We start from the raw sequence: 72,089 nt of genomic DNA, 5'->3' as shown, positions 1-72,089 counted from the left end.
AAGAATAGCTGTCACAAGTCCCTTATCATCTTGGCCCACAATCATATCTCTTATATAATGCTTAACTTCCAAATGAAAACAATAACTGGGTCATGATTATGTCTAACATGATATAATTATCCCATGTACAATCACAAAGCATTATATATTTAACCAGGTTATAATTATACCTAATATGATATGACTATCCCTTGTACAAATACAAACCCATTACAAATTTTATATACTCTCATGACGTGGTGGTTTGAATAAAAATGCCTCTGTAAACCAGGTGTAGTGATGCACTCCTTTAATCCCAGAATTTGGGAAGCAGAGGTAGGCAGATCTCTATGAGTTGGAGGCCAGCCTCGTCTACAGAGTGAGTTCCAGGACAGCCAGGGCTGTTACAGAGAAACCCTGTCTGGAAAAACAAGGACCCCTTAGGCCCATAGAGAGTGGCGCTATTAGGAGGTATGGCCTTGTTGGATTAGGTATGATCTTGTTGGAGGAAGTGTGTCACTGTGGAGGCAGGCTTTGAGATCTCATATGCTCAAGCTACGCACAATTCTTCTGCAGCCTGAGGATCCAGATGTAATATTCTCAGTTCCTACTCCAGCACCATATCTACTTGCATACTGCCATGATTCCTGCCATGATGATGACAGACTAAACCTCTGAATGTAAACCAGCTCCAGTGAAATGTTTTCCTTTATAAGAGTTGCTCTGGTCATGGTGTCTCTACAGAAATCCTAACTAGGACACATGATAAAGAAATAGAGGACTGGGAGGTGGTGGTACATATATGCCTTTAATCTCAGTGAGTTTGAGGCCAGCCTGGTCTACAAAGTGAGTTCCAGGACAGCAGGACTACACAGAGAAACCCTGTCTCAAAAATCAAAACAAACAAACAAATAAACAAACAAAAAACCCCCAAAAAACAAAAAGAAAAAAAAAAAGAAAAAGAAAGAAAAGAAAGAGAGGGAAAAAAGCATACATATCTGTATAAATATAGTCTTAACAAAATGTGACAGAAGCACTTGTTTCTGCAACTTGTCATGTGATATTAGTTGGTATTTATGGTTAACTTCCTCTATACCCCATCCTGTATTTTCTCTATCATCAGCAAGCACTTCAGCAGGACGCGGCTCTATTCTGGGAGGAGCAACCCATACCTTCATTCCTAAAGGGTCTGTGTCCTTTGTAATCCATCCTGGATTGGGTTGTTGTAGTTTCCCAGTTAATTTTATCATGTGTCGTGGCAGCACCAAGAGATAACCTATAAGATCTCCTGTACCCCAGACATAATCTTTCTTCCCTCCATTGTAGAGAAGCAACCCAATTTATCTTGGTTATCTAGACCAGTCTCTCCTCCTAACATTGCTATTCCTTTCTTAGCCTGTTGATTTAAAGGCATCAGAAGCTCAAAGTGGCCACATGGGAGTTTCCAGTTCAATGGAAAGTTTATCGTGGCTCCTGGCATGAGTGTTTCCTCCACAGGAAGCAGAATTTTTAGCAAACCTTAAGGGGGCATGAACAGGAAGCAAAACTTTTCCTTTGCCATCCTGTAATTCCTGGACCTGTGGATCCTGGCTATGGGGAAACTACTGTAGTGGACAGTAGTTCAAAGCATACATCACTTTCTAGAGAACTCTGCTCCAGCCCTCTAGGCTTCTGCCACCTAATGGGTGCTATAACTGTGTCTTCAAAAGGCTATTCAAACTTTGTATCAGGCCAGCCACTTCAGGATGTTGGGAAACATGGTAAGACCAATGAACTCCATAACCACGGGCCTACTGTCACACTGGGAAGCAATACTGTGTGGAATACCATGATAGGGAATAAGGCATTCTGTAAATCCATAGATAATGCTTTTTGCAGAAGTGTTGCATGCAAGAAAGGTAAATCCATAACCAGAATAAATATCTACTAAGGACAAAGCATTGTCCTTTTTACAGAAGAAGTGGTCCAATATAATCAATCTGCCACCCTGGCTTGTTACCCCAGGTAATTGTGCCATAGCTGGGACTCATTGTTGGTCTCTGCTGTTGGCAGAGCCTATAAGTATACCATGTTAAATAATAAGGAGAAACTAAGGTTGCAAATGGAAGGTTACTAATCAGCTGACCTACTAATAAGGGGAAGCTTATCCTGGATTATTCAGTGGATACAATGTAATCACAGGGCTCTCAAAAACTGAAGAGTGATACAATTCTAGTAAGACTTAATATGTCTTTTCTTATCTTAATGATGGGGAAAGGGGGCTATCAGTGGACCAAGGAATCTAGGTAGCTTCAAGAGGCTATTGGAACTAACAGCTGTCCATTGGACTTAATGTGCACTCAAAAGGAGGAAGTTCAGGCTTGGTACTATAAACACCCATGGCTGGAGAGGTCATAGAGCATACAAGAGAATCTACTACTGCCATTTTCCTCAAAAAATTTTCTAGTTGTATTCTAAATATCTATCCTTATACTCACAGACAACTGAAGTTGTCATGCCTCATCAAAGAGGCTTCTTTTTTTTTTTTTGGAGCAGTTGGAGGTAATTACAGAGTTTAATGACCAACCAAAATGCAGAGAGTAAGCGACCACAGGGTGCTCCACCCTCAGCAATTCCTACACCTAAGGCTCAGGGGAAATCCTGAAGGAATGGCTAGAAAGGTAATAAAGATCAGGAGAGCTGCTATGAGATAATGTCATCTAGATATGACAGGGAAACTACACCCATGAAATCTCAACAATACAGTCCCTAAATAAGATCTGCATGATGGCAGTGCCAGTTGACATGGCAATGTGGATGGAGAAAATTTCACAAGACACCACCCATAGAGGAAGAGCTACAGGCAATCAATGGTTGCTTAGAAAGGGAAAAAAATAAATCTTTCCAGGGACAAGGTCTTGGTAGGTTACTCAGTCCCAAGTACTCAGCCCTAAGCACAAACATATGAGCAACACTAAAAATACAACAATAGTAATAAGAGGTCATGAATTTAAAGGGAGGGATGGACAAGGGAATAGTTGGAGTGGGGAGACAGGTGAAAATAATATACTCATGTATGAAATTCTCCAAAAAATACAAAAAAGAAGAAGAAGGAGGAGGAGGAGGAGGAGAAGAAGAAGAAGCAGCTAGAAAAGTTAAGGAAGCAAATTCTTACTTGGAGCCTCAAGAAAGAGATACAGCTGAGTTGATCGACACCCTGAACTCAGACAATGATGCCTAAGACCAAACACCTTCGTTGAGTCTCCCTGTGGTCTTAGTCAGGAATGTAACAGACATGACCCTATTCTCATAGAGTTTATAAGGTGGGTGTTCTGTGGCAACTAACACGTTAAGAAATCCTGTTGGCTAATGATCATGGCTTTACCTAGGAGAATCAGAAGGTATAAGTTAGGAGAGCCATACAGCAGGAATGTGGAACAGAGAACCATGAGGAGAGAAAATTGCATAGCATCACTCTGTGTGTTAGAGACTGCATGCTTATGTGCCTACCAAATCATCATACAGCAAAACATTTTTTTGCCATTCTTTTTTCTTATTAATTAATTTTTTTGCATTCTAATCCCAGTTCTCCCTTCCTACTATCCTCCCTCTCCCCCCACTCTCCCCCACCTCCCATCTGCTCCTCGGAGAGGGTATGGCCTCTCCTATTATCCTGTCCCATCATCCCATTGAGGCACAAGCAAGGCACCTCTCCACTCCCACACCCCTGTGTCTGGGCTGGGCAAGGTATCTCTCCATATGAAATGGGCTCCACTAAATCAATTTGTGTATTAGTGTTAGATCTTGGACTCACTGCCAGTGGCCTCATATATTGTCCCAGTCACACCCTTGTCCCCTTTATTAAGGGAGTCTAGTTTGGTCTTATGCAGGTTCCTAATTTGTCAGACCTAAGTTAATGATCTCTCACTAGGTGGGGTCAGCTGATTCTATGGGTTTCACCATCATGGTCTTGACTCCTTTGTTCATATTTTTGTTCCTCCCTTACTTCCAGGAGCTTGGCCCAATGGTTAGTTGTGGATTTCTGCATCTGCTTCCATCTGTTTCTGGGAGAGGGTTCAAGCTTTAATGGGGTTATGGATTGTAGGCTGGGAAACTTTTGCTTTATGTCTGGTATCCACTTATGGGTGAGTACATACTATATTTGTCTTTCTGGTTTTGGGTTACCTCACTCAGGATGGTTTTTCCTAGTTCTGCACATTTGCCTGTGAATTTAGGATGTCATTGTTTCTTACTGCTGAAGTACTCCATTGTGTAAATATACTATATTTTCTTCATCCATTCTTTAGTTGAGGTGCTTCTAGGCTGTTTCCAAGATCTGGCTATTACAAATAGTGTTGCTATGAACATAGTTGAGCAAATGTCCTTGTGATGTGAATGTGCCTCCTTTGGTTATATGCCCAACAGGGTCTTGAGGTAGGTTGATCCCTAATTTTCTGAGAAATCGCCATACTGAATTCCTGGCTGTTCAAGTTTGCATTCCTGCCAGCAATAGAGGAGTGCTCCCCTTTTCCCACATCCTCTCCAGCATAAACTGTCATTGGTGTTTTTGATCTTAGCCATTCTGATCTGTGTAAGATGGAATCTCAGAGTGGTTTTGATTTGCATTTCCTTGATGACTAAGGATGTTGCACATTTCCTTAAGTGTGCTTCTGCCATTTGAGATTGTTCTGTTGAGAATTCTCTGTTTAGAACTGTATCCCATTTTTTAAAATTGGATTATTTGGTAGTTTGATTTCTAGTTTCTTGAGTTCTTTGTATATTTTTAGGAGATCAGCCCTCTGTCAGATGTAGGGTTGGGGAATATCTTTTCCCATTCTGTGGGAAGCCATTTTGTCTTGTCGACCATGTTCTTTGCCTTACCAAAGCTTCTCAGTTTCAGGAGGTCCTGTTTAGTTTATCAATTATTGCTCTCAGTGTCTGTGCTACTAGTGTTCTATTTAGGATGTTGTCTCCTATGCCTTTGCGTTCAAATGTATTTCCCACTTTCTCTTCTATGAGGTTCAGTGTGGATGGATTTATATTGAGGTTTTTTTGTTTGTTTGTTTGTTTGTTTGTTTTTGTTTTTTCCATTTGGACTCAAAATAATTACCACCAATGAGACGTATTAGGAGGTGGAAATTTTGGTGGTAAGTAGGTCGTGCAGATGGAACCCTCATGGGTGGGATTAGTGACCTTATAAAAAGAGAGGCCCATGAGCTTGCCATAATAAAATGCTACAAGAAGACAGCTACCCTGCCCCCAGGAAGCAGACCTGTATCAAGCACTGGTCTTCGAGTATCTTGATCTTGGTTTGTTCAACTTGCAGCTATGGAGCTATGGAAATCTCATTAACAACCCACTTCAGGACTTACCTATGATTTCATTTTCTTCAACTTTAGCACAGACAGTTTAAAAAGCCTCAAGAGTGTGCTCTTTGGAAAATTCTTTTGGGCATTTTATGTTGTTGAAAATATTATATTAAGGAATATCTCCATAATCTTAAAGAATGAGCTACTTCATTTATTATGCCTTGGATACTGTGCTGTCAGACTCTTGTCAGCTTTATGAATTACGTTTCTATATTGTCCATTTACAGACAAGTGAGGCTCAGAGAACTTGAGTTACTCGGCCTGAGGATGACTCCCTTATGAAAGTGCTTGCCGCACAAACACAAAGATCCCACCATCCATTTAGGAAGCTTCACAGGAGAGCTCTTGCCTGGGATTACAGCTTTAGGGAGCAGGGGCAAGAGGATCCTTGGGTCTGGATGGCCAGCTGCTGTAGCCAAGTCAGTGAACTCCACATTCAGTGAAAGGCCTGTCTTTAATAATAATATGAAGCCGGGGGGTGGGGGGGGGAGAGGGAGTTAGGAGAAAGAGAAAGGGAGAAGAGGAAGGGAGAGGAGGACATGAGGGAGCAGAAAGATTGAGTCAGGGGAAGAATAGAGGAGAGCAAGAAAAGAGATACCATAATAGAGGGAGCCTTTATAGGTTTAAAGAGAAATCTGGCACTAGGAACATGTCCAGAGATCTACAAGGATGACCCCAACTAACAATCTAAGCAGTAGTGGAGAGGCTACCTTAAACGCCTTTCCCCGATGATAATAAGATTGATGACTACCTTATATGCCATCCTAGAAGCCTTCATCCAGTAACTGATGGAAGCAGAAGCAGACACCCACAGCTAAACACTGAGCTGAGCTCCTTGAATCCAGTTGCAGAGAGGGAGATGTGATGAGCAAAGGAGTCAAGACCAAGCTGGAGAAACCCACAGAAACAGCTGACATGAACAAGGGGGAAGCTCATGGACTCCAGTCTGATAGCTGGGAAACCAGCACAGGACCGACCCAGACTCCCTGGACATGGGTGTCAGTTAGGAGGCCTGGGCAGTCTATGGAGCCTCTGGTAGTGGAGCAGTATTTATCCCTAGTATAAGAATGGACTTTGTGGGGGCTGAAGGGATGGCTCAGAGATTAAGAACACTGGCTGTTCTTCCTGGGGACACAGGTTCAATTCCCAGCACCCACATGGCAGCTCACAACTGTTTGTAATTCTGGTTTCAGGGGATCTGACACCTTCATACCAATGCAAATAAAGTTAAATAAGTTATTAAAAAAAAAAGAATGGATTTTGGAAAAGAATGGACTTTGGGAGCCCATGCCACCTAGTGGGATACTCTATCACCCTAGACACATAGAGGAGGGTCTAGACCCTGCTGGGAATGACGACAGACTTTTATTAAGATTCCTCAGAAAAGGCCTCACCTTTCCTGGGAGCAGAAAGGGGTTGGAATAGGAATGGAATAGGAAGTTGGTACAGGGCAGGGGAGGAGGGGAGGGAGAGGGAACTGGCATTGACATGTAAAACAAGCTTGATTCTAATTTAAATTAAAAAAAAAGCTGGGCATTGGTGCCTTTCATCCCAGCACTCCAGAGGTGGAGGCAGGCACATCTATGTGAATTCGAGGCCAGCCTGGTCTATAGAGCTAGTTCCAGGACAGGCTCCAAAGCAATATAGAGAAACCCTGTCTTGAAAAGAAAAAAAAAGAAAAAAAAAAAAAAAAGATGGAGAAATCTCACTGAGGGTGTAAGCAAGCATTTGCTCAAGCCTGGTGGCCTAAGTTCAACCCCCTAGCATCCACGGTAGAAGGATAGTACAGACTTTCTAGTTGTCCTTTGACCTCTCCATATTCAATTACTGTGGCACTACCACTCCCATTATGCATACATACAATAACAATAAATACAATTTGGTTTAAAAAACTAGATGGGGAGTGATTGAGGAAGACTTCCACACACATACACACATACAGACACACATCGACATGCAGGCATTAGTATTATTTTTTGTTAATGTTTAGTTGCTTGCTCACAGAGCCAGCAAATGGCAGGCATACTGCTGGACTTTAGTGCCTGTGTGTCCTTGATCATTGTTACAAAGCAAGAGCAGAAAAGGCACAGAAAATGGAAAAGGCTCCATTTTCCTTTAAATGTTTTTTTTTTTTTTTTTCCTTTTGTAAACCATGGCCCTTGAATAATATAATTAATGTCTATTTTGTTCTCAGCCTCTCTGAGCTTCTTAGCCAGTTATCCCCCAGTCAGTGTTTTTTTTAACCTCCTAGTACTTACTTTTTTTTTTTTTTTTTAACAAATCTATCTCTAGAATTTTAATCATTCTTGGCTCACTTCTCTGACAGCTTAACCAGAGAGGAGATGTGTGCTGGAATTGCAATCACAAAAGTGTCCTAAAAGAGAGGGGGAGGAAGGGAGAGGAGCACCAACAACCCCAAACTCTTTTATAGTACATCTAGTACATCTGATCTACACAGGAAATTAGAAACCATCACATACTCACATGCTTAACTGGGAAAATACTTGAAATGAAATGAAAAGTGAGATTTACTGTTATTTAGATTTTGATTAAAAAATGTTTATCCCTTATCTAAGGCTCCAGGACACTGGAAATGAAGGAGCAGAGAGAACACTTACTTTATAGAACTTTAATGATCTTCTCGTATTATGTTATATTGCTGTTTCTTAAGCCTGTGGTCAAATACAATAGCTTTATTAAAGCTGTGATTCAGTTAGAAAGGGGAATGAATTTTTCTGCCATCAGAGGACTGGTGAGAAATGGGGAAAGCCAGTATTCTAGGGAAAGAAAAACCTTCCAAAAATATGGAAAAATATAGGAGAGAGGAAGGCTCAGCAGTGTGGCTGGGGTGTGCTTTGCCGGAACTCACTGATAAACAGGGATATTTAGCTTCTGGTCCATACCATGAAGACAAAGGAGGTCTGGAGTTGCCGTGTGGACACTGAGGAAGTTTAATTTTGTTGTCCCAAGTTCCCATGTGATATTGGCAATTATACTATAACAAATATAATATAATTACTACTACCATAACAACAATAACAATGCTCACATTTGTTAGTCATTCACAATGGGTCAGGGGCCCTGGCCATTTCTTGCTGTGTTTTCAATACTTCCATATAAGTGTACACTGTAAGTTGAATGAATTCTTGCCCATATCCTTCTTTTTCCCTTTTCATGTTCCTTCAAGCTTCTGTAAGTCTCCTTTGTTCCCTTAGAGAGTTTCTTTCATGTCATGTATGCATGCACGATTTTACATGTTCATATAAAATACAGGAACCACAAGTGAGAGAAATACACAATGCTTTTCTGAGCCTGCATTAATTCACTTAATACCATTATCTCTAGTTGCATCTATTTTCCAACAAATAGTATAATTTCACCTTTGTTTATGATCAAGAAAAAGACACTGTATATACACACACCGCATTCCTTTATCCATCCTCTGTTTCTTCTTTGTTTTTGTTTTTGAGACAGGATCTCCCATAGTTCCTGTGAGCTCTAGCCCACTCTATAGTCAAGGCTGGCCTTGAATTCATGATTTTCCTTTTTCTTTCGTTTTTTCTTTTTTAGTTTTTTTGAGATAGGGTTTCTCTGTGTAACAGCCCTGACTGTTCTGGAACTAGCTCTGTAGATCAGGCTGGCCTCGACCTCACAGAGATCTTCCTGTCTCTGCCTGCCAGAGTGTGCCACCACCATCACTGGCCTGTTATTCTCTGCATACAGCTTCCAAGTATTACAGGTGAGTATCACAGTCCATTTCTTGTACCATCTATTTTCCAGAACAATCTCAAGATATAGAAACAATTACCACTTCTATTTTGTAAGTGTAGAAACTGAGGCAGAGAGGATAACTTACCTAAGTTTACTCAACTGACAGAACCGTGATTTAAAGTTATGTTTTAGCCTATATACTTGGCCACAATTATAGCTAAATAAAAAGCTCTGCTTTCCAGCAGGCCATGTGCCCAGGCACTTAGGGATGGGGGCGGGAGTAGACTGAGCCCTCTCGGAGAACAGTAACCTCCATGCAAGCTGAGAAATGAAGGATTTGGAAGGAAATTGTTATGGTGCTTCCAAACTAGAGCTGTTCTGGCTCCTTTGAAGGGAAAGAAATGAAGCAATTTCAAAGAGTGGGGAAGGTTAGGGGTCAAGACTAAGCCACTGTAGCTAAACGTTATAGAAACGCAAGCCTGTCATTGCTAAAGTGACAAAATAGAATATCAGGACACATTCACAACAACCTCACACAGTCATTATGGAAATTAACTGCTGTTATTTCTAAGACATTTTTGTATGCTATGTGAGGGACATATAACATCACAAACAATTACTGATGCAACAGAAGATAAGAAATTGAGACTTGGGGCAATTCTAATCTTGGTCAATTTACTTAACCTCTCTGAGCTTCAGTTTCTTCAATTTTAAAGCAGATATATTAATAGTATCTGCTTCATAGTGTTCATGCAAGGCCTAATATGATAGCAATACAAGCAAAGTATTACTATTACTATATGTACACTACATAGAAAGAGCCCAATAGAAGTCCATTCTCTCTTTTGGTCACCTGTCAGTTCTGTCTGCTACAACACTAGGTCTCAGCTGTCTTAAGAGAAATATATTATTTACCTCTGACTTATGAAGCATCCTATGTTCTCCAGGGAGGATGCATACTAGAGATATAGGAAGATTTTCTATGAGGCCTCATGGAGCTTACAGTTTGGTGGGACTGGAGTGCTGAAGATAACAGCAGTAAGGATACAACTGGAGTATGTAGGAGCAGATCTAATGCATTCTGAGGGATCAGAAAATGTCTTCCTAAGTAGTTGGTGAACTAATGCCTTCAGGGTGAATGGCAAAGGTGGTCCATGTGGACTAGAGTTTAGAGAGCCAGTGGTAATTGATGTTGGGTGAAGTCAGGAATGGAATTGTGGGTTTGTCAACACTGTTGCAGAAGCAAGCTCCTCTGGTGACACTCAGCCCAGCAGCCTCTGCTCCATTAGAACTCCCAATGGTAGAACCCAGAAAGATGGAATTCTCTCTATGCCTTTGTATTTCTCTACTGTGTCAAGATTCACTGGAGAAAACAAGACTACACAATAAATCTGAGATTGAAGGTTCATGAGGGGTGAGAAGGGTAGCTGGGAAACAGCCAGAGAGGCAGTCCCTGACCATCTGTTCCAGAAACTCCAAAGAAAGGGATTCTCGGGGGCCCTTCTAGGAGCCACTGAAGATTACTCTGGCCCACATCTCTGCTTGTAGTTACCTCAGAGGAAACAGCTTTTCCTGTTTCCTGTTCCAAACATGGTGTCAGGTCAGGGCTTTGTCAGTCAGGCTTGACCATGAAACCAGGGACAGAAGATGGTTCTGAGAAGTCCACTTCCTGGCCTCTCTTTTCTGAGATGTGAAACATTTTACCTGGAAAGAAATGTGCTGTGCTTTTATCTAGTCTTAGGACATGCCTTTACTGACTGTAGTCCAGAGAAGAAAAATATGCTAGTTAACCAGTGCAATGCTTTCTTTATCCCCATTCCATAGACATAGAAATGCATGTACATGTGGCTGGGGACTGCATCTCTTATAACTGAAAGAAAGATTATTATAGTAGAAAATGTTAGTCTCCGTGGCCTTTCTAGAGCTCATCTTCCAAACCAATGCTTGCAGGGGAAGGGAGAAGCAATGCCAGATCTGGTGCCTGAAGAGGTTTGAGGAGCTCCCTTCTATGGGGGTAACATGTCCAGCTTGCCTCTGCCCTGTGCTAATCGATCACCTTGATTAACTTCATAGTGTTGTTCCCCACAGGGACTGAGAGGAAACGGTGGTTTCTAACAAAATCACAGGAGTTACCCATGTTGGACGGCCAATCTTGAGAGGTTTGTTTTTAAGACAGTGTCTCTTGTAGCCTAGGCTGGCCTTGAATTCACTATGTGGCTTTGAATTCCTAATCCTCCTGCTTCTATCTCACAAGGGATGGGTTTTTAGATGCAAATTACCATGTGTTTACATACAGGTACAAGTGTGAGTCTCTCTCTCTCTCTCTCTCTCTCTCTCTCTCTCTCTCTCTGTGTGTGTGTGTGTGTGTGTGTGTGTGTGTGTGTGTGTAAACCAGAAGATCATCTCAGGTGCCATTCTTCTGGTGTCGTCCATCTTTTTTATTGTTGTTTTGTTTTGCATCAGTACTTCTCACTCACCTACTAAGCTAGACTAGCTTTTCAGTAAGCTCCAGGAATCTGTCTGTGTCTGCTTCCCCAGCCCTAGGATTACAAATCCACAAAGCCAGCTTTTGTTAAGTGGGCTCTGGGGATTGAACTTGGGTCTTCATATTTGCAACATAAGCACTTTACTAACTTAAAAAAAAAAAGTTAAAAAAAGTTACAAACTGTAAAGTATATCACATAGATGGAAAACTAAACATCATTACACAGTAAAAAGAAAGAAAAGGGAAAAAGGAAAGAAAAGAAAAAGAAAATATATATATATATATATATATATATATATATATATATATATATATAAAACAATTGCAACAAAACAAAAGTCTCAAATTTCCTTTTTGTATCTGCTGCCAGTCAGGATTTCTTCTGTTTCCTTGTCTGAGGTCGATGTCCTCTCTGCTGATTAGTGTTGCCTTCTTTTAAGCTAAATCCAGGGGTTTAGATAGCATCTCAGAGGTAGAGTGCTTGCCTTATTCTATCCCCAAATCATACAAAACCGGAAATAACAAATAGAATACGAAGAGAGTCATAGAATGTGTTTCTTGGCTCTGCTTCCCTTTTCTCAACATCTTGGTTAAGATTTGTTCATGTTGTGTGTTGTTGTTTGTTGTTTGTGGCTCATAATAGCCTGTTGCAGTGTTGGGTACATTTTTGGTGTAGGACTATTTGAGCAGGGATGTACAAACATATGTGTGACTCATTTCTGTTGGGTGCAGGGTTAGTAGTGGGACTGTATACGTAGCTGGCTTTAGCAGATCTTTCTAGCTGGAATTGTTGAGTGTAATGGGATCTTCTGGCTTTTGGCTCTCAGGGGATCACAAAATCCCAGGAACCTTTTTGGAGAAGCGTCCAGATGGAGATTTGAACCCTGGAAATAATCCACAAGTGGGAAAATGGCTGTTTTATAATGGACAAGGGGAGGAAGGAGGAGATTCATGGTCTCTGGGCACAAAGGGAGAGTTTGGAGGTGGCAAATGCTCTGCTCCTCAATGACTGAGGAAGAACTTTCTGTTAGAAGGGTCTTCTTAGGGTAGGGGCACATTTCCTTTGCCTTACCTGTACCTGGCTACCAAGTTCCTGCCTCCAGCAGCCTGTATATGCACTGTTGATTTTTGCATCAGTGGCAACACATATTTTTGCATAGCACTGTATGTCAAACAATGGAAATTAAACATTTGATATGAAGCAATGTCGAGCTCCAAGGTGGAGGGTGGGGGAGGGGCAAGACTGTGTCCCCAAGTGGCTGGCACCTTGTCAGACAGAATGCTTAATGCAATGCACTTCAGGAAAGGTGTTGATAGGAAGTCTCCTGGTTCTGTGGTGTGCATAAAAAATGTTTCCCACTGCCACTTCCCTCAGCCTTCTCTGCCCTTGCATGTTGATTTTATCTCATAGTGCAAAGCTGTACACACACACACACACACACACACACACACACACCTTCAAGCAGCAATTATAGGAATAAATCAAAAATATATTCTTACACGCCACTAGTCTGTAGACCTTCCTTTTGGTGGTTCATTTACAAATGTGGACCTTCCCTAACTATTTGGTTAATATGCAAGTGAATTGAATGCAGCCAACATCTCAGCAGAAGGGAAGGGTGACATTGGGCATACCATCCCATTTTGTGCACCAGTTCCCTTGTTACGATTCTTAATGACTTAATTCTGTGATTATCTTTATGCCCTAATAAAAGTGCTTTTAACAATTAAGGGTTGTCTCTCTGAAGTTGTATTTTAAATTAATTCGACAGTGTCTTTAACAGCTTCCACTGTCCGTTAATGGTGCTGTGTAGAAGTGTGAGTCCTATTTACAGCAACAGTTGCTGTCCACCTCCTTGGTCATGTTTACTCTGTGTGTGAGAGCAAGTGTTATGTTTTCCCTACCCATCAGCATCAAAAATAGAAGGGATGATAGGCCAGTGGAACTGCGAGAATGAGAAATCAGCTTCAATGGTGAGCAGAAAACAAGCAGTAGTCTCTCCTTTTTGTCTTTTTGTCTCTCTCCTTTTGTCCTTTTACATTTTGGTAACCAGCACGCTGCAGCAGCTTTATGGGCACAATAGACAGGAAGCCATGCTCCTGCCTTGGCAGCATTTGGTTGAAGGGGAAAAGGTCTCAACTCCTTGTCACTTACAGGGTCTTGTACACTTGGGGAAAACTTTTTGTTTGTCTAAGAAACACATACAAACACGCACACACCACAAATGTGTGAATACCTAGTATTTGGAGAGTTGAGTCTGGCAGGTGGAAACAAGCCCCTTTGACACATCTCTATTTATTGTGTTATTTTCCCCAACAAAGGCTCAGATGCTAACTAGCTTTGTGAATAATTTGTGGATAGGAATGTGATCATTTTTCTAAGTCAGCCAGTGGGCTCAGTTCATTGCACTCCCCACCTAAAAATAAATTCTCCGGCTGACTGAGAACATACCGATACTTGCTGTGAGTGAAGCAAACTTATGGGGACCATTAAAGTGCCAGGGCATTGGAAAATAACAGTGAAGTGAATGCTGATTTGCATTTATGTCATAAAATAACTTGTCACCTTCAATTTATCACAGTAATTGGTACCAGAGGAGAATGTGTGATGCTTATGCTTGGTTCAAAGCCCACCTTTCCTCACCTCTCAGTCCCTGCCTGAAGCAGTAGTGGGTGTTCTTCAAAAGAGAAGGGGGGGGAAGCTCAGATGTTTTTTTTCCACACCTTTGGAGTTCATGTGATGAGATTCGTCAATATATGCAGAAAAATTGTAATTATGATTAATACATATTTTGTGTTTCTTTTGTGACGTATATACCATGCTGAGTAGTCTTTTTTATTCATTACTGTAGTCAGATTTCACAACAACCTATTAAGTTATGTTCCTCTGTTGTCTCCACATCACCCAAACAAAATGTAAGGCACACAAAAGTGAAGTCACTTGCTCAAGGTCATATAAACAATAAGTGGTGGAGACAGTATTTGTATCCATGAGGCAAGACCCCAGAGGCTATGACATCAGACACTTTGGTGAGCTGCTGCCAGAGGCACAACGTAATATAATACTAAGGCTAAACCACTACCTGGGAACATATTCTCTAGATCTTTAGATATGAGCAGGATATAATTGGAATGACCCAGCATTATCACTCACCAACCAGAAGAAACACATAGCTGGGACAAGTTACCTATTCCAATTGGTTTTAAGAAACTAATCAATGGTTGGTGGGTTTTAGCAACATAGCTTTTAAGTCTGGGATTCCAGTTCAACAGAAAGCAATTTCTCACAAGACATAATAGCAGCATCTACATTAGGGCAGTTCTCCAGGTCTCTTCATTCAGCTATTATCAGGGCAGACTGCATATTTTACTTCTGTGAATTACAAGTCTTTCCTCTGATGACTTCTAAGCTCAAGTCTTCCATGTTTCGGGAAAGAGGGCAACAACATGTCTTCATCTAGTGTGTGAACACCCTGAGAAGGCAAGGCATGTTCAGATTTCGGGAGTATGTAAATCACACTGATCTGATGACAGATCAGGGTTAGATCTTCCCTCTACCACTGCGTTGGAATCTGGCCAACTCACTCTGAAGTTGGATTTCCTCTTCTGTCAAAACAAGCTGATGATACCTCCCTGAAGACCAAGGAGAGTCAAGTGTGCACAGTTAGTTAACAATGATAGGACATGTAATAGATGATGTCATGAATACCCATGCTGTTTTTTATCTGGCTTGTTATGGAGGAACTCAGCTATGTATACTATACTAGGCCTTTTTAAAAATGTTGTAAAACACACAGAACATAAAGTTTTGAAGCATTATCGAGAGCAGCGACTTTATGTATATACACATTGTTGTGCAGCCATTATCAGCATCTGTCTCCAAAACTTTTCTAACATCCCACATGAAAGCCCTGTGCCTGTCAAGTGATAACTCTCCATCCCCTGCACTCCCTGGCCACCACCTTGATACTTTCTGTCTCTGAGAGCCTGACTAATCTACTTACCTCACATAAATGGGATCACAGAATATGCGTTGAATATCTCTAATCCACAACTCTGATGTCTGGAATGTTGTAAAGCCTGCAACTTTCCAACTACCAATGTGATGCCACAAGTGGAAAAGATTACACCAAGAAACTTCATTTTATGTCAAAATTATGAAAATAATTGTATAAAATTATCTCTAGACTATGTGTGTGTTGCTGTGAGTACTCTGTGGCCTGTGCGTGTCACCTTTTGTTCATCCTTGCACCCACCGTGGGCATTCGGGCTGCTTGCACCTTTAGCTCTTGTGCATAATGCTGCTATGGGACCCATGTACAGATATCTGCTCAAGTCTCAGGTCATAATTTTTTTTTTGGGTACACATCTACATGTGAGGTTGTTGATTACACATCAATTCTATGTTGAGATATTTCATTTAATTTTTTGAGGCCAGGTACCTTTTGTATACATTATTTGGACTATTGAATCTATTGAAAGGTATCCTGTGGGGATTCTCGGGCATTCTTGCTAGACTATTCCATCTAATTAGGTCAAGAACCTAGAAGGCAGTGCCATAAAGCCAAGAAGAGTACGTTACTCACTGATTTGGGCTTTGTGACGCCTACCTCTCCTCCCAGTTACAGGTGACAGATTGCCAGAGCAGGAGAAAATAATCTCAGAACAGGCAGCAATATGGTTTAAAACTGTTTTGCTATAGATAAGTGTCTGACTCTGACACTTATCCCACCCCCAGCCCACCCCCTCCTTTCTCTGCTGGAAGAGCTGAGGCAGGAACCCTGGGGTGTGTTAACCCTTCCAGATCCAGCTTCAGTGACTCCTTCCAAGTATTTGATGCTTCAGCAGCCCTGCCTCTGAGCAGCAAGTTAGCCAGGAAGCTGCCAGTCACTTGATGACATCAATTGTTCTGTAAGTGACAGACACTGAAAAGTCTCATTATCACCAATAACAGGAACACCTCATCCATATCACACCTGTCAAGGCAGTCAAGCTGGGTCACCTATGTAGTATGTATGTATGTATGTATGTATGTATGTATGTATGTATGTGTGTATGTATGTATGTATGCATATATGTGCCAGCCACAGCTGGCTCTATGGTTACAGACAAGGGGACTCCTGCACACTGGTGATCTGCCTTGCCTATTCAGCCTGGTCCCCATTGGGGAAACTGCAGAAGATCAGAAAGAACAACTCTTCAGAGGCCGAGCTCATTCTTCTGATGTCACTTTGAACCTGTTGCTGATCTTGGCAGAGGGGAACTGTTCAGGGAAAGGTGCTAACTTTGGGGACCCTAAGCCAATGGTGGTAAGTTAGGAAGGCATTCTCTGAACGGTACAATTGCAGTTACTCAGTGTCACTTGACAGAGGCATCTTCACAAGATGTTCAGGCAGGGCTTTTTAGGAAAATCACTTTGACTGCAGTACTGGGAGGCCTGTTTAGAGACAGAAGTCACCGGGTGTGATGTAGAGATCTTGGGATTTAGCAGCAAGCAGACTAGGGTTTGTCTCTACACTAATTGAGTATGATATGGGGAGGCAAATTAGTTAACTTTGCTGTGCCTGGTTTTCCATGTGACCTGATCTAGATTAGAATACTGCAGTGACACATTTATTAATCAAAATAGCCAAGATATGGAGTCCGGGTAGAGGTCCATTGATGGATGGGTGGATACAGAAATTGTGGCATATTCAGACAGTGGAATTTTATTCAGCTGGTTTTGGTGGCATACACCTGTAATTTTAACACTTGGGGTCTGAGGTAGGAGAATTGAAGTTCGAGGCCATGAAACCATCCTGGTCTAGAAAGTGAACCTCCCACACACCATGTTTAAATATTGATGTGTGATGCACAGGGTATACTCTATAAGTATTAGATACTACTGTTTCATGCCACTTCCATCTTTTTAATGTTAGGTGAGATATAAATAATCATAGTATATGTACAGAATACAAAATTCACATTCAATTACAACACATCTGTGTTGAATCTTCCTGGGAGCAACTAACAGTGCCTTTTCTGTCAAGACGCTTGAGTCTGATGCCACCTCCCACATTCTGGAAGCAGGAAGGCTCTCCTAATATGATTCTATCTATCAGCATAGTGTCATGATTAAGTGAGTCACCTCTGGAGTCAATTACTAGGCTTCACATTACAGCACTTCAACTTCCAAGTTTTGAACAGTTTCTTATTTTCTCCCTGCTTCTATTTCCTGATCTATAAAACAGGGGCAAAGCTTGTATCTGCCACTTAGGTCTGCCTAGCATGGTACTTGGTGGGAGGCAAAATATGCAAGCAAGGTCAGTTGTTTCTACTAGCTTGACTTGCCAGTGCACCTGATGTAGGTAGAGGCAGAGAAGCCGTGTCATGGTGTCACATTGGAGCCAGATCACAATGGCTTGACTCAGAGTTGGTCCCCAGGCCAGCATTCAGGGAACCTCACAATGGTGTTATCCACATGGGAATGCTTGCACCACAGACACTGGCAAACAGTATCAGTCAGGTACTCTCTCCTCTCCCTAGCCATAGCCAGTTGTTAAACATTTACCAACACACTCCTGGGCACAAGAGAGTCCACTAAGCCACCATGCCTGCTTTTCCATAGCTCCACTGAGAAGCAAGAGTGGGGCTCTGGGCAGGTCAAAGACCAACAAACCAGTATGTGTATGGGGAGAGGAAGATCTTCCTTCCTTGCCTCTGCAACTACTGTGACAACATATTAGATACAATATCCACTCTTATGGAAGTATTCATTCATTCATTCATTCATTCATTCATTCATTCATTCATACAGGGTCCCAATATATAACCCAGACTAGCCTTAAATTCATAAGCCTCTTGTCTCAGCTTCCTTGGCATTGGAATTTCAGGTATGCAGATATCACTTTTTCACTTCTATCCATGCTCTATCTATTTACTTATCTATGTATGTATGTATGTATGTATGTATGTATGTATGTATGTATCTATCTATCTATCTATCTATCTATCTATCTATCATCTGTCATCTCCAAGGTCTTCTAACGTAGCCCAGGCTGTCCTCAAACCGGCAGTCCTACCTCCAGAATTTTGGGATCACAAGTGTGAGTCACTATATTAAGCTTTATCTGTCCTGCTTTAAAGGACAATCACATTTATTAATGTGTGTGCACACACATGCATGTGTCATGTAGAGGTCAGAGGACAACTTGAGGGAGTCAGTTCTCTTCTTCTGCTCAATGAGTCCAGGAAGTTGGATTCAGGTCATCAGGCTTGGGTAAGTGCCTTTACCTGCTGAACCAGGTAACTGTAGCTAGAAAATCGAGCCATGGCAAACATGAAGAATATGGAAATTTAATAGCAGGAAATATAACAATCACAGGTTTAGAAGGACATTTAAAGCAAGTAGCTTCAAACAGACAGCTCCCAGATAGCCACACAAACTTCTAAGAGTAGGGACCTTCCTGGTCCTACAACTGTCTCATGGTTCAGAAGCAAAGACTTAGAAAGGGGCAACGAAACTGATGAAGTTTAGTTTATGTACTCTTTGGTTGTCAGGGAGCAAATAGACGCTGGATTCTACAGAGTCACAACTGGGTATTCCCAGGCAACCTGCATATCTGGAAAAGATGGATATTGGTGGCCACAACTGTGACAAGTGTTCACCTCTACCTTCTTAGTTCATATGGTGGGAAATGATTGGTGATTCTTTTCTCTCAAAGAAGTCACCAGCTAAGCTTCCCATGCACAGCCTTTCAGAGAAGGCATTGGTAGTCATTGTATAAAAAACTACATAGCTACCAGCTTGCAGGACAGGATGACCTCTAGGGAAGAGGTCAAGCTTTTAAGGTGAATGCTCCCAGTTTACTGAGCTCATGATGTACACTTAGCAGAGCTATCACCAGGAGGGGTTCTCTGGGGAAAACAGTAAGAACTTAATCGGGCCCTTTCAACTCCAATTTCTCTCATTCCTGCCCAGAGTGATTAACGCACCGATGGCTTTGATGACAGCTCTACAGAATCTCCAAGGATCTATAATCTTGGGATGGCATTGTAGGACAATTTGTCTCCTCCAAGGCCCCTGCAACATTTCTGCAGGCACCAACTAAACACGGGGAAGGTCTTTTGTAAATCTGTCAGGAGCATTGCCGGGCCTCCAGCGGCCTTTGCTAGTTTGCGTGACTTTTCCCTTCTACTCCTCATTGTGATCCATTCTGGAGGGTTCCTTCTTTCCCATTCATTCTCTTTTGTTTTGCTTTGTCATGTTTGTAATGGTGCTACAGATGATGGCCTCATTTCTTTGACAGTATGTGGTGGCTGCAGAAAGTTTCAGTGGCTTTTCTGTTCTGGGGAGAAATCTGCTAAGAAAACGGGACAAGGAAGAATAAGTAGTAACATTCCCCCCGCCCCAGCCCTGACAAAGATACATGGAATATGTCAGATATTGGGTGACAGGAGGGAGGGATAAGGGTCTCATGAGCACCAATAATGCACAGGCACCAAAAACACAATGTTGATGCACCGATTATTATTATTAAATTATTATTAAAAAGAGTATTTTCTCACGCAATCACATTTCAATTGGATGAGCATGGGTAGAAAAGATGCCACCTATTCTTCCTGTTCTTATCTTCCTGTGTTGTATCCTAGGGATCAATTACCAATGTTTTCTGAGCCCTTCTTATGTAGCAAGGTATTATCCTAGGTGCTTTGCATGTGCTGATTTATATATCAGTTACTCATCTTGATGCTGTAACCAAATACAGGACAAAAGCAACTTAAGGAAGGGAGGGGTTCTTTTGGTTCATGGTCTGAGGGTACAGTCCCTCATGGCAAGGAAGTCATAGCAGTGGGAGAGGCAGCTGGTCCCTTTGCATCAGCAGTCAGAAAGCAGCAAGAGAGGGAGAGATGAATGCTGCGGCTTGGCTGCTTATTCCTTCTTCATTCAGTCCAGCACCTCAGCCCGTGCAATGGTGTTCCCCACATTCAGGGTGGGATTTCTCCGCTCTGTAAAACCTTTCTAGAAACAGCTTCATACACACACACACACACACACACACACACACACACACACACTGGTTTTCTTCCATGGTTTCTCTTTAACAATTAAGAGCAACCATCACAATTTACTGAAGATAGTTTTATTGCTATTTCTATTTTCAGATGAGGATACCAAGGATCAGAGAGTATGGGGAACTTGGCTAAGGTCACAGGACTAGAAAACAAAAGGATGCAAAACCAGCATAGGACTGACCCAGATTCCCTGAATGTGGGTGTTATTAAGTTAGGAGGACTGGGCAGTCTATGGGGCCTCTGGTAGTGGATCAGTATTTATCCCTAATGTACAAATGGACTTTGGGAGCCCATTCCACAGCCTAGACACATGGGGGAGGGCCTAGCCACTTCAAATGATGTGACAGACTTTGAAGACTCCCTATGGAAGGCCCCTTCCTGGGGAGCAGAAATGGGATGGGCTAGGGTTTGGTGGGGGTGATAGGGGAGAATGGGAGGGTGAGGGAACTTGGACTGACATGTAAAACAACCGTGTTCCAAATTTAAATAAAACAAAGAAAAAAGAAAAGAAAAGAAAAGAAAAGAAAAGTAGTCTTGATCCTAAAGCAGCTTTCTCTAGAGCACAGCCTTTTGTCATTATGCTCCAGAGTGTCCTGAACAGATGAGGAACATGTGATCATCAAATCCTGCCCTCTGTGCCAGGCACTTAAGGGGTGTCTTGTTTTTTGAAGCCTCGAGTTCTACAGTTCCCTTGGGGCCCCCACATTGGCTTTCTTTAGAATCTTCAAAGCAGGTGCCTTCTTCCAGGCTCTCTGATGAGAGTTCTTTCTGATTGAAAAGCTCTCCCCTCCCACTTCTCCCCTCTATGTCGGCTGACTTTTGCTCATTGCTCTGGTCTTTGTTTAAATGCCACATCCTTCAACCTCCAATGGGAGGCTGTCCCCTATTAGCACTCTTACAGGGCCATGTATTTTCCTGTCATTCCATTTATTACAGTAATGATTTGCTTAATGTCTGTCACCTCTACCAGATTCCACACTCCAAAAGATTAGAAACAATGTCTTTCTAGTTAACTCGCTTGTCTCCACCACCTGACACAGTGTTGGACTGAAAGCAAGCATCTGGGAGCTATTGGAGACAAGAACAGATATGCTCCCTGTGCATCTGCCAAATAGCTAAAGACTTTGAATAAAGCACAATAGACTGGGTTTGGATGACAGTACCACCGTTACACAGGTCTGTACTGTTGCATCTTATATGTGTGGGATGCTGTTCAAATTGTAAACCTAGAACTTATTTTTTATTTTGGTGCTGGGGCACCGTCCAAGAGATCCTCAGAGTGTTAGCCTGTTAGGTGTCACATCACTGGGCAGTATGGGGAAACTCTTCAGGAAAGGAGCTCGTGGCAACTGGCGAAGCAGAAAAGGCACTTTGGTGATTCGGGGTGGTAGACATTTTCTAAATGAAGTGGAGGTATTTCAACAGTGTCACGCCAACATAACTGTGTTGGTATTTGCAGAACACACATGGCCCATAACTATCCCATTTAAAGAAACCAGTAGGGATTTCACACTGAGCACCAATTCCTGAGTTGCTACATCAGAATCATTGTAACTTTTCACAGCCCTAGTCATGTGTACAGGACCATAGTGTCAGCAAAGGCACACACTGTGTGGAGCTGGGTCATGAGTATGACTTTACAGAGAGACTTTGGACGAGTCCCAGTTACACAGATGGAGAAGAAGAGGGCCACACAGCAACAGCAACAACTTTTTTTTTTTTTTTTTTTGACTTTTATTAGCTCAGTGTCTTGAGAAGTCAGAGATGCTTAACCTCCCCTTTCATTAGCATTTTTTTTTTTTTTTTTTGATTTTGCTAATAGGTCACTAGAGAGGTACTCACAAAGTAATGAAGCCCAATGTTCTGCCCCTGGAAATGCAAGGCTGAGATTCGATATGCGATGTCAATTGCTCTGTTTTCTTTGAGAGGTTGGCCTAGTGTGATCTTTAGTGTCACAAGGCCAAAGATCAGGTGTTGGTGGCTGGATTTCGAATCACTGGAAGCTGCGGCAGAAGCAGGAAGCCGACTATAAAAGAAGTCTCTTTCCCTGGGATTACTTGACCGTCCCTAATCCTGCACATAACCCACCCAGGAGATAGCACTTTTCCTCTGCAGTGGGACATCACCGTGTGGGCTCTGATGCTGCTGGCTGAAGGTCAAGCTGAGTGAGGCCTCTGCACCAGAGGCAAAAGCTGCATCCTGGGCAGCTTTGCCACATGGACTCTTTTTCCCTCTGGTCCCACTCTTATCTTTCCTCTTTTCCTTTTAATCATTTCACTGGTTTATATCTCAGACTTGCTGGGGGCAAATAGAACAGAATTTGTTATTGACTTCCAGGTCACCTGCTTCATGGATTACTCCATGTCAAATCCCATTAAAGTAAATGTGTCTGTGGTGGGGAAATCTCTCAATAACCGAACAGGGGACCTAACCCTCAAATAAGGACCAGACTACAGCAAGCAGGATTTGACAGCAGGGTTTAGAGGGTACCCAGCTGGATGAATGACATGACCTAAAAACCTCCCCTCTGTAAAATACCTATAAATGTTTTATAAAATATAACAAACATTGTTTTAAATGCAGAGCTCAACTCACAAAAAATGTAGAGAAAATCCCCAGGGCTTCAATTCAAAGAGAGAACCAAAGGCATAGGGATAGATGTGAAGTGAAAATGGGTCTGCTCTGTGTGTGTGAGAGAGAGAGAGAGAGAGGGAATGTATGTGAGTGAATGTGTGAATATGAGTATGTGAGTGTATGAGTGTATGTGAGTGTGTGTGAGTGTATGTGTGCATGTGAGTGTGTGTATGTGAGTGTGTGTGTGTGTGAGAGAGAGAGAGAGGGAGTGTATGTGAGTGAATGTGTGAATATGAGTATGTGAGTGTATGAGTGTATGTGAGTGTGTGTGAGTGTGAGAGAGAGAGAGGGAGTGTATGTGAGTGAATGTGTGAATGTGTGTGTGTGTGAGTATGTGAGTATGTGAGTGTGTGTGAGTGTATGTGTGCATGTGAGTGTGTGTATGTGAGTGTGTGTGTGTGTGAGAGAGAGAGAGTGTATGTGAGTGAATGTGTGAATGTGTGTGTGTGTGTGAGTATGTGAGTATGTGAGTGTGTGTGAGTGTATGTGTGCATGTGAGTGTGTGAGTATGTGAGTGTGTGTGTATGTGTGTGTGAATGTGTGTGTGTGTGTGAGTATGTGAGTATGTGAGTGTGTGTGTGTGTGTGTGTGTGTGTGCCTGATCTTAGTAAGTAGATTGGATTTAATGTGTCCTAGCTAGAGGTAAAGTTGGACTTGTCTGAGACCCCTCCCCCAAAGTCAAGACCCTCAAAGGAAAAAGCTAACAATTTACAAAAGATGATTGTTTCTCTTATCTGGACTCTGGCTGGGGAAAAATAATCTCTGGCCCCTCCCCCCCAACATGATCCTCTTTATCTGGGTTTTAGACTTCTCTTACTTACTAGAACTTCAACCATCAAGCAAAATATATAAAAAGCCCAGTTCTGGTTTCAACCCTGGGATTCCTGACCCAAGAAATAAAAACATTGTGAGAAGTAGTATCTCCAATCCAAACAAAACAAAGAGTCTCACAGATAAAATCTCCCTGAGGATGAGTTTATGGCCCCAAATTATAAAACACAAAGCCTCTAAACATTAGATTATATTATTTAGGAGAACGAAGGAGAGTGCCCAGTTAACTTTGCATTTCAGAAATATAATACTTAATTTTAAATATAAACATATCCTAAATATTGCACTCAATGTATATATACTAAAAATTGATTCACTGAATGCTTAAAATTTAAAGTTGACTCAGCGTCCTGTGTTATATGTGGTGACTGTAAAGTCAACAGGATTAGATGACCCCAGAACTTGAAACACCAGAACAATCAGGTGTATACTTGTGAATGATTGATGCATTAAAGAAAGTCTTGAAAAATAAAGAAAAGAAATCATTAAAAAAAAAATGACCAGGAAGTTCTGGCCAAACCAAAACAAATAAAACTTCTGGAAATAAAGAACAATGCCTTTGAGTTCAAACAGTTAAATATTAGCTTTGGGATTGGATTACACAGTAGCATTGCTGATTTGGAGAGAGAATGTATTGATCAAGAGACAGATCTTCACTCCCAGTGGGTGTCACAGAAAGGTAGAGATGGGAAAGGGAAGATTGTTTGGGCCTTCAAGAATAGAAAGACAACCTATCTGGGCAATTGTGGCACAAGCCTTTAATCCAGGCACTGGGGAGGCAGATCTCTGAGTTCAAGGCCAGTCTGATCTACAGAGCTAGTTCTAGGACATCTAGGGCTATACAGAGAAACCCTGCCTTGAGAAAAAACAAACAAGGAAGGGAGGGAGAAAGGGAGGGAGAGGGAACTGGGATAGACATGTAAAAATAAATAAATAAGAAAAACAAACAAACAACAACAACAACAAAACCAAAGGAGGGAAATAGACAACCTAATATGTAACCAACAATATTTCTAGAAGAAGGTAACAGAAAGAGCAAGGAAAAAAAAATTAATTGAGGAGACAAAGAGAAATTTTTAGATTTGAGAAACATATAATTTTACAATCAAAAAAGCAAAGGCAACACGCCATATATAGAAACATCATAATGGAATTAAAGGACAACAATGACAAAGACGAAGGGAAGGTCTGGATTTTCAAAGGACTAAAAAGGCAAGAGGACAAAGGGAAGAGAGCAAAAGTATTTGGTACTAGAGAAAGTTGTCTTTAAGACATAGCTCTTCACCTCATCCAGGCACAGGGGCTCTTAACTTCCTCTGAACCTTGCTTTCCAATCTGTAAAAGAAATATCCAGTCAGTGCTAATCCTCAGAGCTCCACAGATGTGTAACACAAAGCCTTGTTTGTTAATATGCAGCCAGCAAAAAGTGGCTATTAATATTATTGACAGTCCTAATTTCCCCCTGGTCTTAATTCCTGCCATGCCCTCCCCATACACCCAGCCTTGGGAAGATTAATATTTAGATGTATGTCATGTTACAGACAACAAGTAAAATCTACAGGAAAAACTCAAACCGCTAACTGAGGGCTCCCCCAGGCTCCCAAGAGAAGCATCAGAGACCACACCCTATAGTAGTCCAGTCCCCAGAGCAGCTATAGATCCTTGCAGGGGAGGGCACAATGATGATAATCCCACATTGCACCCTCCCTGTCAATATAACCCTACATTTCAAAAACAAAAACAAGGCCCAATTGTCAACATTCTTTGACTTCCCTTTAGGTCAGCTTAAGAAGTCACAATACAAAATCACACTGCACTTTTCTCTACTGTGATTTGCTAATCACATCTGGTTTCTGCTAGACAATTTTCCATTTCCTTTCTAGATTCTAAGCTCCACAAAAGCATATCCTTTACCTGTCTGGTTCACTGACGAACCCTCAGTGTTTAGCCTATGGCCCTGAACTAAAAAGTTTAAAGATCATTTCTTCCACAGGTAGGGAAATGAGACTGGAAGTTAGGAATAGTATTTACTCCTCCTGCTTTTCTAGAGTGGAAAGGGACTATAGGGATTCTTTCATCTTCCCGAGACTTTTCCAGAGGGAACTGAGGAGGTTCTCCGTTTGACTCAGCTTCCAGGTTGATATAGGGTGGAAATGAGATTCACATGTAGCACAGCCAGTTTCCAAAGCCAGTGCCTCACTTCTATCACATTATCCCCATGAACAAGACAGTGGCCATGGATGTAAAAGAAAAGCAGAACAGACACCAGGTGATTCCACGGAATGGAAATATCCAGAACAGGCAATCTTACACAGACACAGAGGTGACTGGAGGGCAGGAGGGGGAGGGGGGAGGAGTTACTGCTCTATGGTTTAATTTTATTATTTCTTAAAGATTGATGGAAAGGTTCTAGAAATAGTGGTATGCTCGCTCAAATTTGTAAGTATGCATAATGCCATAAAGTGTACAATTAAAATGATTAAAACTGCCATTTTATGTTGCATATACACATTTACAACTTTAAAGAAAAAAGACTATGGTTGTGGTCAGTCTCTTAATCTTACCTTTTCAGGCCATTTGTATAATGGGACAAAGTTTTTAATGGACATTAAAGAAAAAGTCATCTCCAGGAAGCTATAAACAGCAGGCAGAGACAGCTGCACAATATAGAGACAATGGCTTAAAATGACATGTTTCTATTATAACCCATAATTTCTCAGCACATAGAGTCTGTGAGCTGGTACTAGAAAAGCAAGAGCTCTATAAGCTACTTAACTTTTCTGGATGGGAAATAAAATAACTATTAAAACTGTAAAAAATACTATATGGCACCCAAGAAAAGGGGGAATGGATACATTTTGTGATTGTTTCCTCAAGGAACAATTAGTTCTCTATTCTCCTAAAAAAAAATAATAATAAAGTGCTATTAAGAGAGAAATTCAAAACTGCCAAGAAGGCATATCTGAAATGGAAATAAAGTTGAAAAGATAAATAAAATAAGCATTCCTTTGCTATATTTGGTGGAGTCCTGCAGAGAAAAAAATTCCAGCTAGGCAGCATTGAGACATAGTTTATTAATGCAGTTTCCCCCACAGCAGGACACAGAAAGATAAACTGGTAAAACAGTCGTATTAAAAAATTATGACTTTTACATCTGATCTTTATGAATACATAGAAAAGAAACTGTTGTCCTGAGCTGTCCTTGGGCTTCGTGGAGGCAGAGATGCAAAGAATTCCTGTTGTTTTTGTTTTGTTTTGAATCCAAAGCATTATTTACTCACCCATGATTAGAACAGACTAGACTTTACCTCCTACATTTAGAAATAGTTATGGAAGATGCTGAGTGGCTCTCTCAACTACAATTTGAACGAAGCCCTTTAAGTCTTCTTTTCAGTCTACAAAATTGAAATCTATTTGCATTCCCTTTGGGGGAGAAATGCAGTAGGTTATAAACTGGTTATAAATGGAATTTCCCCAGAGTTTGAGAGGTGAAAGGAGCCAATGTTTTGTGTTGTGTAGATTGTGCCCTTCTGATCAGTTAGGAAATCAAGAGGGCTCCAATTAGCATTTGGAAGTAGAGAAAGGGAACAGAGCACAATTGAATAAAACAAACAAAATGTGTCACATATTTTTTGATGAGATTGTGTGTGTGTGTGTGTGTGTGTGTGTGTGTGTGTGTGTATCTGTCTGTCCTAGGTCATAATGTAAAGTATATCATACTGTGATTCTGGAAAATAACAGATTCGTCAAGCACCTTCCATGCAGGAGAACAGGAGCCAGAGAGGGGAGATGAATGAGTTTTTCAAATCACAAGCCAGAGGGAGCCTGGGTCTCCCGACTCCCAGAACCCTTTCCATTAAACTTTATTCATGAGCATATGCTTGAAGGTCATTTACTTCTGTGAAGATTGGTTGTCAGCTCGACAGAATTCAGAATCACCTGGGAGACAAATTTCTAGTCATGTTTCCAGGTTGGGTCGAAGAGGGAAGAGCCATCCTAAGTGTGGGTAGCATGGTTCTTTGGGCTTCGATTTAGGACTGGCTATAAAGAAAAAAAAAAAAAAAAAAAAGCCAAGTACCAGATGCATCTCTCATTGCTTCCTGACTGCCCACAAAATGTGACAACTGCCTTACACTTCTGCCTCCATGACTTCCCTTCCACAACACACTCCCCTCTCAGACTCTGGGTCAAAAGAAGCTCTCCTTCCCTTAAACTGCCTTGGGCAGGTCTTGAGAGCAGTAACTAATGGGGGTTTTATGTCTCCAGCTGTTGTGCTGGTCTTTCCTGGAGCTTCCTGTACTTCTGGAGCTTGCTCTCCTCCTTTTCCTCACACTCCTCTGCCCTTGTACTCTTTGGGATCCATGGTTGTGTGGGATGAGGCAGGTGCATGGAGGGGCAAATAAGCACCCAAGGTCAGATGATCCATGACTCATAAATAACTCCTTACATCTCTGGAGCCTGCAAAATTCCACAGCTCATTGCTCTCTGAAGCTGACAGGCCACATGAGAAATAGAACTATAGCCTCCCTGTAAGGAAGGGGAGGCCCCTATGCTGACTCTATCATAGAGGGCATTTTCAGAAATAGTGGCCTACTGGCAACCAGGGGCTCTAGGTAGTTCTTACCAGACTCATGCACTCTAGGCTGTATACAGTGTTCTGGAACCACAATGATAAGGCTGGGTTATGAGAGGATCTTGCTTGGCATTCAAAATGTCTCTGGTTTTGACTCAGAGGAGGGATGATCTACCACATCAATAAATCCCTCTCGTGGTTCCCAGGTGCTAGAAACTCTTCTGAAAATACTGTACATATTTATTCATTTAGTCCACACCATCAGCTTCTAAGTTGCAGAGGTCTTTCCTAGCTATAGTTGTAGTCAGAAGGCTGAGAAGTATCGAGGTGTGCTAAAATAATTTGTTTTTCTTTCTGATTTGAAGACAGGAGGGCCAGCATACTTAATGGAGTTTAGAACTATGTCACCGACAGAGTGAATTAATCAACAGTTAAACCCAAGGAGAAAGGTCAACTGCCTGATTTCTCTTGGCAGAAGAAATCGGGAAGAGGATTGTTCTTGCAAAGATTCATCACTTTTTGATGCTTTCCAGAAGTGGTGATGGATTTGCAATGAGCCATCTACTTCTTTTTTCCTCCTTCTTCTAATCTCTCTCATGTATTTTAGTCCAGCTGCCTTGGCACATGGGGTGTGCTGGTTTCTGGAAACACCCACTTAAAACCATGTGGAACTCAAACCTATGCTCCTGGCTGACTGAACCAATGTTTTACACAGTGTTAGGAGGGGCCACAATAAACACTTTGTTAATTTATCACAAGTCAAAACTGATCTTGAACTTGGGAACAGGTAGATTTGGCTTTGATAAAGAACTTAAGTAGAACTTTCCTGGAGCATAAGTGGAAAGAGGTCCCCCCTTTAAAAGGAATGTGAACTGAGGATTATTTTTTTTTTTTCTCTTAAAGAATGCTTCATATGTGGATGTTTTATATGTTAACATTTAAATCCCACAGTACTCTGATTGAATCTCCATTTCACAGATGAGGGAACTAAGTTAAATGACCATGTGCTGAAGGTAAATATGTGAGGGACAGAATTCAGATTACACTGTCCCTGCAGAAGCCATTACTTTTTCCAATTCATGCCCAGTTCAAAAATGAATTACCCCTCGGAGCATTGATTGACCATAACACAATGTTAATGGGTCCTTCTGTGCCCTAGCCTACTGAGTAGTCACAAGGAATATCAACAGTTAAAGCTCTTTGTCTATAATTAGGCCTTGGTTCCCTTAACAACGCTACCATGTAATTAAACTGATTTTGCCAATGGGCAGATATGCTTCACTGGAGAATCTGGGAAGAGCCCTTTATATCATGCTCTGTTTCTTGTTCATGGTTGCCCATGGTCAAGTCTGGGCTTGGAGCTGAAGCACAGGAAGAATGTGGAGAATGCTGTTGGCCCAGAACTTGCACAAGGAAGCTGTATCAGAGGAGGGTGGATTTCCTGGGCGGTCGGTGAAATTCCAAACTTATTTCTTCTCATTGTTCCTCTCAATGAAACATGTTGAGGAAACATGCCAGTGGCCTAATATCTACCCTTCTCTTGGAGCAGTCTCCATTAACTTCAACAGCAAATCTCCTACTTATTAATCATCAGAAATGAAAAATGTCTCCTTTTCAAAAGTGTAATTATCAGAGGTCTCACCGTGCCTTGAAAGAAAATGTATTTGCCATTATCAGCACATTCTGTATTTAGTGTCTGAAAAAAATTGGCTTACACCACAGTTTATGTACTGTATTTTTCTTAAAGCTAGAATAAGGCACTGAAAACACGAGAATGCCATTAAAGTTAAGTTAAATACACACTATGCTACAGTGCTGAGTGAGAAGGGGAACCCACAGAGACTTAATATTTTCCTGGGTCTATAAAACTCCAGGTTTACAAATGCAAGTCAAATAAAAAGCTATTCCAGGGTAACTAAAAGTTGCCTGGATTAAAGATCATTAAAGGAAAAAGTAATAGGCAAGGTCACTTGGGCCCAGATACCAATCCAAATTTAAAAAATGTTAAGTATCCCAAAGGTCACAATCCAAGTCATGTACTAAAGTACTTACTTTACCCTTTCTTGTCCCAGTGGCTGCCCCGAGAGGACAGCGGTCACTACTCCTCAAAGCAGCCCAATAGCCAGAGTACCAGAGGAGTCCAGATGTTGAAGATTATCTCTTAAATGCAGTGGAATGTATGCCAGAGATGAAAAGGCAGGGTTAATTTATAACACTCTGTACCTGTTTGCAGTATGTGCCTTAGCTTATCTGCACACATTGTGTTGCACGGTAATTACAGCGTTGAAAATGACCTGCAGCACGTGACCGTTGCAGTGACGTTTAACAGGGGCATTTGTCATGTTTTAGTCTGCACATCTGGTCCTATCCTATTTTCCAAATGATTAATATAGGAATATATTACAGTGAAACCCTTTCATATCAGTTTTATTTGCTAGGAAATGAGCACTTTCCTTTCATCTGTCCCTATTCCCTTCCTCCCCTTCTAGGCTGAACTCAATTTTCCAGTCCTGGGGTTCATTGGCTTGAAGACAGGGACACTCCACTCTTGCCTTTGTTTGGTTCCCCCAACCACAACCACAAAGGGGGCGGATCTGCCCTTTGTTTTACAAAGCACACTCACTAGCCAGAGAAAACTGAGCCCTTATTCCAAAAGTAGATGATCAGGAACCTCAAACAGATCAAATTTGATTAAATTCTAAACTTTAAACTCCCTTTTATTGAAATATAAGTTTGTTTAGTCTATTTACACCACAATTTATGCACATATATACATAGAAGGCTAAATCTGTCAAATAAAAAAGTTTCTCTTACTAAAAAATTAAAAACAAAGTAAAGTGCATGGAATCGATTTTTTTTTTCTTTCTGGTGAACATCATCATTGTCATATTTTTGGTCAGCTGGGAGAAGCAGGAAGAAATTCATTACTGACTCTGCATACAACTAGTCCCGAATTCATAGCCTTCAGGCCAACATGACAGGAGTTGGGGAATGAGTCAGACAAATTGCCAGGGTCTGTAGGGCTCCCAGGGGCGGGGAAGTCTTGTTCTTTGTCCTATCCAGAGCTGTCCCTTAGCTTGGAAACAGTCTTCTCACCATCGTGGCGCTGGAACAAAGGGAGAACACAGGAAGGGGGCTCCACCAGTCCGTGTCACAGCCTGCTCTGGTTCCACCCGCACTGTGATAGGAAACAGAATTAGCTCGAGGGCTCAAACGGAAGTTTTCCTTTCTGGGAAGGGGTGTGGGTGGGTGGGTGGGGGGAGCGACAAGAATGGACTACATCTCCCATAGAGACTGCCATTCGGGGGCCAAACCCCAGCAGCCAGTTTTTTCGGATCCAATCTCCACACAAGCACAGAAAAGAATCCTTTTTATAAGCTGGGTGGAGGGAGTGTTACACTTCTTGCCTCGGTGAGTTTGCCCTTCCAGAACTTGGAAAGGAAACCGTCTGGCAGGAAAAGAAAGGGGCAAGTGGGTAAAACACTTTAGACAGCCTCGGGATCAGGTCACTGGGTGGGCGTTGGCCGCTTGGTCCTACCTAGCCTGTCGCAGAGAAAACAGCCCTAACCTTCATCATTCATATCCCAGTGCCTCTCTTCCTCGGAGTGCCATTAAGTCCCCGGGCCGGTGGCCGTATTTGGCCTTGCAGTGCAAAATGTGCTTGGCGAGGAAGTCAAGGCGGCGCTGTAGCAGCTGAGCATGGGGGTCTGCGAGCTCGGCCAGCTCTGGGAAGCGTGGTTCGTGGCGAGTGTAGAGGCGCAGCAGCCGTGCTGCCGCGTCTTGACCCCGGTGCAGTTCCAAGACTCGCCTAGCAGTCCGCTCTCGGAATACACACACTGACTGTAACAACGGCTCGTTATACTTGTCCCACATGCCGGCCACCCGGTAGCCGTGCACCAAACCTGCCTCATTGTCCAGAAAGACCAACGCCCCTCCCGGTCCTCGGTGCAGGTTGCTTGTGGCGCGGTGCATAACGCGTGGGTCCCACTGCAAGCTGAAGAGATTGCTTACGAGCCGGTCGAAGTTGGCCGTCAGGTAATCGAAGAGAATCAGATCGGTCCATTGTACCAGGTCCACTAGCTCTGCCTGACTAAGGTTGGTCAGCTCGCCCCCAGCGTCGCGCAGAGGACGCAGACGGCCGTCTTCTGATCGCCAGGGCTCGGGGACCACCACGTCGGTGAGGTTGGGCAGCCAGCGCGTCAGGCTCACCACGCTGCCCTCGGTCCAGTGCGCGGCGCGCAGCTCCTCCTGCACCTGCAACCACTGAGCGCCCCGAGCCTCCACCCGAGCCAGTGCCAGCGGCGGCACGTGGCGCTGGAGGCCCAGTAGGCGCGCAAGATAGTAGGACAGGGCCTCGCCCTGGATCTGCTCCGGGTTGATGCCATAGCGTACACAGGCACGGGTGCCGTCGGCAAAGCGGGCTAGGCGGTTGGAACTGCGTCCGCAGCCTCCGCGATCCAGGGCCACTACCCGAGCACCCCGCGCCACTTCGAGCCACGCTGCTGCCTGGGCTTCGGAAAAGCCCCGGGGCACCTGCTCCTCCAGGCCGCGGCTCCAGAAGACGCCCCCGTGCACCGCTGAGCGCCCCGCGGGCTCTGGCAGCCCGGCTGGCACGTGCCGCCCGCGATCGTCCGGGTGTCTCCCAGGCGGGTTATCTGCGCCGGCCGCCAGGGTGAGCAGCGCCCGGAAAGTTTTCAGGGAGCCGCCGCGGGCGTCCCACGCTAGGGGCGGGGGCAGAGGGAAGCGCGGCTCCGGCGCGGGGCCGCCACTCTGGGTCGGATGCCGGGGGAATCGATCTTCGGGCGGCCAGAAGGCTGGCAGTTCGGTCCGTGGTGTCAGGAGCCCTCCCCATAGCGTCAGCAGCGAGCCCAACGCCAGCAGCCAGAGCCCCGCGGCGGCGGCGGCACTCCGCATCCTTCGCCCCATGCTCCTGCCGGCGCGCCGGTGCCACCGCCGCCGCTTCAAGCCAAGCCCGGGCTCCCGGGTGCGGGCGGTGAGGTGGGCCCGGCTTCTGGCTGGCTCCGGGACTTCGGGTGCCGGAACCCCATCGCGGCCGCGGAGCTCTGCGGGGCTCTGGCCAGCGCTCTGCTCCGGCGCTGGGAACTCGCCTCGCCGTGGCTTCCCAGCTGCTTTTGTATTTCGCTGTGAGACCCTCCGGCGGGCGCGATTCACAGGCGCCCGGACCACGTGGGAGCGAGGGGGATCCCCCTCCCCCTCCTCTGCTGCCTCTCCCCGCCCCCCACTCCCCCGCCCCTTCCCCTCCTCTTCCCCTTAAAGCGGCAACCGATCCTTCCAGGAGCGAGAGATGGCCCCACGTTAGGTCCGGGACTTCGGGCGGGGAGGAAGCTGGACTGGCGGCGTCCGTGCGGGGGCGTCGGAGCGGGAGGGGCAGAGACAAAATTTAGGGCCTGGAGGTAGCCGTGCTACCAGGGCTCTCGTGGGAGTTGGGTGATCGCCTAGTCCCCTTGCTTGGACTGTGTCCGCTCTCCTGAAACTTCAGACAGCCCCCCCACCGCGGTCCAGGAGCTGCAGGGCAAGGATCCGGGCGGGTCTTTTGCAATGATTCACGATGCCTTATGTAAATTCCCGGGAATGCCTCTAGCCCTAGAGGATATGACTCCAGCCCAGAGAGGAACCATCTGTAGCCAATGACTTTGAACCTACAACCCCTCTTGAGAGCAAGCTCCCAGTACGGGTCACTGCAGGCTTAAGAGCAATGAGATTGGCCTCTGACTTTTTCCAGGGATGCTGGGAATTAAACCTTCCTGTGGAAGTTTGGAACATCCAAGTCAGATCTCCCGGTCACATGCCACTTGGTTTCTCTTTTTAAAGAAAGTTCAATATATAGAAATAGCGATATGTAGACAGATACAAGCATCCATTGCCAACATTCTCAATTTATTTTTAAGTTGTCATTTAGTCGGTCACTTTAGTCCCAATTATAATTCTCACCCAAAGAAAGGAAAACAAATAACATTTGGCTTACTAGTTTAGTGTAAAGGAAAGAGGAACAGTGGGAAAGAGGTCAGAGGAGGAAAACCATAACAAACAAAAACCCACCACAAAAACCAATGCATCTTCGTCCAGTCTTGGGTTCAGTCTGCCAGAAAATCCCCTGGAAACAAACTGGCTCTTTCCCTTTGCTTCTTGTATCCCAGATTCCAAACTGGAGATTCGTAGTCCTAAGACTACGAAGTCTTTCTGAGAGCCAGAGCTGGTAGTGCCAGAGAACCGCCCTAGGACCTGTGCATCCTAGGCAGGTGGTTCTCTGCCCCGAGCTTCTACCCTAGCCCTCACCCAGAGTTTAAAATCGGTTCGTTTCACGTTGTGGTTCTTTCCTTCCCATTTGCATTACTCACTGCACACGAGGGGTTTCAGCTGTGCCACACCTGCTGCACTATGTATATTTATTCTGGAGTTACAGGGTAGACCATGTGGTGCTTATGACAGAGTAGAGAAGACATCGACCTCCCCGAACATCGCTGACCCACCACTGACCCAAGACACACATCATCATGGGTTTCCTTTACACCTGTGTGTACTGGCTGAAGTGTGGGTCTTTGTTGAATGTGTTCCCGATCAAGGGCTTTTTATTTCTCTTATCTGATAAAAGGGTTTCAATGTCTCCCATATAGATCCAGCACAATGTATTCATTAATTTATTTTATTTGCTTTGTGCAAGCTGCCCCTCCCCCATCCTCTTTCCCTGGAGAACAGGGACAGCTCTTATCAATTTTTAATTTCATTTACCAGACAATGTGGTATGTTACATAAAATAAGTACTGAATTCATTGGATTTCATTTTTGTCTTTTGGTGTAACTTTCTGGGCGCTGGGTTTTTTTGTTTTGTTTTGTTTCCTTCCCAGCATTGAGTTCGGTGTGGGCAAACTGTAAGCAAGAGCTCCACCTTGTGGTCATAATCAGAACATCATCTAATTAGAGAACTGCATTTTACAGTGCATGATTAAGTAAAACTCAGACTACTAAATGCCAGTGTGGGCCAAGTTATGTCTCGAGGGCAATGGGGCAATTCAAAGTGCTTGGTGGCTTTGTGTTTTTGGCTGTTAGCAGAAGCCGTGAATGTGCAGCTCTCAATGATGGATCATTGTAAACTGCATGGGGAGTCTCTCTTGCTCATTGTTAAAGTGGTCAGGGCACAAAGGCTGGCACTCAATGGGCATTCATTAACAATTTGCTGATTAATCTGGAATGGGATGAAACTCTGCAAGTAGCATTATCAAATTTGTTTTTAAACTATCCCACTGCTACAGGACGCAAAGTAACTTTTCTCGGAAGTTCTTAAAAGGGGGAAAATTTTGCTGAGGCCTCTGCGTAAGGAATGTGAGGGAAGCAAGCATGTGATTATTAGTCTGGGAAATCTGACTTCAAAACCAGCCATCTGGAATTCCAGACCCTCATGATCATTTTGAGGGCACTGGAGAAACCGAAGCACGAAGAAGCAGGCTAAGATCTCATATGTCAGATGATGAGCTGGCTTTACCATTGAGCAGCCCTCATCTTAGCCCCAGGACTGAGCATACCCTCTGCCAGGGCAGGATGGATGCATAAAAACTCCAGAAGTCAAAATACAGAATTGCAGATAACCAGTGAATGGAACACATATAGATAGGCCCTGCAGAGTGGCATGCAGTTGGATTTTCAGGGACACTTGATTATTAGTGTCTACAGACCTGCCTCTGTTTCCCTGTTAGCTGATAGCCCTTCTAGCTCCTTCACTTTGAAGCCTGAAGATGTCACACCTGCTTTCCAAGAGGCTCTGACCCAGGGAGATGCCATCTCTTTCAACTTATGGCAGTTGCTTAGTGGTGAGGTACCACTCACCTATCCCCAAATAGCCTATTTGCTCTTTTAAGACTTTCTGAATACTCCTAGAGCTTAGACCTCCAATATATTCAAAACTGCCTGCAGTCCTTTGTGAATAATGACCAGGCTCCTAGGACAGCACTTCCTGGGCTACAGAAGAAGTAGGGTGAGCGCTGGGAGCAGAGACTGAAACTTGAAGTTGGAAACCTTCTGAGTCAGGAATTTCCATTTTCTGACTTGTTCCTTAGGCTAGTTTTTGTCTTCCATGTATTTCAGTTCCTCAACCTGAGAAGTGAGGATAATAAATGGCACCTAACTTACAGGTTGTTATGCAGCTCAAGTGAAATATTAACAGTAACCATAACAACAGCATTAGCAGGCACTTACTGAGTCCTCACTTATGGGTGTGGTGTGGGACTCCGCCCAGCATGGGCTTTATTCATCCATGTAGCTCTCCCAACAAATATCGTTGTCCTCATTGTACAGACGGCAAAACAGAAGCACAGCCAGACATTAGTGGTGTAATGTCACATGGCATTAGCCTGATATCACATGGCTGCCAAGTGACGTAGCTGAGGTTCCAGAACCTTCTATATATTATAAATAGTGGGGGCAATGTCAAGTATAAAAATGTTTACATTAAAGCAAAGATTCAACTCAAACTAAAGTTGGCTTTGAATCATTCTTTGGGGTTGCTACTGAGTGAAATGGTGAAGTATCTTTCTCTGTGTCCTGGCTGTGGTCCTGACCTCAACATATAATATAAGGTTTTTCTTTCCCAGTGCCTTTGGTGTCTTTGGTGGCTAGGATGGCAGGCTTTCAGCATGTGCCTGGCTCCAGTGGACACATGTTAAAAGCCAGGAGCCTCCAGGTAGCTTCAGGCAACCCACTCGATGCTGCCTTTCCACCTGGCCTCCTTCATCCTAATTTTTGCTGGATTTTCTGCTGAGTTACAGGTCCTTCTCAAACACAGTTCTGATGCTTTCACAGAAGTAGGACAGGAAGCAGAATGCGGTGGTGCACACCAGGGGAAGCTTCTCTCCTGGAGGTGGAAGTAAGATTGTAAGTTGGAGGCTAGCCTGGGCTACTTGATGAGACCCTGTCCCAGTAAAGCAATACACCGCCCCCATAAAACAGTACAAGTGGAAGAGAGGGAAAGAGGACCCTTGACATTTACTCTGATTCCAAAGTGGTTCCACGACTCCAGTGTTTGTCAACATTGTTGACCTTGAACAGCTTTCTAACTGAGCTACCGTCTGTGTTTGTCATGGGCTAGACATTTATGTCTCTTCCAGGCTTATGCATTGAATCACTAACCCTATTGTTACTGTATTAGCTATAGGGACTTCTGGAAAGTGATTGAATCATAAAAGCCATGATCCCCTCATGAATGGGACTAATGGCTGGTTAAAAAAAAAAAGACCCCATATCTGGTGCTCTTTTGGTCGTATGAAGACCCAGTCTGGGTATGAACCTGTAGGAGTGCCTTAAAAAGACAATAAATCTCATGCACCTTGCTCTTGGACTCCTCCAGAAGTGTGATAAATACTATTTGCTTTTTGAGCTACCTGGGCTATGATGCTCTTTTGTAACAGTTCAAACTGTTGTAACAGTTCAAATTAAGGCGTTTGTTTTCTCTCCCAGGAAGGCATAGTATCTTTCTGTCTGAGCAGTGTTCTCCTTTTCTTGGCCTTGCTCTATGTGGTAGTTTCAATAGGTATGGCCCCCATAGAACTCATGTGTTTGAATGCTTAGGCCCACAGAGTGTGGCACTATTAGGAAATGTGGCCTTGTTGGATTAGGTGTGACCTTCCTGGAGGAAGTGTGTCACTGTGGAGGCAGGCTTTGAAGTCTCATATGCTCAAGCTATGCCCAGTGTGGTACACAGTTTTCCTTTTGATGCCTGTGGATCAAGATGTAGATCACTTAGCTCCTCCAGCACCAGGTCTGCCCCACCACATGCTGCCTTGCTTCTCACCATGATGATGATGAAGATGATGTAAGACTTCAGGGCTAGAGCTTCCTTTCTCGGCCTTCTGCATCTTGTCTGCCACCACTGAGTGACCTCCAACACCACCATGATGTTCTGCCAAATTGTAGGCTTGGAATCAACAGGGTCAAGGATGATTGACTGAACCCTGTGAAACTGTGAGTTCAAAGACACCCCTGCTTAAATTGTTCCCTCAGTTACTTCAGTCCCAGGCATGGAAAAGTAACTGATTCAAATTGGTGTGGTTCAGATATAGATGGGAGGCCTGCAATTGGGGCAGGCATCCTATAGGGGAAAGGTGACTGCAGTCCACACTGTCAGAGTAGCAGATGAGCCAGAGTTCTTCGTTTCCATTTGCCTGAGTTAATGGGCAAATGGCTGCTCTTCCCTGGGTTACCTTGTGTTTGAACTCACTTTGAGCTGGAATTGTTTGCATATTGTTTCTATACGCTATGCACCCTTACAGGTGAACATGCAGACTACAGAAGGGGGGAAGACATGTAAACATCTCCTTAACCACAGCTGGACTGCTGAGGTGCCTATGCTTTTGGCCTTTGGGAACATGGATACTACAGCCAGTCTGTCTTGTACCTAAAGAAAATCACCTCACCTCTCCGGGTCTGTTAACTCATCTGTGAAGAGAAAATAACAGTTTCACGTTTCATTGCTGTGTAGATGAGTTGTACCTTCCACATTTAGTAATTGCTCAATAAAATTTTATTGCCCGCTATCACAATCTTGGAACTTTATTTTAAGAAAGAACATTTGAGCTCAGAACAAGGAGTAACTGACCCTACCAGGGAAGTACAGGAAAGCTTCCCTGAGGAGGCAGATGCTAAGATGGTCTTGAAGGTCACGTCAGGACTTATGAATCCCAGTTTGAGGGGCAAGGGACAATAGAGGGAACAGTAAATGAGTACAGTGGCCCAAGTACCCAGGGGCGTGTCACCATGCCTGCCAGGCACTCCCATTTCTTCATTCTTGAAGCCACTTGAATTTGATTAATACTCTTTTGATGAATGAAGCAAATGCTAGGCCCCTCCCTAGATGAAAGGCTCGGGGTGAGAACTTCCACACCCCTTCATCACTCTTGGATTGTCGCCACCCACCTTGAAGAAACTCACTCAGCAAACATTCTATGCTAGAAGCAGTGACTCTCCCCAGCTTTGGTGATTTCCATTTTCGTGGCTGCTTAGAGTTTTACCCAGTGTGCAATTAGTGATTCTGCGCCTCTCCAGCTTCCCCAGGCCCGAGTCTCATCTGTCACATCGACGCTGAAGCTTAATTAAGCTTGTAAAGCTCTCTGATTTCCTCCAATGAAAGGTGGCCCACGAGTACCAGGTTTTATTTTGGTGGCTCCTGCCAAGTGTTATTATAAATAGGACTTAGTGCGGCGATGTGGCTGAGCTCTTAGGGTGATAATGTGTCAAGACCAGTCGAGGCTGCAGAGAGCAGAGATATCATCATAATGGTCCCATCATCTGGGGTGGGTGTTAATGGAAGTGGACATAGACGGGAAAAAGAAGTACTGCGGGCAGCAGAGCTGGGATGGAGGCGACCGCGAGTGAAATATCGCAGCTCCTGGGATCTCCATCATAATCATTAACTCCATTAGCCTCGGAGCTATTCTTCTGCCATCTCTCCTAGATCAGGCTTGGCTCAAATAAAAAATGGATTCTTTAACTCCAAATGAAAATATATTCCTTTGCTGCTTTTTAAAATCCATTTATGTTAAAATGATGGCCAGCAGGTAAGTAATTTATAACTGGGGGCTCACCGCAGTGCAGGAGACTGTCCTCAGCATCCCGAGCAGCTCTCATGGGAGACGAAAGGACTCTGGGCCCAGGAAAGGACAGTGCCCCTGGACTGCAAAGCAGTTGGTAGGGAGACAGAGGACACAGGAGAGCTTGAGGATGCTGGCCTGGGGGAATCATGAACACAAAGGCTTCCTGCTTCTACAAAGAGGTGGGTCCAGTTTCCTCTGTGGTGCAGCCCTACTTTAAAATGCGCCAGCTTCCTCAGCTCCAGACTTTGGCTGAAAACCATTTTGTGCCTCCTGCGGTGATAGCAGTGATCGTGACAATGGTATGAACTGGCTGCCACTTGCATGTGGCCTCTCTGTATTCAAAGTCCTACTCTGGCTGGAAAGATGCAAGGAATTTCTCCTAGTTTATAGCACCTTTGGAGCTTTGTCCCTCAAGCTTGCCTCTGTGGGTCCCCTTCCTGCTTCTAACCTAGGTCTCTCCCTTCTTTCCTTCCTTCCTTTCTTCTTTCCTTTCTTTCCTCCTTCCTTCCTTTCTCTCTCTCTTTTATTTTTTAATGATCTATTTATTTTTACTCTATGTTTTTTGCCCATATGTGTCTGTCCATCTGTGTGAAGATGTTGGATCCCTGTAGAACTGGAGTGACAGACAGTTGTGAGCTGCCTTGTGGGTGCTGAGAATTGAACCAATGTCCTCAGGAAGAACAGCCAGTACTCTTCAGTCTCTATTTCATTGTGTGTGTGTTAGTGTGTGTGTGTGTGTGTGTGTGTGTGTGTGTGACAAATGGAGGTCCAATTTTCAGGAGTCAGTTCCCTTCTTCCATTATGTGGGTGTTAGGAATCGAACTTGGGTCATCATCAGGCTTATTGGCAGGTGTCTTTACCTGCTGAGGCACCTCACAGGTCCGGATGTGAAGTTCTATAATCAGGCCATTTCTGTCATGTATCAGGAGTTCAATGAGTTTTCTGGGGATTTGTGGAGCCGTCACCTCTCTTCACCTTCTCCATGTATCCTCCTCTCCTCTTCTCCTCTCTTCTCTCCTTTCTTTGTAGAAAAAAAAAAAAAAAAAAAAAAAAGGGGGAGAAATTTCCCTGTCGTATTAGGTAGAACACATTCACATTGCCACCACTCCATCCAGGCTTCTAATCCAGGCTTCCCCAGGTGTAGGATTGGGAAGCCCATGGGAGAGGTGAACTAAATTTAATATTTCCGGTATGTGCACTGCCTTCCAGGAGATTGCTGAGAGCCTTTCTGTGTACTTCATCTTTAACCCCTGCTTCTCATCCCCATTCAATTGATGCGAAAGCAGGGAAGCTATGTAGTGAGATAGTCCTTCTGTGGCACTGACCACGCCCATTCGGGGGTGGAGCCATGGGCGGAAGTGACCTGTGGAAGGAGGTCGGAGGGGGCCAGGAAAAGCGCTCTTTTTCTGGCGTGACTCGGAGAGGAGAGGATCGGGTTGAATTTCCTGGTGTTCATCTGTCTAGGTTGTAAGTTATTTCTCCCTGAATAAACATCTATTCGGCCTATTTGTTTATCCTGATCCTTATTTACAGCAATAAAGTTAGGCTTGGCCTCCAAGACTGCTACTATGGAGCAAAGGAGGAGCACCAATTACCATCTGCTGAACGCTTCAAGTTGTGCTAATCACAACATAGGATGACATCCCTAATCCAAAAAACTCCAAGTTCAAAACACTAAAAAGCCCAAAACATTTTGAGTGCAGACATGACATCACAAATGAAAAATTCCACACCTGACCTCATATGATGGGTTGCAGTCAAAACACAGGTGCGTTAAGGACATTGCATAAAGTTACCTTTAGGCTAAGCATATAAAACGTACATGAACATGCATGCATAAGTGAATTTTGTGTTAGGCTGGGGTGTGGAGTAGTGTTTGGAGTCAGAGAATTTTCATGATGTCTCATGACATATATAAGCATGTGTTCCAAAATCCACAGTTTATCAACATCTGAAACAATTCTGGGACCATATATTTTGGATAAGGGGTATAGTACAGAGCCTGTGTGTCTCTGGATCCTGAAACTCAGAAGCTCCCTGGATAGTCAGCAAAGGGGACTCTACCCTTGATCCTGGTGCATTGTTTCTTTCAAGCTTGCTTGAAGTTGATATCCTGGTGCATTATCCCATCCAAGCTTGTCTGAAGTTGGCACTTTGCACCCTGAATCCCTCCTTCCCCGTGGTGAGGACTCTAGCCCAGAACAAGATCCAAGGAGGGTTGGCTCTGAGGATTAATAGTTAATTATGGGTTCAGAGTGGTTGGATAGCCGTGAGAATAGTCCCATCTCTGTGGACCCAGATGGATCTCAGCAAGGATAGAGTAGATAACTGGCTGTCGGTTCCCCTGTGGTTTTGACCTCCTCTCCGCAGGAACCAACTCTTGAGTTGTCACAGAAAAGGTGTCCCGGTGGGGCTGGGCATGTTTGTTATGACACTGAGATTGGCTTTGGAGTGTCTCCAGTTGCCTTTCATCTCCCCAAAGGAAAAAGGAAGAAACTTTGGAAGCTATTTCCTGCTGAGATTAAAGACGGGCTGTATAGGTCTAGGGACACCTAGTACAGGGAATTGCAGAAGAATGACTGGGGAATTATGATGGTGATATATTTTATAGTTCTCAGCAGTTTTACTAATCTGGCTGAAAGTTTCAACCTGTCAAGGTAGGGTAGCAAGGCAAGATGAATGACTGCTTTTGACTAAGAGAAAAACAGCCTTCAGAGAGATTTGAGACAAGTCCTGGGTTCTTGGCTACTTCCCAATAGTCCTGCAGCAGGAATGCGTTTTACCTGACTCCGACCTCAGTGATTCACATGACGACCCCACCCCTAGTCCAGCTCCAGGGGACTTTGCATAGTGCTGCTCACATCTATACCCTCTGTCACCTCAGGTTTCCCACAGCCCCCAAACCTTAATCTCATCCACAAGCCAGCTACCTGTATATGTTTCATGCCTGTTACAACATCCACAAAAACGCCAGTCATAAGGATAGAGAAAGAATCCTGAGAGTTACTAAAGGGCTGGAACTTTCCAAGCCCCACCCCTATGCAGCGTACTTTCTATCATGCTTTTCAGGAAACAGAGTGTGTTGGGGGGGTGGTGGCATCGCAAGACTATTGTGAAATCGTTTTCCCTGTCTGGCTGTTTCTGTTGGTTACCACAAGAACTAATCAACGGGAGCCAGAGAGACAAGACAATATGTATTCTGAGTGAAATAAAAAGGAAGGAAGGAAAGGAGGAAGGAAGAAAAAGAAACGAAAGAAGAAAGAAAGAAAACAAACCATAAAATGACCCTGAGATGCTCAAGAGGGAGCAGTAAGAAACAAAGTGCTTCTCTTACCTTCCTGCCTCCCTGCTGGATAGCATCACTCCCATCAAGAAAACCAAGCCCACAGAACACATGCTATGCACCTTGGCCTTTTCCCTTTAGAGGGCTACGGTGCTGGGAGCGACGGTGGCTCCTCATGGCTGTTTAGAACCTACAAGCCTGCCTGGACTCTGCAGGAGTTCCTCCATCTTGGTCTTCTCCTTTCTAAAACGAGACACTCTTGCTTGTTCACACGCGTATTCTGACTCAAATGAGATTATGGGGTTAATAACAGCATAGCAGGTGAAATACTGGTACCAGAATATAGTGGTTTAAATCAATAATAAAAGCCCCACACCCAGCTGCAGAGACAACTGTTAGATTTTTAACTGTATACATTTTCACTCTATTTCATAGAGCCCCTCCCCGTGTGTGTGTGTGTGTGTGTGTGTGTGTGTGTGTTTGTGTGTGTGTGCATGTGTGCGTGTGTATGTATTGTGGCACATATTAAGATCAGATACTGAAGAATAAAGAAAATGGCACTTTGAACACCTGCTAGTGTGTGACTGTATGATGAGCAGGCATCACACTGGGATTCACAGCAAGCTATGGCATTGTGAAGGACAGAAGCCATGAGGGACAGATGAATGCTGTGTTGTGCAGACATTTGTAAGCAGGAATTGTTGTTCTTGTGCTTGTTTTTGGTTTTGAGACAGACTTTCACTGTGTAGCTCAGGCTAGCCTGGAATTCAAAGATCATCTTTTCTTGGCCTTCTGGATGCTGAGGTTACAGGTTGCCACCACTATGTCAACAGGAGGTTTCTTTCCTAGGTGTGGCCACATGATATTCCGGTTCACCTTTCATTTGTGATTTTACATTCCAGGAAGGAGAAATATGATTGGCCCTGATGGAGACAAGGAAGCCAGCCTCTGTAAGTGACAGAGCAGGTACTGTTAAGGGGAGAGCTCTGCATGGGACAATCACCCCCCTCCACCCCGCCCTGCAACATTTTTGTGTTGTTTGATTTTCAAAAATGTATAGTCTTGTATTCCTTTTAAAATAATAATGCAAGCTCTCTGACGGTGAATGAAGCAGGCAGAGCTAGCCTGCAAGACCTCAACAAAAAGCATTTTGTGTGTCTTCTATGGGAGCCAATAAAAATCAAAACCAAGCAGCATGATCCATCATTTATTTGCTGTGTACTACATGACAGAGTGACACATTGCCTTGGGTCTGAGTAAATGGTGATGGCGCTCCCTCTGCCCTGCAACAACAACAAGACTTGTCTTTGTAGTTCCAGCAGCTAGGAGCTCCAGCGTTTCCATACATTTGCTTAGTTCTGACTGACAGATTAATGAAGGCCGCCATTTGAGATCTTGATTTGGGTAAAGGGAAGAGAACAGGGATTGGCCCAATTTTTCTACTGCTGTTATTTCATATTGATAAAGCACTCAGAAAGTGTGCAGAAGATTGTGGGTGGGGGACAAGGACAGGCCAAGGAGAGCAAATATCCCCTCACCCCAGGGCAGGATGATTTAGGGTTTGCCTGGAACAAGCTCAAAGGCAGCCTGCATTTTCTCTGCTGCCTGTTTGTGTTTCCCAGGAAAGAGAAGCCCATCCAGGGCTGGAGAGGTTGAAGAAGGAGCAAGAAGCTGAGAAGTGGGAGCCTGGCCATCTGGGGGGGGGCTGGGAATACTTTCCACCCTGAGCAACGCTTCCTGGCAACTTCTACCCACAGAGGGCTTGTGTGGTGGCCTCCCCTCTTCAGCCATAGAGTCCTTTCCAAAGTCAGTAAATCCTCCCTCTGTCTGTCCAAGCCATTCCTTGTGATTTGTTTTGGTGGGGGTGGGGGATGAAGTTGTGTTGCTGGGAAATGGTCAGAAACTGTGTGGGACAGAGGCATGGTCATTTCTGACAACAGACACTGACTGTCAATCACATGTGCAGGCTTACTTTATGTAAAGCAGCCTGCATCTCCTTACAAGGACTCCTAGGTGATGGTATGACCCCTAAGTACAGAAGAGCAAATAGGATTCAGAGAACTTATGTGAATGCCTCAAGTTGGCACAACTCTACAGTGCAGCAAGCAGTTGCTAACTTGGGGCAGGACATTTCCAGGTTATCCATACTAACCTCTCTATTTTGGAAAGCCCGTGCAGGATGACCCAAGATCTTACATCTCTGTGATGTCTCTGGGGCCTATTACAGAATTGCAGTATTAAAATCTTAAAGATGGAGAATTAGGACATTCATTACCTTTCCCTAAAAGCTGTGATAGTACTGTGACAGCAATGCTATAGTTTGACTCTGAAATGCATCCCCACCCCCAAAAGACAACCATGTGTTAAGGGCCTGTCAGCCAGCTGTAGGCTTTTAAATGGTGATTGGATGTCACTCACATGTTAGTCTGATGGTGTATTCACAACTGAATGAGATCCGGGGAGGTGGTAGACACTGTTGAACAAATGATCCCCCTCGAAGGAGCTAGGTGTCAGAGCATGACCTTGTGACCATTTTTGTCCCATCACTCCTTTCTCTCCATCTCTTGTCTACCAGGAGGTGAGCAGCCTTCTTCGATACCTGCTTCCAGCATGGTATTCTGCCTCTCTAGGACCCAGGAACTTGGAACCAAATGACGATGGACTGAAACCTTAGAAACTATGAGCAAAAATAAATCTTTTCTCCTTTAAACGTTTTCTCACAGGGACAGAAAGCTGGTTATCAAGCAAGATTTTAAGTCTATTCTTTTTCATTACTAAATATAATTTTTTGTTAATTCTTAGAGAATTTTATATTTGAGTCCATTGTTAGCATGTGGTCAGGAGATCAAAGCCCTGTGAACAAACTGAAGTCTGTAACTACCAGCTTAGGAAAGGAGAGGAGAGCTCTTCCTAAGACCTATGTGGAAAACATCTTCCTTCCTCCCTCCCCCGCTGGTCACTCTCTCTCCCTCTCTGTCTGTCCACCTTTTAGATATTAAACTTGTTAAGTAGCCAAGGTTGTTCTTGAACTCCCAATCTCCGGCCTATACCTCTCACGGGCTGGGATTGCAGGAGTGTGTCACCATGTCCTGTGTCGGCAGTGCTGGGAACTGAACTCAGGGCTTCACCCATGTTAGTCGAGGAGCACTCACTGAGTGACATCCTTAGCCCTAATGTGTTTTCTTTCTTGCAGCCTCAGACTCAAGGTGTCCTCTTCTTTGGAGATGCAAAAGCAGGACAAGAAGCTGACTGGTTTTTATTAGAATTAAAAATACTGTGAATCGTCTGCTAACTGCCTCTGGCCATAACAGAAATAAAAAATGACATTGCTTCAGATGATACCATGCACTAATTAAACCAGCAGAGGCAGGAACAACAGAATTACAACAGTAACAAAAATTAGAGTCCTGGGCCTCCGCATACTCCCCTGGCAGGACAGTTGAATTTAAATTTCCATTATTTTGAGTGAATGGGGCTCTGAGGAATCATAGGGATGGTATTTTATATGATTTCAGGAAAGTCCCTCTTGTAGTACAGAAGCTTTTATGAAGCTCTGCTGCGTACTGTTGAAAAAGAAAAGTACCAAATACATGCATTCCTAAAATAAAGTCCAGGCAGATACACACCTAAATGCTAATAGCAGATTACCAGGGTAAAGGCACTTGAAGAGAAAGGACATTTTTTTTTTTCCTTTAAAAAACTTGAAAAAGTATTTCTAGAGTCATTAAGGTTTTTATATATAATAATTTTTAAAGATGTTTTTTATCAGCATATATTACTCATATATAATGATGGATTTCATTGTGACATTTTCATACACTCATATGCTATATTTCAATCATACCCACAACCCTAGTACCCCATCATGCTCCTCTCTTACTCCTACTAATGTTCTTGCCAACCAGCCCTCCTTTTTCATGAGGTGGGCTCAAGTGTGTGTGTGTGTGTGTGTGTGTGTGTGTGTGTGTGTGTGTGTGCCCGTGTCCAATGAGTGCTACCAGAGTGTAGATGACAATTTATTTACAGGGACATGAACACCTTACCAGTGGCTACACCACTGAAGAAAATGTCTCACATCCCCCACAAGGCTTTAATTACATAAATCCCCAGATAGGGGCAGGCCCCGTGAGCCTCTCTCTCTTCCATGTGCTGATTATCCTGCTCTTGAGTGGATTTTGACACTACCCCCCTTTTAGCACATTGGAACAACCAAGAGATTGGAATGGTTCACACTTCATAGCTCTAGGTTATCAGAAGGGAGAAGAGGCTGTGACCCTCCCAAGAAGCTATACTGGGAGGGTGGATATAGCTCACCTGGTAGAGTGCTTGCCTAGCATGCTGAAGCCCTTCAGCCAATCCCCAGCTCTGCACAAAGCTTATATGGTGGCTCACATCTAGAATCTTAGCATTCTGGAGGTAGAAACAGAAGGATCAGAAGTTCAAGGTCATCCTTGGCTACACAGTGAGTTTAAGGTCAGCCTGAGAAACATGAGATGCTATAAGAACTCTTGCTCCTACTACCCCTCACAAAAAAATAATAAGAAGCTGCTTCAGTGGAGGATGTAAGTCTAGGTAACAGTTGCAGAGATGAGGAATTGAAAGGAGAACGTGTGAGAAGTGTAAGACATGGCTCCATGTATCACCTGAACTGACTTAGTAACTTCTGGTATGGCCTGAGAGTACCCCACTGGCTGATGCTGAACTATAAAGGGACCCAGGGATTAGGCTATTTAGATTGTATGGTGGTTTTAAAGAAAATGACCCTCAAAGGGAGTGCACTATTAGGAGGTGTAGCCTCACTGGGGAAGGTGTGATCTTGTTGGAGGAAGTGTGTCATTGTGGAGGTGGGCTTTGAGGTCTTATATGCTCAAGCCACACTCAGTGTTTCAGTTCACTTCCTATTGGCTTTGGATCAAGAAGTAAGAACTCTCAGCTCCAGTACTGTATGTGCCTGCATGCTGCCTTGCTTCCCACCATGATGATAATGAACTGAACTATAAGTGATATACCCCAGTTAAATTTTTTTTTTTTCTTCTTCATAAGAATTGCCTTGATCATGGTGTCTTTTCACAGCAATAGAAACCCTAACTAAGACAGACTACCAAAACCATAGTCTAAGGGATTGGAATTTCCCAGGAATTTCAAGATGGGAGAAGAAAAAGGATAAAGTCTGATGCCACCTGGAGTGGGAACTTGTCTCTGAAAAAAGAGACTTCACACATTTCTGACATCTTGTCAGACCACCTGGAAGAAGAGAATGAAGTAGAGACAACAGTCATGGGGAGCCACAACTTGGCTAGGGCTGCTCAGTTATGTTACCTCTTGTCCTCAATTTAAACCTAAACCTCTGGTTAGAACCCTAACAATGGACCTTGGGTAAGGAGGAGGGCCCTGGGCCTCTCTGATCCTCTTACTAGTATGGCCATGTTGAATAAATCTTTCTGTACTTTTCACTATTACCTATTTGTTTAACTGGCCTAGTTTATTAGAGGGGTCAGGGCCCAGATTTTCACAACTCCAGTAATTCCAAATCCCATATAGCTGATGTCTATATTGTGTCAGCAATTTCAGCACCTTCTTCAAACTCCATTATTCTTGAAAGAGTCGAACACTGGAATCACCACTTTGTCACATATCTTTTCCATTTCCAACTCCAACAACAGCATCAAATGAAATGTCATTGACACTTGCTATTTGGGTGTGCAGCCCTGGAGGGAAGGGTAGGTAATTTCTTTGGCACCCACCTCAGGCTCCCACAGTGATGTCTGAATAAGGTGTGGGATTTTAGTAACTGGTTCCCTCCCCCCCGCACCTGCTGTCTATTCAGAAGTTCCACTGACCCAACAAGGCAGTCCACCTCCCACACAGTCCTCAGGGAGTGGAGCTTTTAACAATCAGAGGAGCAACTGTTGACTCAGGCTTTGTTTGCTTGCATTTAATAAATGCAGACTCTTAGCTTAATAGGCCAGTTATTGTGCATCATCAAAATGGCAAATTGATTGCTGAGGACTTTGCTTGAGATACACCAGAGGTGTAACTAAGTCAGCCTCTTGTTCCTAATGTGCAGTAAGCATTATGTTTCTGGCCAGGCAGTATTTACCTTGAGTAACTAACTATCTTGCTAAACCAGAGCCAGTTAAATGTAAATGGAAGCAAAGAATGAGTGTGGGCACATGGGAGGATTGATCAGTCTTGCTGGGAGAGACTCCTTTAGACACTCCCACCTGCCAGGATGCCTCAGGATGCTGGCTCAGGAAGCTTGGCTAGATTAACAATAGTTTGTCATCTACGGACAGAGCCAGTTATCATCTTTGCTTCAAGTACCTTCCCCTTGGACATGAACTTATAGCCACAATTTCAGTGACAGCCACCATTGTGTTTATGGTGTGACAGGTGATTTGAATGGATAACCTCCAGTTCTGGTTTACAGATGTAGGAACTGGCCCAGAGGGGTCAAATAATATGCCCAAGGTCACGAATATATTAATTGGCAGAGCTGGGATTGAAATTTGGGACACTGAGCACTAAGGCTATCCTCTCTCCAACTTCAGAGACACTCAAGCCTTGAACACTGGAGTTTGGGGTCTGTCCTTGCCTTCTTGACTTACAGGAAGACAAGCAGAACATTCTTATTCCCCTGTTGAGCCCAGGGCCTGCTCCACCATACTTCTCCTCATTTGCAGCTCTTCAGGGCTGCTGAGGAGAACCATCCCACCCTATGTCTGTGAATTCACCATGACTCCCTGTATTTTTGTGTACCTGGAAGGAGGCTTAGCATCACACTCTGATAAGAAAGAACAAGTTCCCAAGGAGAAAGATAAGTTCTGGCCTTTGTTCTGAACCTATGATAATCCTGATCCACTTTATGAACCTATTTGGAAGACTTACTTATTTCATTTAATGTGTATGAGTATTTTGCTTGCCTGCACATGTATGTGCACTATATGCATGCCTGGTGCCACAGATCCCCTGGCACTGGAGCTTCACAGACAGTTGTGAGCTGCCACAAGGGTGCTAGTAACTTAACCCAGGTCCTCTAGAGGAGCAGTCAGTGCTCTTAATCACTGAGCCATTGCTCCAGCCTCTGGTGAGCCTATCTAATGTCCTCAATTGCATGCCTTTGGCTTAAGCTGAGACCTAGTAGCCAGTGGAGAAACCCAAAGGCATGAACAGGACTGCCTGTTTCACATGACCTACTGAGATACCCATGATGGGGGCTGAGCTGCCAGGTCAAATGGTTCAAAGCAACTAGTGGTTACAGCAGAGGTTGTTCAAAAGCCAAGCCGTTTATTGGTATCATTCTTACATACTCTCATTTGGCTCCTTACGCCCAGTGATGCTGTAAAACACAGAGTCTGTAATGTTACACTAAATGTCTTGGAAGCCCAAGAAGCACCCCTAAAGGTCCCAGGATGTTCTAATGTGAGCACTGGAAAAACCTGTATCTGGAAACCTCTCAGTCCTGTGGGACAGTTGCAGCCTTCTTTCAAGTGCCTGCCTTCTAGACAGTGTACCTAGTTTCCTAGTGCCCATTGTATGTCAGGACTAGAAGAATAGCAGAGGGAAAATAACAGTCCCTGTGCTACGGGGGCCCCTTTCAATCACAGTAGATCATTCACACAAGCATGAGAACAATGATGATGACTTCTGATTAGCCTGAGTGCTACTAGGATGCTAGCTAACTAAGCTAGGTGCAAGTCTGAAGGAATGCTATGTAGTAAAAAGTTGTTTTAACCAGTGTGATGACAGAAAGCTTCCATGGGGCTGACAGGGGACAGAGGTCTTAAGGAGGAAGAGGGGCAGATACTCATGTGAAGATTTGGAGGGAAGGGGCTAGGTTGTCCAAGTTGAAAGATCAACCGACATCTAAGCTTCCAGCTCATGTTACAGCTGTTGGTGGAATATTCTGTCTTACCAGCCAGTTCCCAAATAACACATTATAAATGCTTGCCCAATAGCTTAGTGTAGCATGAATAATAAAAACCTAGAGACAGAGATAGGGTTCAGGCTGAAGATCGAAAAGCAAAGCAGCCGACCACTAGAGAGTTCTTACTTCTACCAAGGCTCAGACCACAAAGGGCGATCCCGTCCTTAGGGTGACTGGAGACTGAATACACTGCACTCCTGTCTCCACCCATCTTATATTCCTCTCTAGTGCTAGGATTAAAGGCATGCACCAACATTACCCAGCTTTTATGGCTAACTAGTATGGCTGCTGGGATTAAAGGTGTCTGTCACCACTGCCTGGCCTCTATGGCTGACTTGTGTGGCTAGCTTTACACTCTGATCTTCAGGCAAGCTTTATTTGTTAGATAATAAACAAAATATCACCACAGTTTTCGCTTGTTACTAACTAGCTCTCACAATTTAAATCAACCCATATTTCTTATCTAAGTTCTACCACATGGCTTGCTACCCGTTGTTTTCAACACTGCATGCTCATCTTACTTCACCCTGCATCTCCTGGTGACTCTGTACTTTTTCTTACCATAATAGTTCTCTCTATCTGGCTCTCCCTGACTATACCTTCTCCTACCTAGCTCTTTATTAAATCAATGAGAGCAAAATAGCTTCAAGATTGTTTCACAATACACAGTAGGAAAATGACATTTACAATGCCTTTCCTGCCATGATGGGCTGTGTCTCTTGAACCGTGTGCCAGAGAAAATCCCTTTTCCTTAAAGTTGGGGGATATTCTGTCATTACAAAGAGAATGGTTGCTAATGTACATATTCTAAAGATATCACATGGCACCTTCCACTTACATGTCCTTTAATTAAGGTCTTAGTGAATGGAAAGGCATTATACTTGTAGGGATAACTTATCACATGCTGTATCATTTAGTGGATATGGTAACATGTGCCCGGTATAAATTGTTCTCTTTATGGTCATCTTTTTAGCATTCAAGTACAAGAAGAAAAGGGCTAAGCAAGCAGAAAAGTTCTGTATTCTCCCATCCATCCATCCATCTTCTTGTATGCTTTCTCATTGGGGAGACTGCTGGGCTGCTCCTATCACCAATCAGGAGATGGATGGAGAGGGAAGTCAAGCGTTCTCCCCTTCATTGCCATCAGAAATCTTGTAGCATCTGACAGACCGAGACAGATTACTTCTCACTCAGTGAAGCCTGCATTGCAGACAGGGTCCAGCTAGAAGGCCCCAAGCTCTGTTTCAGTGTTGTTATTGGCAACATGATTGAGAGCAAAGTCAGGCGGTCTGTCAACTTGGCCTTCATGAGACTATTAGAGTGAAGCAAGTGAGAAAATGGATTTTGTTTTCAACAAGGTTCCCTTTCTGTCCTACATAATCAACTCCAAAACATACCATAAAAACTGGCTTCCTGTCCCTACTCTTCAGACACTTAGGAATTGTTAGGGGAGATGTGAGGGAAGAACTGAGCATTGATGTTCACTGAGGAGCATGATAATGCTTTTGCTGAGGCCGATGTTTGCGGTCCTCCTCCCCAAGATGCACACAACAAATCCCGTGAATACATCATGTCCCACAGAGAAGGAAAAGTCAGGTTGTAGGTGGATTCAAGGAGTCTAACCAGTGGCTTTTAAAATAGGGAGAGTGGAGACGGCACAGTGGCTTGTGACTTTAATCCCAGCACTTGGGAGGCAGAGGAAGGTGGAGTTAAGGACAGCTTGGTCTACATAAAAAGTTCCAGGGATAACTTGTCTCAAAACAGTGTCATCAATATCATTATCATCATCATCAGCAGCAGCAGCAACAACCCTCCCCCTCAAAATGGACTTAGCAGCATGATGCTAATCTCAGTACAGAGGAGACAGAAAAAGGGAAGATCGCTGGGCCTTGGTAGCCAGTTAGTCCAGCTTACTTGTGTGAGCACTGATAGACACTATCTCAAAAAACAAAGTGGGGAGCTTCTGACATGGAGATGGACCTTTGACCTACACACATGTTATATATGGGAGTGCACACTGGCACCCACATTTACATCTGTATGACATCCCATAAACAAATAGATAAATGAGTAATAAAAAACAAACAAATACATAACAAACACAAAAAGTCAATCAAATAGGGAGACCATCCCAGCTTATTAAGGTGAACCAAGTGGACCTAGTGGGGGTGTTAAACACAAAAGTGGGGAGATTGTAAAGCTGGACTCCCTAGGAAAGTTCTTGTCACTGCTGGCTTGAAGATAAGGAGGGGCTCAGAAGCCTAGACATGTGTGCAACCTCTAGCGGGTGGAAACACAATGGATATAGATTAGTGGTTAGAGCCTTCACATGGGCTGAAACCCTGCAGACGCTCCCAGCTCAGCCCCAGAAAATAAAAAAATGGAAGAGTGGGACTGGGGAGATAGCTTAGGAATAAAGTGCTTTGTCACACAAGCATGGAGATCAGGCTCCATTCTTAGAACCCGTGTAAAAGGCCAGGTGTGGTGGGATACTGGTAATTGCAGTTCTGGGAAGCAGAGGCAGGATTTCTGTCACTCATACTTATGGCCTGTAGAAGGATGACATCATCAGTTTGTTTCATTTTAAGCTACAGGTTTGTGTCATTGTGCTATACCAGCGGTGTCAAACAAAAACTACAATTTCTTAGGCTTTTGACCTCTTAAGAAGTCAGTGTTTTAAGTGTCTTCATTTATGGAAAGCCTCAGAACACAAACTAGTACTAGCATTAAAAACTCCGGGGTTTATTTTTGTTTTGTTTCTGATAATGAGGAAGTGGGGTCAACCTAGTTGTCCATCTATAGATGAATGGATGATGCAAAAAGAGAAATTACAAAATTTTCTGGAAAATGGGTAGACATAGAATGCACAGTATTATCCCAGAAAGAGAAAACAGCATGTTCTTCCCCATATGCAGATCCTAGCCATATATATGTAAGCATGTATGTATGTATGTATGTATGAATGGATATTCATGTGGGCATAGTCTGCATGTAAAAAGGAGAACAAGAAAAAAATAAATGTTAGGTTATGAGGAGCAATGGAACTTAGGTAATGGGCAAATGGACCATGAAGGAGGATATAAAGCTAATTGTTGTTCTAACTGTTATTGATTTTTCTTTCTTTGTAATGCTTAAATAGATAAAAATATAATTGATAGTAAAAGTTCAGGATCCAGTGTGATGCTCCACAGCTTCAGAATGGCTATTCTAACCATTATATATAACAGTTCATTAAGATGTAGACAGTTTGGATCTGGCTAATCTCACTGTGTATCTTTACAATAAAGTATATATATATATATATATATATGTATATATATATACACACACATTCACACACACACACACACATATATGTATATATATATTATAAAGTTATTTTATATAATGTGTATATTCCATCTCACACACACATGCTCCAGGGTGGGATTTTACCCTGTTCCTCCTAATCTATAGAAAACCACTTTAAATCCATTTTTTTCCAACTGAAAGAGTCATCTGGCTGGTGAGGCTGAAAAACAACGCTGAGCATGTTTTGTTATGGATTTGTTCCATTTGTTGAAGATTTTGTGGGCTGATTTGGTCAGGACTCATTTGGGTCATGTAATCTTAGTTCAGTTTACCTATATGTTTGTGGTTAGTGGCTTGTTAATTGGGTGTTAGTTGATTCTGCACGTTGGTTTATTCTGCGTGATGCCACTCACAAGCCCAGCAGCAAACAAGATTCAAGCTGGGGCACTGAGATATTTATCCATGTGCCCTTTCCACTGACATAGCCACTATTGACTTCCTCACTTAGTAAATGGGCTCTAGAGGGAGGATGCAGTGGATCTTTGACTCAGCCTTGCCACAGAAGTTGAATAACACTATTTGATGCTTTCCAATGGTCAAGGCATAGGGCAACCATGGAAAAGAGTTGGGAAATCCATGCCTTGATGTGACCATGAGCAACTCCCCACAATAGGGATGGGAAGAATTCACAGCTAATGTTTTCAAGCTCTACCCTGTAGCTCTTTTCTTTGGCTGAATGATCTAAAGCTGGTGTAGGCTCTTCTTTCTATTTGGTCCCCTCCCCTATTGTGACGTCACTAGGGCAAAGCTTTACTTTAGAGGGAAGGACCCTGATTGTGTCCAGCTGCTGGGAATGGTGGCTGAGTGTAATTTACAGAGGAAGGACTGAGAAACTAGCTGAGGCTACAGATTAATTACCACTCACAGAGGGAGCTTGCAGAAGGATGCTATCCATGGCTTTGGTTTCATTTCTGGGTGTCTTTCCCCATTGCTTTATAACTCAGAGGAGAAAAAGGATTAATTGATGAAAACCTCACAAATTTGGCAAAAACTACTTGAAGGTATTAGAGAAAATAAGCGACAACACCAGGGCAGGAGATTATTCTGAAATAAGTCACATAAGTACACAATAGAAATATTTTGACTTGTCCTTGTGGAAAAACTCGAAAAAGCCCAGCTATGAGAATTCTTGAAAAATGCTGATGGATTTACTGGTTCTGCATTGAGGTTGTGTTTCAGGCTCTCTCCACTATTGCTGATTCTTGAACAGTTCTTCGGAGATTGTGATGGGATGTGGCATACACTGGCATCTGAGCATTCACTTAGTTCAGTTCCCTCTAGAGCATCTTTTCTACAGGCAACCAAAAGAGGACACAGTGAGCACACACATGCATAGACATACTTTCAGTATTGTTGAGATAGTCAGTAGTGGGATCCAGAAAGGGAGGCCACTGTGGATGGTGAGACCCATTCAGTGAGTGTTTAATCTGGAAACACACCTCTTTCCATGACAACAGTAGAGGAAAATCGGAGAATCCTATAGCAGCTTTTATTTTGTAGCATCATAGAGAACGTATTTGGTGTGTGGCCACTGGAAGCTTTGGGATTCCCTCAGCCATCAGAAAGCATTATGTTGTGTAGGCTGAAGTAAAGGCTAAACTTTTGTCTTCAGGGTTTGCAAATTCCTCACTTTGAAAGAGCAAGGCTTTCAGAGAAATATTTTTTTAGATTTATTTACTTTATGTGTCCTGATGTTTTACCTGCACATATGTATGTACATCCCATGAGTGCTTTGTTCCTGCAGAGGTCCAAAAAGTGTTGTTGGATCCCCTGGAACTGGAATTACAGATCATTGTAAACCATTATATTGGTGCTGGGAACTGAATGAGGCAAGAACAAGTGATTTTAACTACTGAGCTGTCTCTCCAACCCCTTTAGGTAAGCATTAAGAAAAAAAAATAGATCTGATGTCAAAGCCATGGCTCATGGTGTCAGGAGATGATGATGGAAGGTGGGAGCAGAGTAAGATGAGCATAGGTCAGCAGTGAGGGCCACACTATACAGACAGTGATCCACAATGCATTTGAGCCTGGTCATGGCCATGGCAGAGGCCCAGTGTTTGTTCCTATTGTCTCCTCTCTGGTCTTTCTCATTGACTTCACAAGCTTGGTTCTTCTGAAAACATCAGCTCCGAGAGTTCTTACAGTGTTCTAGCATATTCTTCCATTTGAGTTCTTCATCCAGCCAGTGAATAGTTGGGAGAAATTGTATCTCAGCTCAGTTTTGCCCTCCACTAGCCAAGATGCTCAGTGCCTCTCCAGCTCCCTTTCTACAACCAGCTGTAGCATTAGGGTGGGAAGAATTTTGAACTGACTTTCTAAAAGCTAGTCCTCCTATTTCTGGCTCTCTTGGACAGTGAGCCACATGTGGAGAGTAACTAACTGGAATCTTTGGAGCTATCCTGACTTTCTCTGTCCCAACAGGGTCATGAAAGAGCAAACAAATCTACTTGACAGCACATAGTCAAGAATAACTTCTTTGTCTTGATCCTATCTATGCCAGATAGCAGGACCAAGCTTTGTACTTTGCAGCTTAGTGTGCAAAAAGCCTGAAAGGAATTCCCTTCATTTTAATAATCATGTCATTCTCTTTGAAGTACCATCATTCCCACTCCCAGGAGAATAAAAACATAAGCAAGACAGATGCCATTAAAAGGGAATGCACGCTGTTTCGGTTCAAAATAGTCCCAGTGGGTAAATATGCTAATGGTCTGCTGTTATCAGGTATGTTTCCTCTTGCAAGGAGTTGTTCTCTTCTCTTTTGGGAGGTAATATCTCATGTGGAGCCTGGTGGAACTATAGGCTTCCTTGAGAGAAAGGGGATGAGCCCTTTGTCTCTCTGGGGATCCTTGTTTCAGCACACAGCTTTCTCTGAGTGGCCTGGGTATAAGTGAGTCTTTTCTCAGCCCATGGAAGGTAAGTGTAATCATCCCCTGTTGATTCTGGCCATCCTGGGATTTTGCAGGTGATATTGGTTCATCCAGATGTGGTCACATCTAGAAACAGCTTCCACTGCCTGGATAGACCTCACTGTGGCCTCTGCTATGGAGTTTCTTCTCCAGCTTAAGCTTTGTGAACCCTACGGGCAGGCTTCTAATTTCTTTATTCTTAGCAACCTTACCATCTCTTTTACTACATCCTCAGCACTTTCTAGATTGCTATGCTCAGCAGAAGCTCAGGAGAGACATGGATCTGAGTGGTATGAAGCTATCCCCCAGGAGCATCTCTGCTGGGAGATGCTCACACCTGTTGCTCATAGCACCCCTTGGACACACATCTTTTCTCCACAGGCTTGAAATTCTCCCTCCCTCCCTCCCTCCCTCTCTCCCTCCCTCCCTCCCTCCCCTCCCTTCCTACTACCCTCCCTCCCCCTCCTTCCCTCCTTCCCTGCCTCTCCTCCCTTCCTTCTACCCTCCCTCCCCCTCCTTCCCTCCCTCCCTCCCTCCCTTCTTTCCTTCCTTTGCTTTTTTCAAGGCAAGGTTTTTTTTTTATATAACCTGACTGTCCTGGAATATTCTGTGCAGACCAGTCTGGCCTTGAACTCACAGAGATGCACCCACCTTTGCCTCTCCAGTGCTGGGATTAAAGGATAGTGTGTCTTTTTTACATTTCACAATGTCCCTGTGTTTCCTCACACCCCACACTGAGGATGTGATATGGATGGGGTGTGGAGTTAGGATATGTCATCTCACTTGTTCATTCTCTCATCCCACTTAGTACTCCTCACTCCCCTCAAAGCACTCTCTGTCCTCTGACAGGGCTGTCCCCACTTCTTTCTTATTTCGGACTCGTTGGCTTTGGCCTTTGCCCTTCAGGTTCAAAAGAACTACAGAGAAGGAAAGAAGACTGGAAAGCCACTTACAGTTGTATGTGTCATGATCGGCACAGTGCAATCCATCATGTAGTGACTTACCCCAAACCGAGAGGTTATGCTGCCTTCTGTGGATTTTGAAACCAAGAAGACCTCCAGGAATCTTCTACTGTATCTAGAATAATATAGAGGTGTGAAGTGACTTGCTTAAGTAGTTACACTACTAATTAGTAGAAGGGGACTGGGAGCTCACTTTGCTACCACTCTACCTTCCTATTTCCAGTTAATAAACCCTAAAACACAATGAAGAAATACAGGGAATGAATTGCAGCAGTAACAGCATGAGCCCAGGGCTATGGATGAAGAGGAGTACACTTTGACAGCTCTTCAGTTGATTTGTTCCAAGGAAATAGCATCAACTATCTCTCTGTGTGTAGATATTCTATATATCATGCATAGCTATCTGTCTGTCTGTCTATCTATCCATCCATATCCTGTTTCTGCCTGTCTTTTACAATTTTATACATAAAAAAACTACATGATTATATAAAGACTTGATGGGGGAAGTCTTCTGTACATGTTTCTCTTATTGGTTGATGAATAAAATACTGTTGGCCAATAGGAAAGTAAGATAGGTGGGACTAGGAAATGAGGATTCTGGGAGAGGTAGGAGAGAGGGTAGTCATGATGTGACCTTGAGAGGAGAGGACATGTAAGTCTGGCGTTCTCGGTAAGATAAGACAATATATATGTATACACATATATATGTATACATATATATTAGTAATTATGGGTTAATAATTAGGACAGAGCTAGCCAGTAAGAAGCTCTAGACATTGGCCAACAGTGTTTTATTCTTCAACCAATTAGAGAAACATATGTACAGAAAATTTCCCCATCAAAGACTTGTCAAGTCCAAAATCTAACAGAGGAGCTGAGCAAACTAGAGATTGGGTCAGAACTGCAATTTAAGCCCGTGGTTAGTGTCCTAGCACAATTTCTTCCCATTTAGAGAAAAGAGCCCTCAACATTATGGAAGGTAATCTGAATTATTCAAAATCTATCTTACTCAAATCCCTCCCCTTCCTCTCTTCCTCCTATCATCCATCTAAAAACATGTTCATAGGGCAGGGCATGGTACCACACACCTTTAATCCCACCACTCAGAAACACAAAGGCAGGCATATCTTGTGAGGTCAGCCTGGTCTGCATATGTATTTCCAGGACAGCCAGGGCTACATAGAGAGATCCTGTCTCAAAAACTAAAATGAAACAAAAATCTTCATAGAAACTTTCAGAATAAGGCACCAAATATATGGACACTGAGCTCAGACAAATAGACACTAACATTAACTGTCTTAGCTTCACTGTGAACTGGGAGGTGTTCACCAAGACTGTTCTACAATCGAATCTCAGCAGCTGAAGTTTTTGAAACTAAATTTCATGTTGGTTCAGGTTTTAAACAGCTAGTGCCCGCCTCCGGGAAGGAAGTAGAGAACTGGGTAAGGAACAAGGAGCAGTTGCGTCTGCAAAGCTTCATATTGTATGCATGGCTTTCTGGAAGAGGCAAAGCTATGATGAGATGGTGGCTGTCAGGCAGAGGACTCATGGGGCAGTGAAAATATTCTATAGGTCTGTGTATTGGTGAAAACATGTACTTATATATTTGTCAAAATGTACTGAATGTAAACTTCAAGAGAAGAACCCAGACTCTGATGTCTAGGTAGTATTCATGAGTCTAGCTAGGTATATCAATTTCTTTCCCAGATAACATCTGGTCTCAAATTCCCAATATAGGCAAGGATGACAATAGGCTTCTAATTCTCCTGCCTTTATTTCTTGAGTACTGCAATTACAGGTGTGTGTTACTGTGAAAGCACTCCACCAGCTGAGCTACCACCTCAGATGTCATTTTTTTCCTTATGAAGGCATGGCCTTAAGTAGTAGTTATTTGCTGTAGACCAGTTTCTCATGTGCCTTGGGGTTATCCACTGCAAATCTGCTCATTTAAACAAAGCCACACATTCTTGTTTCCTGAGTCTGTTTCTACTTCCTGGGAAAACTATGCCTATCTCAGCCCAGGTGAATAGCTTACTTTTGATACAGCCAATTCTGACAGGACACCGAAGTTAGACCTCAGAGAATTACTGGTAGATGCTGCTGGTGGAGGGGAGGGGTTAAAGGTTTCTGCAGAAACTGGGCAGATAATGCCAAGAAGAGCCCCTCCTCCATCCCAGGGAGCAAGCAAGCACCGTAGGGTGCTCAAGTTCATATCCGTGGGAATTGGAATGGAGCTGCCCGCCTCTTCTGAACCCTGCATTCCCTCCCTTTGCAGGAGGCTGGCTTCTGTGACATTTCTCAGTAGGTGACAGTAGCAAAGAGAATGGAGAATGCCAGTCTACCCCTCCCTTCAGGGGAGGGCAGATCAGGTCCTGTAGCTGTTAACAGCTGCAGAACTGAGGGTCACACCATTACATTGCCTGAGAGGAGCTCATTCACAATTCAGTTCATGGTCCAAGAAACAAAAATAATATTTAATGAGCAAAAATCTTCTTTGTTTAATTATGGGAAATGTCAAGGTTGAATCCAAGTGCTTTGCTTAAGGTCAAATGCTCAGTGCTATCAAAAAGCATTTAAACCAAAGCTGATGGGCTATTAAAGCCCAGGCTAGTTAAAAATCAGGCTCAGCTCTTCAGTGATTTACTTCCCTCTATTGGAAGCAGGAGTGTTGGAGCTGGAACACCCCACCAGCTCTTGTACCTCGCTTTTTGATGCAGTATTCCTTAGACTGAAGACAAATTCCATGAAGATGTTAACATCCCTAGCCTCCCAAGGAGTTACCTCCAAGGTTCAGGCTTTCCCTTTTCAATTTGCCAATGGTTTAAAAAGGTAATGACCTCTTCCCAGAGCTTCTGATCTAATCCTGATTGGCAAGACTTGGGCAGTGGTATTTTTTTTTTTTTTAAAGTCTTCTAAGGGAAGTGTTTCAAATATGTAGTGGAATTGAGAAAAACTTTGCTAAATGGTTTAGTTAATGAAAATAAATGCTGGGAGCTGAGATGTCTGTGTCCTGGAATTCCCTCCATATTTTTTGTCCTTTCTCATGGTTTGCTCTCAATAAAACATTGCTATCATTGAGGCTGCCTGTGCTTCTTGGAGCCCAGAACCACCTGCCTTCTGGAGGGACTCAGTGAACAGCTTCATAAAGCACAAAGTGACTGTAGCACACCTCCCTTGTCTGTGGAAGTGAATGGGATGGGAACTCTTCCTAAAACATCCTGGTCCTCACTCCACATGGGTGACTGAAGGGCAGCTCTGAGGTGTCAGGAGAGATGGGAATTCAGACTATGGCTAGGTCCTTTTGGAGAGTCTGAAAAGGGGAGGCCGGTGGATCGTCCCTGCAGTGAGAAATCTTTCTCCTGTTATTTATGCACACAGCTCCACCACTCTTTCTTTCTTGTCATACAATAGAAATAATGATCTTGGTACTGGACCCTGTGCTGCGCTAGGACAATTAATCACCCACCAAGTCATTTATTTCCTCTTACTCTGGTCCACCAGGACCATTATCCTGTAGGTAAACAGAGGTGCCTGTAAATCACAGGCAGCACACAAGTTCCATGGGAGAATAGTTGATTAAGCACCCCTATAACTTATAATTACATAGCACCTCTCATCCCAAAAGATCTCCAAGCACCAGGTAGACTGATGTACGTGCCGGTACCCAGCTCCTATATATGTCTTTTCCTACATCAATGCCCAGGTGTGTATGTGTAATGTTTACTGTCTTGTCATATTGTTACCCTCCAAACTGCAGTCACGGACTAGACAGGAAGCAAAGAAAGAAACCTTCTGCTTCCGTGGATAATCAGCTATCAAGCAGAAGGCCAGCAGCAATGGCAGAGTAACCCAGCCACCCTCCTGAGTAAAATTCCTTAGGCTTATGAAATACTGGATATCCTTGAGTGTTCTGCTTTAAATCTTCTGGAGTTGGCAGCTGGCAAGCAGGCTTGGAGGCAGAGTGTGAGCTGTGTCAGGATCGAAGGTTCCAGGGTCTGTGAGATTGATGTTCTGGGAGAGAAGGCAGAAGTGATTACCCTGCCTCAGCACTGTTCATGATAGCCCTGCCCCTCAAGCTTTAGTAGCTATGGACTTATCTGAAAGACAGTAAGAATCAATTTCTGTTTATAGTTAGTGTCTATTTCTATTGTTTATTAGCTGCGTGGCTGATGCTCTAGCCATACCAAGTGATTATGGGTTGGGTGAGGCAAGTCTCCTCCCTTAATTGCTGAGGTTGATCTGTGGGGTTTACTTTCATATATTTAATTAAATTGACTCTTTTACTTAGGGCTTTCTTTCTTTCTCTCTTTCTTTTTTGATAGGAAAAATAATGATAGTTTGAGCTAAATTATAGGAGTTCTTAACCTCAACTCAGACACATCTTTATGGCTCTGATATGTTTATAAAACCCCAAAATGTTAAATTAAATTGAATTCAATACAAGTTCAATTTGAGAAAAACAACAGAGCCAGTGTGATTCAATTTAACATTAATTTAATGGGAAGAATGATGTTGTTTTGTGGAAACCAAATTACCCCTCAGATGAGTGCATGCTGCAGATTGCTGCCCAACTCCATGCTACCAGGTGCCATGTGATGAACAGGCTTCTCATAATTTCTTTCAATTTGAACTGCTGTGGAAAAAATCCCTTTGTGAGTCATGCTATTAACTTATTGGGCCTTAATTTTGGAAAACCTAGTATATTTGTGTAAAGCTTACATCTCCACCACTGGAGTAAGCAAGGCCCCTGGGATCCTGAGATATTATTTGATTATAAAGAGCCATGGAATGATGCAGAAGATGACGACATTCAATTTTAAAACTATGGTCAAAAGGAAAACCCTCAATTAAGACAGCATCATAAAATTTTAACACACTCCTGGGAGTCTCTGGCCCCATATTGAAACACATGCAGGAGTATGTAACTGGGTTTAGGCTAACAGAGACTTTAAAAATGGAATGAGTGGAAATGTCTGAATTAAAAAAGCAGCAAAATAAGGTTTAAAAATAGCTGGGCAGTGATGGCCCATACCTTTAATACCAGCACTCAGGAGGCAGAGACAGGTGGATCTGAGTTTGAGGCAGGTATGGTCTACAGAGCAAGTTCCAGGACAGCCAGAGCCATTACACAGAGAAACTTTGTCTCAAAAAACCAAAACCAAAACCAAAACCAAAACTAACCAACCAACCAACCAAACACCAACAGGACAATAAAACCCATTCCTTCATAGCAGAGTGTAGAATCTTATAGGCATGTTAGAGACAGCCAAGTCTGAGTGTATCTGTTTGCTCTTTTTCCCACGCGCGTGCGTGTGTGTGTGTGTGTGTGTGTGTGTGTGTGTGTGTTTTGTGTGTACTGTGTGTAGTGTACGTGTGCATGCTGTATGCTCACATGTGTGTATGGGTGCACACACCAGTGCACAGGCAGAAGCAGAGGATAACTGCCCTATCACCCATTGCTTTGATCTCTTGAGACAGAATTTCTCACTGAACCATGGCAGCAAGCAAGTCCCAGAGACCGCCCTGTCTCCACACAGCTCTGGGTTGCCGACATGTAGGTCCTTCCCAATTCAAGCACAAATTCTCTTGCTGTTGTGACAAGCACTCAGACACACGGAGTCATCTCCCCAGGCCTTCCTTTTCTTTTTGATTAGGAAGAGGGCTCCACAAGTGATTTTAAAAGTGTGGCTAATCAGCTGATCAGCAGGGAACCACATTTCCCAGCTTCCCGTGCAGCCTGTGGCCCTGAGAGATCAGATTCTTGCTTGTCAATAGGAAGAGAAGTGTTCATCTTACACCTTGCTGAAAAGATTGTCTACTGTCCACCCACCTCTCCTTCCTTGGTCAGATACTGGTAGGCCAGCCATAGCCATCAAGCAGCACCCAAACAGAGCTAGAGGGAGAATATAGAAAAGACCTGGAACATATGTCACCTTATTGACCAGAGCTGTCAATCTGCCTTGGTTACAACTGTTGTGCTTTCTACTGGTTAAACTACAGTGCTTTGGGTTTCTGTTAAAACACAGCCTCTTAACTATACTCTAGCTGATACAGAAAGTCCAGTTTTATTTACTCAAAACACAATTTTTTGGCTTCCTGAATGTTAGGTACCAGAAAAGAAAGGATTTATTTGAGATTGTACATTAGTTAGTGGTGGATTAGCTGTCAAACAGCTCTGAGTATCCCTGGAACTGGGGGGTGAGCTGGAGTGCTTTCTTTTCACATGGCTTGGCTGACCCTTGCTTGTTTTTTTTTTTTTTTCTTTTTTCTGAAGGGAAAAATAATGATAGCTTGAACCAAATAATAGGGTTGTGAGCCCCAAAACAATGTCTATGTAGTACCACAAGGCCAGGACTGTCCTCTGTGTTTACAGAGATCTACAGAGAACCTCGTAGTATCTCAGCACTCCATCAGCCAGTGTGGCATCAGTAGAGGACGGCAGAGGGGGTGGCTAGTTGAAGCCAGCTCTATGCTGAGGAAGAAGACAAATTGGAGTTGTGTTAGGTTGGTCCACACTACCATTCTAAAACAGAGCCTGGGGGATGAGAAACACAGCAAAGAACAAGCCTGAACCCAACAGGTTCCCTTCTCCTACCCCAAGCTATTCTTTACTGCTTCATCTTGTACTTTTTAAGCTACTGCAATACTCTGAGATTTTCTTTGTTTCTTTGTTGTATCTTCCTTGTGTTTCCCTATTTTCTTGTGTATTCTTTAATTGTCCATTTCTTCTAAGACAAGATCTTTTCATGCCTTTTTTTTATCCATCACTGATTCTCTAGTGACCAGAAGAGTGAGGTGCTCAAAGGCATTGTTCAGTGAATAAAAGAGATGAATGAAAGTCAGGAGAGGACAAGTAATGATGCAGAAAAGGAGACACATAAATCATCAAGCTATGAGCCATAGCCCAGAGCTGCTTGTTCGTCGGCAGAGTAAAACTGTATGTTTCCAGTAAAACAAAGTAGTACCGCTGTTTCCACCTGGAAAGATGTTATCACTCTGGATCCACCTCCCCTCCCGCTGCCACCTATTGTCACATGCACTAGATTCTGCATTAGTCATTTTGTGAGATTGTAATGGAGCACCTGAAACAGGCTACATATAAAGGGTGCAAGTTTAGGCAGTGTAGTGTGGCCATGGTGTGGGACCCATGGCAGATGCTTAGTGCTGTTGGAGGAAGGGTCACATCTCTAAGGACATCACAGATTCAGTGTCTGCTTTTTTCTTTCTGGAGAACTTACTCAAGAGTGCAACTTTCCCTTCCAAAGGCAGTACCCCAGTGATCTCCTACTTCCCACTAGGTCTGACTCTTAAAGACGCCACACCCCTACAACATGGCCATTCCACAGGTCAAGGTCTTGACTCTTGAATGTCTAGAGGTAAAGGAACAAACAAGCACCCACAGAATGCTCCTTGCAGACCTGCACTGCAGAATGTAATTGACCGTGGCTCCTCATGTTCTCTGTAAACCAGGCCTGCGTCTGTGCTGTATCCAGATTTTCCAGAGTCCCTCGCTGCCCACACTATGACAGCAGGGGTATTGAGGCAGACCTCTCCCAGGAGTCCATGGGATGCCTCTGCCAGACAGTTTTTCTTGGAGAGCTTTGAAAGCCTGCCCCCATTGTGTGCAGATCTCTGGCTCTTTGAGCTTTCCTTTCTCCTCTCTGTTGCTGGGAGCAGAATGCTGGTGGCAGTCTGGTGGCTCTCTCAGTCACCAGATGCCTTCCTTTCATTCTCTGATAGGTGTTTTCCCCTTCTCAAATCATTGTATACTTAGCCCCAGGTTGGCATCTGAGCCTCAGAGAACTTGGGGTGGAAGGCCTGGCTGAGCCCAGGCACTCACTATCCCTCTCCCAAGCCAGTGCTTGTTCTCGTGGTACCCCAGCACACTGCCATCTATTCCTAGATCTAGACTGAATTTGAAAATGCAAACAGAAAAGTGGGAGAATAAGGCAGATGTTATTTATTACTCCTTATTGGAGGTAACTGGCACTAAGAGAAGGAAAATGTAACAGGGAAGGATGCTGAAGAGGAAAAGGCAAGTCTAAAAAGAAGAATCTTTTGAGTTAAGGGCCTTTTTGGCCATGATGGAAGACACTAGCTTCGACATGCAGCCTGCAGCACACTTACTGGATTTTCAATAGCAAAAGATAGAGATGAGCAAAATCAAGCAGATGGCAGCATCCTTGGGATACACATGGTTTTGTTGTCCCATATAATTACAGAGTGGGAGGTAATTGGACTGAGCATGTCAAAAACTAGATGTCACTGTATGCCTTGGAGAAAGACAGTAGACATGAAGGTTTGTTTCTGAACAATGGATTCCCACAGTTCTGGTCTGCTATGTCCTCTGGAGTACTCAGAGCTGGCAGGACACAGATTAACTCTCATTTATTAACATGACATGATTTAATTAAATATATTAGCTATGCCTTGCTATTAACACATGATCCCAAAATGCAGTGGCCTAAAGTATCATTTGTTTGTTTTTTATCTTGGTTTCTGTGGGTTAGGAACAACATATTTACCTGTCTTCTGGGTCAGAGTCTTTTATAGACCATTATCAAGGTATCATGTGAGCTTCCATTATCCCAAGACTCCAGTAAGTGGTAGGTTAGTTAGTAAACTGTTTGCCTTGCCAAACAAGGGACTTGAACTAGACTCCTACCTAGCACTTATATTAAAAAGAAAAAAATTCAGACATCGTGGGACACCACTTATCCCATTGATGAGGAGGAAGAGATAGGTCTCTGGGGCTTGCTGCCCAGGCAGTCTAGGCTACTTGGCAAATTCTAGGCCAGGCCAGAGAGGGAGTTTGTCACAAAGAAAAGATGACTGAGTAATGAAACCAAAGGTCATCCTCTGCCTTCATATATATATACATACATACCCAAATATACATGTGTACTTATACATACACAACACACACACACATACACAAAACATTTACAGATACAGACACACACACAAAACAGAGAGACACAGACATACACAAAACATACACAGACACAAAACACATACACACATGAAACATACACACACATAGACCACACACAAAACATACACACACACACACACACAGACACACAAAATAGACATAGACACACACACACACACACACAAACACACACATAATAGACACAGACACACATAAAACACACACACACACACACACACACACACACACACACACATCAGTTTCCTGATGGCTTTGGCAGAAATCTGAACTCAGTGTCTCCTGGGCTGACTCACATTGAGCCACACTGGAGTTCACCAGAGGGAGGGAGTGAGGAAGCCAGGAGAGAAGAGGCAAGCTAAATCAACCTTTTCTTCCTTAAGCTGCTTTTGTCAGAGTATTTTATCACAGCAACAGAAATGCAATTAAGACGATGACTTATACACGAGAAATTGTTTCTCATAGTTCTGGAGGCCATGGAGTCTGTTTTAGTCACTGTTCTATTACTGTGAAGGGGCATCTTGGCCAAATCAACTTAGAAAGGAAAGCATTTAACTGGGGCTTGCTTTTGTGGAAGCATGCAATGGGCATGCAGGCATGCATGCATGTCTCTGCAGCGGTTGCTGTGGACTTACATCTGATCCACAAGTAGCAGGCAGAGAGAATGGGCTTTTGAAACTTCAAAGCTCACCCTCCAGTGTTACATCTCCAACACAACCATATTTCCTAATCCTCCCCCAGTTTCACACACTGGGGACTACACATTCAAATATATGAGCCCAGGAGCAACATTCACATAGAAATCATTACAGAGCCCAAGATCAAGACAGTGGGAGATTCCTTGTCTAGTGAGACCAGGTTCACAGACAGTTCCTTCATGCTATGTCCTCAGAGGGACAAGGTGTCTCTACCCAGGTTCTTTTGCAAGGACATTTAATCTATTAATGTCACTGGCTGTCTGACTCCATCACCTCCTAAAAATTCATGTTAACACCAGCACCTTCATCACCTTTTGGGTGAAAATTTCAACATGTGAGTGTAGGGGGCACAAACATGGATCCAGTATCCCACCTACTGCTGTCCATGGCACGGTCCACTCTCAAAGTACAGGGAATCACACAGAAGTGTGAGCGCCAAGAGGAAAAGGCACCACTGTTATTCAAAACCAAAACAACAAAACCCGAAGCATAAATGAATGTGTAATAGTCAAAAATGGAAGGAAGAATGACTTGGAACGAGAAAATAAAACCACTCTTCCAAAGGGATGAGCCTTCCCAGGGATTTATTTACATGCCCGGTTAAGTTTTGAGATAAGCCTGACAAGCTTCTCCACCCAACTTGTGAAAAGTATCAGTGCATCCGGAGGGAGGGTTGTACATAGAAACATCTGTGTTTTCCTTTATCTCAAAAGTTCATACAAACATTGCAGTCTAGGCCATAACATATGCACTTGTTTAATACAAAGTATAAAAATGCCTTGTGGAGAAACCTGAGTTCTGAGGCTGGGCTCCATGTAGATTTAGTTTAGGGAGGCTGACTAAGGTTAGAGGGCCAGTCCCTTTGCTGAGTCACTGCAGTGTATTTCCTCTGTCACATGCAGAAGCTAATGACTATCATCTGCTAACCAGAAAAACAAAAACAAAGAAAGAGCTTGCAAAATCTACTTGTTTTCTGTATTTTTCCTTTTCCTGTGTGTGTGTGTGTGTGTGTGTGTGTGTGTGTGTGTGTGTGTGTGTGTGTGACTGGAGATCAAACCCAAATGTCTTGTTTATCTTAAATATGTACTTTACCACTGGGTATTCCTCACTTAATTTTTCATTATTAAAAGAATTTAGGCTCTCCACTCACTATTCCCATAAGGTCTCCACACTAAATGTGTTTAACTATCATCCACTCTTTGACCATAGGAGCTGTTTCTTGCTTGATGTTGTATGTATCGCCATCTTGGCGGGGCTGTTTTTGTCCTGCCCTGTTTCTTTCATTGATTTCTCTTTTCCTGATCCTTCAGCTTAGAGAGTCAGGGGAGGCCTCAGAGAAACAATGGCATGTCTTGACTTCAGGGACATCTGCTCTGTGTATATCCTTATATGTACAATACATTTGTCTGTTGAGCAAATAAACCTGCCACTTTCTTGTGCTTTTTTCTGGGTCTCTTCTTGTTCACTGCCTGCCTGTGTGACTTTCTGTTCCATTCAGTGACCGTGGGAGAGGAGTGGTATTGCAGATGACACAGAACAAGTAACTTCCTTGCTCTTCATTCAGAAGCCCGAGACTCCAGAGGAAGCTAACATTCTCAGGACACAGGTAAGAGATTTGGGAAGGAATGTCCCAAGAACAAACATATCAGTTCTCTAGGAGCTCTTCTCCACAGAAAGATTGCTGGGATGGGAGGGCCAAGTGTTAAGGAAACAGAGAGATTGTTACATTGGTGAGCTTTTGGGAAGAAACACAGCCAAGGGACAAAGGGACAAGAAAAGCCATAGAGAAATTTGTGCATGTCAAAATGATCCACTACCACAGCACAGATAAACTCTTAGAGACAACTCCCACCTGTGTGAGAAAGGGGACAGAGGCTGTGTGTGATTGGTTGCAGGTGCCACTGGTGGCTTTACAGTTTCTTAAGCTCCCAATTGGCTTGGAAGTAGGAGAGGGTTTCACACGCCCAAATGTGTCAAGAAAGTGCAAGGAGGCCTGAATGAGAAGAAGAATCATATTTGAGAGATGTCCAGAGCAGTCAGCTATTGTTTCTAAGCAGGGCTGATGAGAAAGGATCAAAGATGCAGAGATCCACAGCCAAGCACCAGGCCAAACTCCTGGAGTTCAGCTGAAGAGAGGGAGAAAAGAGGAGGAATTATATGAACAAGGTGGGGTCAAGATCATGACAGGGAAACCCACAGAGGCAGTTGACCTGAGCTTGTGGGAGATCATGGACTCTAGACCGACAGCTGGGGAGCCTGATGGGACTGAATTAGACCCTCTGCATGTGGGCAATAGTTGTGTAGCTTGTGGGACCCCTGGCAGTGGGACCAGGGACTTTTGAGATAAAGGAAAACACAGAGATTTCTATGTACAACCCTCCCTCCAGATGCACTGATACTTTTCACAAGTCGGGCTTATCTCAAAACTTAACTGGTCTTGTAAATAAATCCCTGGGAAGGCTCATCTGTCTCTGGTGCATGAGCTGGCTTTTTGGAGCCCATTCCTTATTGTGGGATGCCTTGCTCAGTCTTGATACAGGGGAAGGGGCTTGGTCTTGCCTCAACTTAATGTACCAGGCTTTGTTGACTCCCTATGGGAGGGAGGTCTTACTCTTTCTGAGAAGTGGATGGGGAGAGTGGACTGGGGGGAGGTGGGAGAGGTGGGAGGAGAGGAGAGAGGAGGTATCTGTGGTTGGTGTGTAAAATGAATAAAAAATAAAACATAACTCTGGTGAAGATGTAATTGAATAAAGGGGCCATGATCCAGCCCCAGTAAGCAGCAGAACTTGGCAGAGTCTGAAACATGATTCTGGCTTTAAATCAAGGATAGAAAAAAGGCATTCTGGAACCTCCCTCCATGATTAAGGAAAGCCATTGAGGCCAGACATGTGTCAGAGGTGTCCCTGACTGGAGGCCATGTATGGCCACTGACTGAAGCTGTGAAGTTGAAGCCTGGATTGCTTTGGAGAACCCAAGATGTTGGAGATGCCAGAGCCATGGAATACCAGCCAAGAAAAGCTACTAACAGGAAGTGGAACAGCCTAAGAGAGAGAAATGTGGTGTAGTCAACGAAGCTGAAAAGAGTTGGAGATCTGAAGAGCATTTGACATCAGATGTACAGTTTGAGTTTGCCCAGCTGAGTTTTGGTCTTGCTTTGGTTCAGGATTTTCTCACCATTCTCCCTTTCCTATGCTTTGGAATGTTAATGCACATCTTGTGCCATTACATGTTTCAAGTATGTGATCTGTTTTTTGATTTTGATTTAAAGGGATTATAGTTAAGAGATTACATGAATCTCAGAAGAGACTTTGAACTTTTGACTTACAAATAAATTTAAGACTGTTACAGACTATGAGGACTTTTAAAGTTGGACTTGATGCATTTTGCATTATGACAGCCTTTGGGGTTCAGGGAGGGAGTGTGGTGGACAGGGAGTGGCACTATTATCAGGTATGGCTTTGTTGGAGGGAGTGTGTCACCCTGGAGATGGGCCTTGAGATCTCCTGTATGCATAAACCATACCCAGTGTCTCAGTTCACTTTCTGTTGTCTTTGGATCAAGATGTAGAACCCTCAGCTCCTTCTCCAGCACCATGTCTGCATGCTCACTGCAATACTTTCAGGCGCCATGCTCACCACCATGATGATAATGGAGTAAACCTCTGAAGCTGTAAGCTGGACCTCAGTTAAATGTTTTCCTCTATAAGAAAAAAAAAGGAGTAAAGAATGGAATATTTAGATATTAAAATGGACAAATGACATGGGTGCAAGATGAGCATTCTCCAGTAGGATC

The 72,089-nt window shown here is 43.6% G+C and overlaps 1 protein-coding gene across 1 annotated transcript; it reads right to left on the bottom strand.

The window, feature by feature from the left end:
• Nucleotides 1-31,311: 31,311 nt before the first annotated feature.
• Fjx1 (four-jointed box kinase 1) lies at nt 31,312-33,828 on the bottom strand. The gene has a single exon (XM_051184081.1). It carries the CDS (start codon nt 33,539-33,541, stop codon nt 32,189-32,191), a length of 1,353 nt encoding a protein of 450 aa, XP_051040038.1. The 5' UTR covers nt 33,542-33,828; the 3' UTR covers nt 31,312-32,188.
• Between the last annotated feature and the right edge of the window lie 38,261 nt (nt 33,829-72,089).

Source organism: Phodopus roborovskii, unplaced genomic scaffold (assembly GCF_943737965.1).
Source record: "Phodopus roborovskii unplaced genomic scaffold, PHOROB, whole genome shotgun sequence".
NCBI lineage: Eukaryota > Metazoa > Chordata > Mammalia > Rodentia > Cricetidae > Phodopus > Phodopus roborovskii.
This window is presented reverse-complemented; position numbering and strand designations above follow the sequence as displayed.

Bases quoted from the DNA above. Each gene is read 5' to 3' on its own strand.
- Fjx1 (XM_051184081.1), bottom strand. From the start codon at position 33,541: ATGGGGCGAAGGATGCGGAGTGCCGCCGCCGCCGCGGGGCTCTGGCTG.